Raw genomic sequence first — 72,089 nt, 5'->3', positions numbered from 1 at the left:
TTGAACTATGCATCTGATAGGTTGGCTATCTCTTCATCACTTAGTTGTATTTTTTCTGGAGCTTTGATCTGTTCTTTCATTTGGGCATTTTTTTTTTTTGTCTTGACATACCTGTTACACAGGGCAGGGCAACCCACACTGCTGGGTTGTGATCTTGTATGTGGGGGAGGGGTCCAAGTGGGAACAATGGCGCTTGCTCCACTCTGTCAAATTTCAGTCAGTTCCCCCGCTTCCCCCTAGCAAACTGGGCCCTCCTGGTGCTGATTCCCGTGTGGGTGGGTTTGTGTATGTTCTAGGACCCTGTGGGTCTCTCCAACAAACTCCTCTTTGAGGCTGGGAGTTTCTGCCATCACCTCAGCGTCCTCAGGTATTTTCTATCGGAGTTTTGAGGCTTTAGTCCCCTGCACTGGGACCCTGGGTTGTGCGGTCTGTCTTACTCCCCAGTTTCTCCTGGTTTATCTGCATGTGAATGTGGGACCACCAGGTCTGCCAGCTGCCTTGTGCATCGTGCCCCACTCCACAATCTGCTGCGTTGCTGGATCTGCCAGCCGCTGCTTTGCCGCGACTCCTCTCCACCCAGCCACCCTACTGCACCCCTCTTATAGGTCTGGATGAATGTGTGTATTTTAACTCCTTGGTTGTCAACTTCCATACAGTTCAATTTTTCTGTTGGTATTGGTTGTTTTTTGTTTCTAAATTGTTGTTGTCCTTATTTTGGTTGTGGGAGGAGGCACAGTGTGTCTACCTATGCCTCCATCTTGGCCGGAAGTCTCTATATCTTTCTTGAAGAAATGTCTATTCATATCTTTTGGCCATTTTTAAACTGAGTTGTTTGTTTTCATTGTTATGTTTTAGAAGTTCTCTATGTGTTCTGTATATTAATACATTACCATATGTATGACTTGCAAATATTTCTCCCATTATAGAGATTGCTTTTTTACTGTGTTCATAGTGTCTTTTGATGCTCAAAAAATTTAATTTGCATGAAGCTTTATTTGTATATTTTGTCTTTTTTTCTTGTGCCTTTCACGCCATATCCAAGAAATCATTGCCAAATCCAATGATGTGAAGGTTTTCTCCTATGCTTAATCTAAGTGTTTTATATTTTTAGATCTGACATTTAGGTCTTTGATCAATTTTGTGTGATTTTTTGTATATAGGGTAAGGTAAGTGTTCAAATTCGTTCTTCTACATGTGTACACTGGTGGGCAAAAGTAGGTTTTTAGTTGTCTACGTGGAAAAAGACACACAGATTATGATGACTACAATAGCTTTATTAACTCAAAAGTATGTCACAATGGCAAAGGGCACTTAGGTACAACCTTACAAGTGCTCAAATTGCTAGTCATCATTATTTACACATTCCTGGAGTGCACTTGCTATACTCAAGCACGTTTTGGCACAGAGATCTTTATTGTCATCAATAGCTTGGCATGCTGTAAACCTACTTTTGCCCATCCCTGTGTATCCAGTTTTCCCAGAACTGTTTGTTGAAAAGACTCTCCTTTTCTGCATTGAGTGGGCTTGGCACCCTTGTCAAAAATCGTTTGACCGTGTATGTGAGGGTTTACTTCTGGCTATGCATTTTATTCTGTTAATCTAGATGTCTGTCTTTTTAAAATGTATGTTTTTATTTTTCAGTTATGGTTGACATTTAATATTTATTAGCTGTAGTTGTGCAAAACAGTGACATCCACGTAACTTATAAAGTGATCACCCAAGCCTAGCATCCATTTGAAACACCATGCACAGTTACCACAATACTATTGACTGTATTCCCTATGCTGCACTTTACATCCCTGTGACTGTTTTTATAACTGGCAGTTTACACATCTTGATCCCTCCCCTTTCTTCACTCAGTCCTCCCCACCACCACTCCACCTGGCAAGCATCAAAATGTTTTCTGTATTTATGAGTCTGCTTCCATTTTGTTTTTTCATTTACTTTGTTCTTTTGTTTCAAAATATAAGTGAAATATATGGTATTTGTCTTTCTTTGTCTTTCTTATTTTACTTAGCCTAATATCTTCTAGGCCATCCATGTTGTTGCAGATGGCAAGATTTCATTCTTATTTTTATGGCTGAGTAAATGTATATGTATCATCTCTTCTTTATCCATTTGTCTATTGATGGACACTTAGGTTGCTTCCACATCTTGGCTATTTTAAATAATGTTGCAGTGAACATAGGGATGCATATGTCTTTTCAAATTAGTGTTTTGGAATGTTTTTGTGAATATCCAGATGTAGAATTACTGGGCCCTTCTTTGTCTCTTGTCATAGCCTCTGTTTTAAAGTTAATTTTGTCTAAGTATTGTATACCTCAGCTTTTTTTTTTCATTTCCACTTGCCTGAAGTATCTTTTCCATCTCTTTACTTTTAGTCTGTGTGTTTCTTTCAATCTGAAGTAGGTAACTTGTAGGCACCATATGTAATAGTTTTGTTTTGTTATTCATTCAGCCACCATATGTTTTTTAATTGGAACATTTAATCCATTTGCAGTTAAATAAATTGTTGTTAGATATGCATTTGTTTCTTCTCTTTCTCCTCCTCCTTTTCCTCCTCCCCTCCCCTCCCCCTTTATCTCCTTTTTTTTTCAAGAGGACGCTTTAACATTTTTTATGATCGTGCACTCCTTGGGCTTTTTCTTGTGTGGGAAACTCTTTATCTGCCCTTTGATTTTAAATGACAGCTTTGTTGAGTAGAATAATCTCAGTTGTAGGTCCTTGTTTTTTATCAGTTTTAATATTTCATGCTAATCCCTTTTGCCTGCAAAGTTTCTGTTGAGAGAAATCAGCTGACAGTCTGATGAGAGTTCCTTTGAGGTAACTTAACTGCTTTTCTCTTGCTGCTTAAAAATTTTTTCTGTTTGTCTTATTAATCATATGGGTCCTGGTGTGGGCCTCTTTGGGTTCATCTTATTTAGGACTTTCTGTATTTCCTGGAGTTTTATGTCCATTTCCTTCACCTGATTAGGAAAAATTTTCAACATTATTACTTCAGATAGGTTTTCAATTCCTTGTCCTCTCTTTTCCTTCTGCTACCCCAATGATGCAAATGTTGTTACACTTGATGTTGTCCCAGAGGCCCCTTAAGCTATCCTTATTACTTTCTGAATTTTTTTCTTTCTGCTGTCTGATGGGGTGTTTTAAGTTACCTTTTCCTCTAACTTTCTGATTCAATTCTCTGCTTTGTCTAATCTTCTATTGATTCACTCTAATGTATTCTTCATTTCAGTTATTGTGCTTTTTATTTCTGACTGATTCATTTTTATGTTTTCTAGTTTTGTTTTCATGTTTCCTGTCTCTTTGTTAAAGTTCTTACTGAGTCCATCTGCTCTTCCCTTAAGTTCATTGAGCATCTGTATAACCAGTGTTTTGAACTCAGCATCTGGTAGATTTCTTGCCTCCATTGTGTTTAGTTATTTTCCTGGAGGTTTGTTCTATTTTTTCATTTGGGAACTGTTTGTCTCCTCATTCTGGTTGCTTCCTTGTGTTTTTTCCCTCCTACATATTAGGTAGAGCTGTTATGTCTCCTGGTCTTCATAGAACAGCCTTATGTAGTAGGTGTTCTGTGGAACCCAGTAGCACAGTCTCCCTGGTCCCCTGTACTGGGTGCTCTAGGTATGTCCCTTGTGTGGGTGTGTGTGCCTCTCCTGTTGTAGTTGAACCTTGATTGCTGCTGGAATGTCAATGGGAAAAATTGACCTTCATGCTGATTGGCTGTGAGGACTGGCCATGACTACAGCAGAGGAGCTGTTGTGTAGGGGCTGACTCCAAGAATCAGGATTCACTTTAGTGTGTCTATAGTGTAGTGCACCAGAGCTTGCTGAGTCTTCCCTCTGGGTATGTCATTAGTGAAGATGGTTGGGTGGTTTTCAAGGGTGGTCTCAAGCTGGCTACTATGTGTGTTCTTCTGGGGCCCACTGGGAGGGGTTCTGGTGTAAACTAAATTCAGCTGCTGCCTGTGTTCTGTCTAGGACTACCTGGTATGAGGTACTAAGTTATCAGTAGTTGTTGTTGCTCATGCTGGGCTTGGAAGTGTGTGGGAGAGGCTAAGCTGTAAAGTGAGGTTGGCTGGCACTAGTGCAGGGCTTGGGACCACTTAGTAAAAGGTATGAGGCACACCAAGGCCAGATACTGCTGGTTTGAGGTTTGTGAACCTTTGAGAGATTTTAGAAAAGTCCTCAGAATGAGGCAAGACAAGCCATTCCATGTATGGTCCTTTGTACCAGTCTTGATGTGGCTCCTTCTGTATATTCTTAGTTACAGAACTTCTGTTTTGCTCATCTTCAGGTGGTTCTCAATGATGGTTGTCCTGTGGGTTAGTTATAATTCTGATGTGGTCATGGGATGAGTCAAGTACAGCATTTACCCACTCTGCTTATCTTTTATTTTATTTTATTTATTATTATTTTTTCCCACTCTGCTTATCTTGACCAGAACTACTCTCTCCATATTTCTGTCTTTAATGCCAGTACCATGTTATATTGATTACTGTAGTTTTGTTGTAAGTTTTGAAATCAGAAAATGTGACTAGTTTTGCCATTTTTAAAGAGTTCTCTGGCATTTCACAGTCCTTTGAGATTCCATGTAAGTTTTAGGGTGGGTTTTCCTATTTCTGCAAAAAAAAACATTGGAATTTTGATGGGTATTGTATTGAATCTGCAAATCGCCTTGGGTAGTATTGACATGTTCACAATAGCAAATCTTCCAATTCATGAACATGAGCTCTGTTTCCATTTACTCACATCTCTTTAATTTCCTTGCACAATGCTTTATAGTTTTCGATGTACAAGACTTCCACTTCCTTGGTGAAGTTAATTCCTAAGTTTTTAATCTTTTCGGTGCTATAATAAATAGAATTGTTTTGTAATTTCTTCTTCAGACTGTTTAATTAATGTATAGATACGCAGTTGATTTTTTTATGTGTGTCAAATTTGTATCCGGCTACTTTACTAAATTCATTTGTTAGTTCTAATTGTTTTTCTGTGGAATATTTACAGTTTTCTACATGCATGATCATATCATTTCTGAACAGAATCATTTCACTTTTTTCTTTCCAAATTGGATGCCTTTTATTTCTTTTTGCCTAATTAATCTTGCTAGAACATCCAGTACTGTACTGAATAGAAGTGGTGAAAGCAAGCATCCTTGCCTTGTTTTTGATCTGAGGTCAACTGTGGGTTTTTCATAAGTGACATTTATTATGTTGAGGTACTGTCCTTCTATTCCTACTTTTTTTTACTGTGTCTCTCATTAAACAACCTCGAATTTTGTGAAATGATTTTTTTTATGTAAATTGAGATGACCATGTGTTTTTTCCCCCTTCATTATGTTAACATGTTGTATTACATCAATCAATATATGTTAAACCATCCTTATTTCAGGAAAAATACCACTTGGTCATGGTGTATAATCTTCTTCATATGTTCCTGAATTCAGTTCTCTAGTATTTTTTTTTTTTAGGATTCTTGAATAGACATTCATGAAGGATATTGCTTTGTAGTTTTCTTGTAGTATCTTTGTCTGACTTTGTGATCAGGGTAATGCTGGCTTCACAGAATGAGTTAAAAAGTGTTCATTCCTTCTCTTCAATTTTTTTTGGAAAAAGTTTGAGGAGGATTTGTATTAGTTTTCCTTTAAATGTTTGATAGAATTCACCAGTGATGCCATGAGATCCAGGGTTTTTCTTTGTTAGGAGATTTTTTTTTTTTATTGCTGATTCAAGTTCCTTCCTAGCTATGGGTCAATTTATTTAGATTCTATATTTATAATTTAATCTTGGTAGGTTTGTGTCTAGGAATTTTTCCCTCTTGTCTAGCTTATCTAATTTGTTGGCATACCATTGTTTATAGTACTTTATTGTACTTCTTTTTATTTCTGGAGAAATGGTAGTAACATCACTTTCACTTCTGATTTCAGTAATTTAAGTCTGTTCTCTTTTGTTAAGTCCATTTAGCTGATGGTTTGCAAATATTGTCAATTATCTTTTGAAGAACCAACTTTTGGTTTCATTGATTTTCTCTATTGTTTTTCTATTTTATTTAGCTCTGCATTATTCATTATTATTTATTTCTGCTAACTTTGGGTTTAGTTTTTTATTCTTTTTTTCTGTCTTTTTTTGAGTTGTAAAAGTAAGTTGTTGATTTTAGATCTTGTTTTTTGATATAAGCATTTATAGGTATTAATTTCCTCTTACTACTACTTTTTCTGTGTCCCATAAGTTTTGGTATATTGTGCTTTCATTTGTCTCTAAGTATTTTATAAATTCTTCTTGTATCCATTGGTATAAAAACATGTTTAATTTTCTCAATTTTGGAGTTCTGGCCAAGATGGAGGCATAGGTACAAATCCTTCACTTCCTCGCACAACCAAAGGGAGGATAACAACCAATGTAAAAACAATAAACAACCAGAATTGCCAGAAAATCAAACTGCATGGAACTCTGATAACTAAGGAATTAAAGAAACAGTAAAACAGACCAGTAGGAGGGAGACAGGCAGACAGGTAGAAAGAGCGAGCCTGGGGCAAGGTGGCAGACCGTGGGGGTGAGGGTGGCTGAAAGGACCCACAGTAAGGCAGGGGCTGGCTGAGTGAACCCAGGGCAGGGCAGCAGACTGTGCAGGTGAGGTTGGCTGAAAGGAACCCTGGTGAGGTGGCAGACCATATGGGTGGGGCTTGCTGAATGGGTAACTGAGACTCAGAGCTGACTGTGTACTATGGTAGGGGTTACCGTGGTGGGAGAGACTCCCAGTCTCACACAAGAGTCTATTGGAAAGTGGGGCTAGAGCCCAGCAATGGAGCTGCATTGTTCCCTCTCAGACCCCTCCCCCACAGACAGTGTCACAATGCAGCAAAGAGGGTTGCCCTGCCCTGGTGAATACCTGAGGCTCTGCCCCCTTACAAGTTAACAGGTGTGCTGAGACAAAGAAATCAGGCCCAAATAAGAGAACAGAGCAAAACGCCAGGGAAAGAGCTAAGCGATGAGGAGATAGCCAACCTATCTGAAGTGAAATTCAAAACACTGGTAATCAAGATGCTCACAGAACTGATTGAGCTTGGTAGGACATGAAAGAACAAATGAAGACTACCCAAAATGAAATAAACCAAAATATTTGGGGAACCAATAGTGATAGGAAGGAAACCAGGACTCAAATCAATGGTTTGGAGCAAAAGGAAGAAATAAACATCCAACTGGAACAGAATGAAGAAACAAGAATTTAAAAGAGTGAAGAGAGGCTTAGGAACCTCTGGGACAACTTGAAATGTTTCAATACCTGAATTATAGGGATGCTAAAAGGAGAAGAACAATGGCAAGAAATTGAAAACTTATTTGAACAAATAATGAAGGAGAACTTTCCTATCTGGCAAAGGAAATAGAGTTCCAGGAAGTCCAGGAAGCTCAGAGAGTCCCAAAGAAGTTGGACCCAAGGAAGCACACACCAAGGCACATCATAAATACATTACCCAAGATTAAAGAGAAGGAAAGAATCTTAAAAGCAGCAAGAGAAAAGGAGATAGTTACCTACAAAGGATTTCCCTTAAGACTGTCAGCTGATTTCTCAAAAGAAACCTTACAGGCAAGAAGAGGCTGGAAAGAAGTATTTGAAGGCATGAAAGGCAAGGACCTACATCCAAGATTGTTCTATCCAGCAAAGCTTTTATTTAGCATGGAAGGGCAGATCAAGTGCTACCTAGATAAGGTTGAATTAAAAGAGTTCATCATTACCAAACCCTTATTATATGAAATGTTAAAGGGACTTATCTAAGAAATTGAAGATCAGTAAAATGACAACAAACACAACTATCAGCAACGGAAGCTAAAAAAAATACCCCAACAAAAACAAAAACAAATACTAAACAAACAAGTAGAACAGGAACAGAATCAGAGAAATGGAGATCACGTGGAGGATTTCAGTGGGAAGGGGGAAGGGAAGAATGGGGAGCAAAAGTACAGAGAATAAGAAGCATAATTGGTAGGCACAAAATAGATGGGGAGAGGTTAAGGATATAAGAAACAGAGAAGTCAAAGAACTTATATGTACAATCCATGGACATGAACTAAGAGGGAGGAATGCTGGTGGGTTGGGAAGTGCAGGGTGGAGAGGGTATAAAGAGGGAAAACTCTAATTGCATAATCAAAATATACTTTAAGATTTTTTGGTCAATTTTGTGACTTTTTCAGTTTTACATGTTATTAATTTTTAACATTATCCCATTGTGGTCAGAGAAGGTACTTTTTATGTCTATCTTGTCAATTAATTTATATTTAATATATGGTCTAAGATATGGCTTATCCTGGAAAATGTCCCCTGTGTACTTGAGAAAAATATGTATGCTATTGTTGTTGTGCAGAGTGTTCTTCATATGTCTGCTAGGTTTTTTGACCTATATGCTGCCTAAGTCCTTTATTTCCTTTCTTCTGTGTGTTTGTTCTGTCATTATTTTGAATGGAATATTGAAGTCTCCAGCTATTGCTGTGAAACTGACTATTTCTTTTTAAAATTATCTCAGTTTTTGGTTCATATATTTTGATGGTCTGTCATTAGTGCATAAATGTTTATGATTGTTATATTTTCTTGTTCTATTTTATATATACTACATATAATATACATTATATGCACTAGATATATATCTCCTGTTATTTTCTAATTACTATTTGCATAGACTATCATTTTATATCCCTTTATTTTCAGTTTAGTTGTGGCTTTGGATCTGAAGTATGCACATGTAGACAGCATATAATTAATTGAGTCATGTGTTTTTATTCATTCTGCCAATCACTGTCTCTTATATTTAAAGTAATTGCTGATAAAAATGGGTTTACTTCCATAATTTTGCTATTTGTTTACTATATTCTTATAGCTTTTCTGCTCCTCATTTCTTGCATTACTGTCTTCTTTTGTGGTAAGGCAGGTTTTTTTTATAGTGAAATGTTTAAATTGTTTTCTCACTTCTTTTTGTGTATATTCTATAGCTGTTTTCTTTGTGGTTACCATGGAGATTAAATTGAACACCCTAAAGTTATCACAGTCTAATTTAAAATTATATTAGCTTAACTTCAGTAACATACAAAATCTCTGTTCCTTTATAGCTGTTCTTTATCCCTTTTGATTCACAAAATTACTGTCTTTACATTTTGTGTGCCCCAAACATAAACTAATAATTCTTTTAAATGTATTGTTTTCAGTACAGATTGGTAGTTACAGAATAATCATGGAGATGTAAAATATAACAGGAAATACAGTCAATAATATTGTGATAACTATGTGTGGTGCCAGGTGGGTACTAGAAATATTAGGAGAGACACTGGTAAAGTATATGTTGCACACCTGCAACTAATTCAAAATAATACTGAATGTAAACTGTAATTAAAAAATAAATAAATGTATTGGTGTCTTACATTTTATAGAAAACAAGACTTGAAATTGCAAACTAAAGTAACAATAGTTCTAGCTTTTAGACTAATAATTTTTAAAGTGTATTAGTTACTTAAATCATGTCAAAACAAACAGTGCAGTCACAAACTGTTGTTGCAATAATTCTATCTTTTATGATTGCCTATGTATGTATTTTTACCAAGATCTTTATTTTTCGGTATAGAAAAATAAAGGCAATGGTTAGAGGTACTGGTTAGTGTTCTTTTATTTCACCCTGCAGGACTCCCTGGAGCATTTCTTGCAGGGAAGGTCTAGTGGTCACGAAGTCCCTCAGCTTTTGGGTTATCCAGGGATGTCTTAATTTCTCCATCATTTTTAAAGGACAGTTTTGCCAGATATAGGATTCTTGGTTGATAGCTGTTTTCTTTTAGCATTTTGAATATATCAGCCCACTGCCTCTGGCTTCCGAAGTTTCTGATGAGAACTCTTCTGGTGATCATATTGCATATACCTTTTATTTGGTGATTTTCTCATCTCTTGCTGTTTTCAAGATTCTTTTGTTTTTGGCCTTTGAAAGTTTGATTACAACGTGTCTCACTGTGAAATTCCTATTTTCAAAAAAAACCCCTCACTGAAGATATGCTTACTTATTTTAGAGAGAGAGGAAGGGAGAAAACATTGACGTGAGAGAGAAACATCGATCGGTTGCTTCCCATACATGCTCTGACTGGGGATTAAACCTGCAACCTACGTATGTGCCCTGACAGGGGAGCGCACCCACAGCCTTTGGTGCACAGGAGGCCGCTTCAACCAACCAAGCCACCAGCCAGAGCAGGTACATTTTAAATAAGAACAGGGATTGACAAACTGCCTACCAAAGAAGTTGTTCAACTTGTATCTCCACCAACAGGGTTTGAGTTCTTATTTTTCTACTTTTTCACCAAGTCATATAATAAAGCATTTTAATGCTAATATGAAAGATTAAAATGGCATTTTACTGCTGTATGTTCGAATTTCTTTAGTTATAAGGGTATGCATTTTTATATTTGTTGGCAATCTGTATTTCCTTTTTAAGCTAACATTTAGAAATTCAGAATCAATTTATTTTCTATAGACTTGACTATGTAAACATTAAAATGTCTGTAAGTTAAAAACAATAAAATACCATCACTAAATACAGAAAGTGAAAGTCCATCTCTCAACTAGGAAAGAATGATTGCAACATACATAAATATGGGTAATATAAGTGTTACTTTTAAATCACAAAAAGAAGAAAACGCTCAACTTTAAAATAGGTAAAGGGCATACCCAGACATAGAGGTCAAATAACCAATAACTGTATTAACCAGTTAAGAGTCCCTAAAAATAAAAATGAGGTATCAAATTTAGTTATCAAACCAGCAAGGAATTTTTTTCTTACAACAATTCTTAATGTTGTAAGAATTCAGCTGCATGGAGAGTCTCATACACAATGGTAGAGTAAGAAGGGTCTACTCTACTCTAATCTTTAAATTGCCTTTAAATGTGTATAATCAGAGGATTTTTTAGGGCAGTAAAACTATTTTGTATGATAGCATAAAGGTGGATACAAGTCATCCCACATTTATCCAAACGCATTTAATGTACACCACTAGTGTGAACCTTAATGTGAACAGTGGAGTCTGAGTGATTCGAGGTGTCGATGGAGGTCTGTCGGCTGTAACAGCCACACCCCTCTGGGGAGGGACGTGGATAATGAGGAGGTGTGCGTCTGTGCGGCAGGAAGTATATAGGGCGAATCTCTGTGCCTTCCTCTCAAGTTTTCTGTGAACCTAAAATTGCCCTAAAAAGTAGCCGTACATTAAAGAAATTTAATGTGTATAACATGTCCTCTGATACATTTTACTTTTAGAAATTTATTCTAAGGACGTCAACAGAGATGTAAACAATACTTTATAGATACAGATTATTCATGGCACCATTATTTTTAATGGGAAAAATACACACCCAATGTACAATAATCTGGCATGTTAAGTGAATGTTGGTATGGCTGTGTGATGGAATGCTATGTAGACATTAAAAATCATGAGCAGACTATTAGAACACAAAATCAATTGTTCATGCTACATTAAGGCAATACTCAAAGGGCAGTATTGAGAACATGATCTCACTGTGGGATGGAATGTACACGTGGCGTGGAGCCCATGAGCATTACAGGAGGGATTTGGCCAGATCCCTGGGCAGTAGGAAGGTAACTCTGAAGGCGTGGGGAAGCCTGCCTTCCTCAGAGTTCGGGAGGAGTTGGGAAGTGCTGGAGGCACCCCGATGGAAGCGACAGGATAGATTTTCAAACCCCTGGGTAAGAGTAGACAAGCTAGCTAGCAGAGCTCATGACACACCAAGTATGTGCCAGGCTAGTGAAATGTTTAGACAAGGAAAAAGACCCTTCTACTGGCTTCTGCAGTGTGTAGGATTTGGGGCCTGGACTTTTAAACAGATGGCACATGGAGGCTTGTGGCATTTTTCCTTGCCTTTGCTCTCCTGGTGGGGAGCCAGCTTGTGAAAGCTGAGCCCTGAGCTGCGTCTGGCTGGTAGCAGCCCCTGGGATGCTACGGCCCCTGGGATGCTGCAGCTCCTGGCATAGGCCCCGACCATGCTCCTTTTCAGTGCTCTGACATACGGGCCAGAATGCTCACCAGCTTGGGTGCGAGTAGCCTCAGGTGCCTAGGGCCCTGCAAGTGGAAACCCTCACACCACTGGCTGCAGTGGTCTGGCAGCAGCCTCAGGCCCTGGGAGGGTGAAGAAGCTGTGGTAAGGCAATGGTGACACTGGTCCCACAAGTGTGCCCCCCAGGGAGAAAAAACCTGAAGACGGAGAGCCATCACTGTTTGCATAGCAGCGTCGGGCCCCAGGAGGACAGATGAAAGTGGAGTGGGGTGTCTGGACACTGACTCTGGTTCTGAGGGTGACTGGCTACTTTCCGTGTTTTGCTGAAGAAGTTGGACTGGAGCCAGGGAGCCCCCAGCTCCCCCAAATTGGGCAATATTTTAATAAAGATTTTTTCCTTCCCCATCAACCTTTGTGTTATGCCTGTGTATGGTGGCAGGTGGCTGAATCCCACTTTGTTAATAACACAGACACCACAGGAAAAAATTTTGGAACTATGCCCAAGAAATATTAATTGTAGCTATCTCCAGATGATACAATTGAAGATGATCTGTATTCCCTTTTGTAGTTTTCTGCATTGTTTACATTTTATTTTACAATGTGCATGTAATACATTTTCTCCTAAACTATAAAGCTAGGCAAATTATTTCCATTGTATACACTCCGTATAAATTAAAATTTATACTGGTGTCTCATATACTGCTGGAAGGTCTGGTTAGCCTCATTCTGGAGAGGGAAACTAGGCAATATTCTGATGGACATAATACAGACGAGGTTACTTTTGGACAAAGACTAGCAGCAGCACTTAGAATCTGAAAAAAACCCCTCAATTTTAAACTTGCATTTTTTCATGTTACAAATGGTTGGTTGAGACTCATAGTAAGATTTTCCTGAGCTATAACCTACTAGGTTGTGTTTTTTAAAAACATGTAATTTGAAAATTAAAATTATCTTGTTCATTTTAGTCTGGCAGTTTCAGAAATTAAATTGTTTAAGATGAAAGTACGTGAGTAAGCACCATGTCTTCTTTTTAGTCCTATGGTAGTTTCTCAATTTACTGCTAATATACAAAGAAGCTGGAAACTAGCCTAATACCCAATGGGGCAGAACACTTATCTTGATGAGAAAAAGAAAGATACTGTGGGAGCTGCCCAATGTTACATTAAAAATGAGCAAGTTGCTTACTGTATGAATTACTTAATTTGGAACTATACTCACTGTTGTTTGGGTTTACTGTTTTTATCCATACTTTCCACTTTTCAGTGTATGTGGGCAAGCTCACCACTGAGTGATGTGTGGTGCCTCCTGAAGAATTGTTGAGGCACAAGTAACTCTCTGTAATTCCCTTCTCTACAAACAATTATGTTTTCTGTCATTAACTGTTTCCTTGTGCCTCACTAACACGTTCCATCATTGAATGTCAGATGATTTTATCTCATCTCTAGTTGTCAGTGTTTTTAATAGAAATTCCTTTCTTAAAAAACCTCTTCCCTTGGGGTTTGGAATCTGCTTACATTTTAACAGGTTTTCTATTGCTCTCTTTACCTTCTTTCAGAACTGCTAAAAGGACTGAAATAAGCAGGCCTTTTTTCCTCCCCTACACTTAATGTGGGGCCCCAGGGCTCAGGCAGCCTTCAGCCATCTTCTCTTTTCCTTTCACGCTGTCTTCCCAGGTGATCACATAAATTCTGAGTTTAAGTACCATCTATGCTGCTGTCTCCCCAAAGCATGTCTTTGCCTCAGACTTCTGCTCTGAGATGTGAACCAACAAGCCCAACTGCCAACTTCTGCAGAGAGACTCCGCCCTAGACTACAGTGTCAGAACAAGGCTGTGGGGGCTGGGGGAGCAATGGAAATTATTTTACTCAATCTCTTCACTTCACAGAGGAGGAACCTGAGGGTAAAAAGGGTTCAGGGTTATGTCTACCTGGCATTTTCAGAGAACTGTCAGTGACATTTGTTGGAAACATGGCAAAATTAACATGTCTGAACAATTTCTTGATTTGTCCCCCAAACCAGCTCCTTATACTTCAGCTTTTCTTATAACAGTAGATGGCACCATGATCCCCCAATTACTGAAGCCAAAAACTAGGAATCATACAGGGTTCCTCACTTTCATTACTACTCCATCTGCAAGTCTTTTCAGTTCTGGTGAAACACATCTTGTGTGAGTCCACTTCTGTCCATGGCTACCGTCCCCACCTTGTCCGGGCTGCTGTCAGTCAGTGCCTGGACCACTATAGCAGCTTTCTTTCACTCCTGCCTGATTCCAGCCTATTTGCCAAAAAGCTGTAAAAGTGACTGCAGGATACAACTGTTAAAGTGCAACTCCAGCCCTGGCTGGTGTAGCTCAGTGGATTGAGCATGGGCCTGTGAAGCAAAGGGTCACAGGTTCGGTTCCCAGTCAGGGCAAATGCCTGGGTTGCAGGCCAGGTCCCCAGTGGGGGACAATGAAAGGCAACCACACATTGATGTTTCTCTCCCACTTTTTCTCCTTCCCTTCCCCTCTCTCTAAAAATAAATAAAAAAATATTTTTTAAAAAAGTGCAACTCCAAACCAAAGGGACTTAGAAGGGTGTCTCAAAGACTCAGAGAAGCAAAGGTGATAGTGAATGTGAAGAACCAAAGGAACCCTGGGGGCTGGCAGGTGGGTTGTGAGGAGCTGATGGAGCACAAATTTACAGTGGGGGGAGGCAGGCACATGTTGGGGGACCTTGCCAGCTCGCCTGTGCCTGAAGCCAGGCCAGTCAGTGCTGCCTCTGATGGGGGCTTCAATGCTGGGCCTTGTTGGTCATCGTGCCTATTGAGGGTGCAGTACCACTGTGTCACTCCCCAGTTTTATGACCCTAGACACGGAGCTGAACCATGAGTCTAGCAATGACACAGTTGGGTGAACGATCACTGTACTTCTTTCCAGCTTTGCCTCTTCACCAGCCTTTGACACAGGTCACACTGGGATTGTGTCTCTCTGTACTTCACACTGAAGGCCATTCCTGGTGGCCAAAACTTATGCTGCTTAGTTTCACTGAGGCCCTGGATGGCCTGATGTATACTTCTGAGGTAACAGTTTTTCTTTGACACTCTCTCACTTTCCCTCTTTACCCTTTTTTCTTCCCTGGCAGCTGTTGTCCTCAGTGAGCCTGGGGTGTGCAGGCTGCTGCTTTGCTGTCAAAGACCCCCTTGATTTCCAAAACTGCTCCCAAGCCCTGTGTGAGCAAGAACCAATGCTGCAAACTTCTTTCCTCCTGCTTCCATTAAAACTCCTCTTAGTCACGAAAAGGACCTGACTGACTTTTCCCATGGACATCTAGAGAATAAACAAACAAACAACCTCCCCTTCCCCACCCAGAAGAAATCTATAAGGAGAAGAAACCAGGAGTGGAGAGGCTGACAAACTCTGGGTGCTGGAAAATAGAAGAAAACGTGGGAACTGGCTTAGCAGACTAGAGAAAGTCAAAAACTATGCCACCCACGGGGGATGCTTAGAGAAGCTGGATTCAGAAAAGAAACACAAAAAAATAAGGAAAGCCTCAGGAATTGTAAGTGTCAGGAACTTTGCAAAATGGAAGCAAGTGGAACTGAGAGTAGGGCTGTTTGAAAACCTGTGCAGGAAACAATCCCGAATGCTGCCCCCACTCCATGTAACTGAGTGACTCCCTCCCCTCAGCAGACTCTAGTCTTGTTTTCAGAGGAGTAGAACTAGAGGACAAGAGGCTAATTAGACAAAAAAGTATGTACTGATTGATGAGAACCCAAGCTCCCTTCCCCCATGTAGCTTCAAGGTGTTTAGAGCCAGACCCAAACCTCCCAGGGTCCTCCTTGAGGGGCATGACCATAGCAAGAGAAAACAACTAATGACGCTGGTAATTGTGGGCCCTCCAATGCAGTGGTTAACTCCACTCAATGCAAAGTGAAGCCTAAGAGTCAATAAATAATTTCCCGTTCACATACACACATATATAGAGCTTCTGGTAAAACTTTTTCAGTGCCTCGCCCTTAAAGAAGGCAGCCAAAGATCACCAGACATTTGAGAAACCCCCCTTCCACATGAAAGACAGAAACTAAGACATAAAATAAGGAACCCAGAGGAGACAGTGACAACATAAAAAACAGAATATAAGTGTTTTTTTAATTATAATTTAAATCTTCGTAGTTCTATGAATTAAGGATAATGGGTTCATCCTTCATCAGGTGGTGGCAAAACTCTGATAGAGAAATTAAAATTGAATAGAAGGGTTGGATAACAAAGTGATGATCAATCTCTCAGAATTTAGAGCAACAACAAAATATGTAATATAGGAGAAAAATAATAAGAAAATTAAATGGTTATTCCCAGAGGTCCCACAAATAGCAGTTCAGAACTGTAGACTAGAGAGAATGTATGGGAGAAAAGGATCAGAAAAATAATTTATCAGAACTGAAAGATAGGAGTATCGAGCTTCAAGGGTTCATTGACTAATCAACACAGTGTATGAGGGACTTCTAGTCAAGATGGAGGTGTAGGCAGACATGCCTCATCTTCCCATGGAACCACAGAAAAGATTAGAACTAGATCTCAAGACAAATAACACCCAGAGCTTTCAGAAAACTGAGCTGTACGGAAGTCTGACAACCAAGGATTTAAAGAAGCCACATTCATCCAGATGTGTAAGAGGGGCGGAGTCATGAAGGTAGTTGGAGAGGCATGGAGGGCAGGGGCCGCAGAAGAATGGATGTTCCCACATTCACATGTGGTGGACAAAAACTGGGAAGGATACCTTCTGAGTGAGTGATCCCAGCCCGAGGCCAGGCTGCACAGCCCAGCGCTTCAGTGCCAGGAAGATAAATCCCCATAACTTCTGGTAAAAACCAGTAGGGGTTGGGGAGACTCCATTTAAAGGACCTGCACAGATTTAGAACATATGCAAACCCTCCTGCTCTGGAACACACCACCAGAGCAACAGCTAGAAGGACACCAGTCATATATGGTGGGTAAAGTGACTAGAAACAGGGTGAGTGCCCAGCAAACTTCCAGAAACCAAGGCAGTGGCATCGTTTCCTCTCCAAGCCCTCTGCCCACACAGAGCCACAAAGTGGTGATGCATGATGCCCCTCCCTGGCAATTACCTAAGGTTCTGCCCCATGCAATTTATGGGTCACTCTACTAAGACAGGGAGTCAAAGCAGCTCTACCTAATACGTAGACACAAATACAGGGAGGCTGCCAGATTGAGGAGACAAAGAAATATGGTTCAAATGAAAGAATAGAATAAACCCCCAGAAAAAGAGCTAAATAACATGGAGATAACCAATCTATCACATGCAGAATTCAAAACACTGGTGATCAGTATGCTCAAAGAACTCATTGAGTATGGCAACAACATAACAGAAGTGAAGAGTCCATTAAATGAAATGAAGAAAAATCCACTGGGAGACAACAGTGGAGGGGATGAAGCTGGGATTCATATCAATGATTTGGAACATAAGAAGAAATAAGCATTCAACCAGAAGAGAAAGAAGAAAAAAGAATTTAAAAAATGAGGCTAGTATAAGGAGCCTCTGGGACATCTCCAAACATACCAGCATCCAAATCATAGGGATCCAGAAGGAGAAGAAGAAGACCAAGGAATGAAAACTTCTTTGAAAAAATAACGAAAGAAAATGTTCCTAATTTGGTGAAGGAAGTAGACATACAAGTCCATAAAAGTCTCAAACAATTTGGACTCAAAGAGGACCACACCAAGACACATCAAAATGCCAAAGGTTAAAGATAAAGGCAGAATCCTAAAAGCAGCAAGAGAAATGTAGTTACCTACAAAGGAGTTCCCATAACAGTGTCAACTGATTTCTCAAAAGAAACTTTGTAGGCAAGAGGGGGGACTGTCAAGAAGCATTCAAAGTGATAAAAGCAAGCACCTACAACCAAGATGACTTTATCCAGCAAAGCTATCATTTAGAATGGAAGGGCAGATAAAGTGTTTCCCAGACCAGGGAAAGCTAAACAAGTTCATCATCACCAAGCCATTATTATATGCAATGTTAAGGGATTTATCTAAGAAAAAGAAGATCAAAACTATGAACATTAAAGAAATTCATAACCATCAACAATTAATTCTAAAAAAACAATCTAAGCAAACAAATAGAACAGGAACAGAATCATAGAAATGAAGGTCATTTGGAGGGTTATCAGTGAGGAATGGGAAGGGGGAGGTTGGGGGAAAAGGTGCAGGGATTAAGGAGCATAATTTGTAGGTACCAAACAGAAAGGGGGATGTTAAGAATAGTACAAGAAATGGAAAAGCCAAAGAACTTAGATGCACAACCCATGGACATGATCTATGGGAGGGGGGGGAAATGATGGTGGGAATGGGGGTTACCAGATGGAGTGGGGCAAAAGGAAAAAATAGGATGACTGTAATAGCATAATCAATAAAATATACTTTAAAAATGTATCAAAAAAGATCCATGCAAAGTCACTTAGCATTAAATTTCAGAACACTAGGAAAAAGAATAGATTCCTAAATCCTCTAAATAAAACTCTGGTAATAGAAAGAAGGATCAGGAATCATCTGGGAATTAGCCATGGGAAGAGCCATGGGATCAGATGGGAAGAGACTTCCTAAAAGCAACACTTGATATTAGAAAAACAATGACAAGTGTCTATTTGATTCATAGGGAAAATAATTCCCAGCCCAGAATTCTATTATCTACTTAAATTATTGACCAAAAACTAAGGGCAGGGAAAAGACATATTAGATGTGCAAGGTCTCAAATTGTACTTTCCATGTGTTCTTTTCTTGAAAGCTCCTGGAAGAGGTCCTTCATCCGATGTGAGAGTGTGCCCAGAGGGAAAGGCGCAGGGCCTGCAGGGGGTCCAGCAGGGCAGCACCCTGAAAGGCTTGTGACTGGCAGGCCCCCTTGTTAGAACAGGACAGGAGGCTCCAAGGAGGAGGTCCTATAAAAAGATGAAATTGATAAGATTATCTGAAGTATTGCAATATGCTGAGAGATTATATGCATATGAACAGTAGACAATTTGAGGTTAAATGAAAAAATAGATACAAAGAAAACAACAAAAGTCACAACAATAAAATGGCCAAAGAAAAGTTAACTAGTGTGCATGTATGGCTCACCTGTGAATAAGGTTTATGACGAGAATGGGACCCTTCATGTGAGAGTGCACACATGTATTTTTGTGGGTTGGGGAAAAAAGAGCTGTATCTTCACGTCTGTAACAGAAAGCAATAAACACTATCTAAAAGCTAAGAGAAAGATCCAGAAATCACAACACCCACATTTTATTTGAATTATGACTGCGAAGAGCAGAAGAAGCTAAAAGAGAGGTTGCCTTTGGAGTCAGAGCTAGCAGTGGGGAAAGGCTGGAAAGGGGACTTTTGTGTTGTTGTTAAAAGCCTTTTACACCATTTGGCTTATAGAGTGTGTTAGCTTTTTAAAGTGTTTTATAAACTTTACTCAGAAGGGAGGAGAGGAAGAAATAAAGGAGGGAGGAGGGAAGGATGTGTAAATTAGTTTATGTTAAGATAATTATGATCTATAACAGCTTAACACATTCCCGTTCCCAAGAGCACTTGTATTTTAAAAAGTGACGAGAAAATCTGTTTACACTGTAACCCAAGAAAATGAATCAGGCCCCACAAGAGGTAAATGGGGGACACATGTGGGAGCTGTGTGAACTGAGGGGATTACCCAGCACCTTGCAAACCACACGTGGAAGAACGGGCAGAACTTGGGTAGCTGGAGAAAAGGGGAAGTGATTCCAGAAGTGAGAGAACTAAGGAAGCTTAATTGATCTCCGTACCTCTACAGCCTGGCGTACAGTGGGTGAGCACTGGGAAGATGGAGCGGAGCCCGAGCGTGGGAGGTTCAGGGAAGTACCTGGCCTGACCAGGGAAGAGGATTGGGGTATAGACAGGAAACAGTTGGAACTATATTTGTTTGCTTGTGTGTGCTTGTGTTTGTTTGGGGTTGGGTGTAGGTACCTATTCTGAAGGGTCTGGGAGTTTGAACTCAGGAGCCAGTGGTTTTGCTGACTCACCAAGAACAGGACTGTGATGATCTGGGGGAAATTCTGAGTCCTTTCCCAACTCATGTGTCTCGTGCAGAAGATATGGGTAAGATAAGTCTTCTCAGATATTAATTGTAAAATTGACAATGGGTATATCATTTTGGAAAGTAATATGGCAATAGAGGCCTATGAAAATGCTAACACCCTTTCATGCAGCCATTTTATTTCTGGGTCTGTATCCTGAAGCAATAATTCCAAATCTAGACAGATTTTGGCACAAAGACTCACCCTGCAGTGTTATTTATAATGCAAGAAATAATCTTGGTTTACATATTTGCTTTTCTGTGCATTTTTAATAACAATGTGAATGTATGTCTGTGCCTAAATTTTTGTCTATGTTACAGTTGTTGAGCTGCTATTAAAATGATGTTTAAAAAGAATTTGGTAACATGGAGATACTGTGTTAAATAAATTTAAACAATATATCTATAATTATCACAGCCTATTTTAAAAAACCATGACAAGACAGAAAAACTAAAAGCAATACAATGAAATATTAACAGCAATAGATATGAGTTGTTTTCTTTCTATTTTCAAGCTCTTTTTCAAATTTACGTAATAAACACAAATTGCTTCATAACTGAAAGTATAATGAATACTTGGACACAAAGGTCCTATAACATTGACAGATTTATATAATTGAAATGAGGTAATACACAACCTCTTTGGAAATATCCCAAGATTTGAAGTCCTCTCTAACATAACATATTTAGCTACTTTTGTTTCTCAACAACTATATAAAATATTGAATTTAAAAATTACTCACAACATCTCTATCTACAGAATTACCATATATGTCAAGTTCCTCTGCATATTCTCGGCTAGTGAATAGCTTTTTCCCAGTGGTTCAAGAAATTACTATACTATTCCTTTTAAATCATTTGGTAAAGATTTTTATTAGATTTTCTCTAGGCTACACTTTGGTCATAATTAGCAAACCCAGCTGCCATTCAAACTGAAATACTTCGGATCCAAAGGCCACAGAGCGTGTTCGAGGCAGTGCTGGGCGAGTCTCCCTGAAGGTGAGGTAACGCCAGGCAGAGGAGGCCTGTAGACAGTGCATTCTGGGGCCAACACTGAGCTACTCTGTCTGACAGAAACATTAAAACGAGGAGAGATCTGACACATTCTACTGAAATTTCTTTTCCTAAAGGTAGCCAGGCTCCAGGCCTTGAGAACTGTTGAAAATTCTGAAATGTCTCATATCTATTGTTACTGTTTTCTTGTCACCCAGAAAAGGCTAGATGGCTTTTTCTCCTCGCCTCACCAGGAAATTGGTTGTGTAGGATTGTGGTAGACAGATGAATGTGTTATTCCTAAAGCTTTAGAGATTTCCCAGAGCTTGAAGCCTTATCAGCTTTAAACCTGCCCCCCTCTTTAACTGGTCTTTACATATTATTCACATTTCCCTATTCAGAAATGTGCTACAAACACTTACCCAGTGCTATGTGAAGGAGCGGTTTCCACTGATCATAAATAAGTACTTGTCCCAAGGTGCATTTTAACAGTGCTGATACATTGAGAAAAAGGTTGGGCATCGCGCATTTCCATGTAGCTAATACTGCTCAGAACCACAAGGTGGCTCTGTAGCCACAGCAAAGGTTTTGTTAGATCCCAGAAACTTTCCCCGCTAAGAATACTTCAAAAAGGGGAAGGATTTACAGGAACTAGTATAAAGGACATATGGACCACAATTAAGGGGGGTGGAAATGGGAGGGAGGTGGGGAGCACTGGGGGGTGGGTGGGAGTAAAAGACAGAAAACTGTACTTGAACAATAATTAAATTTAAAAAAAACAGGAAAAAGAAAAAGAAAAAAAAAGAATCTTCAACTTGCAGCAAATGCTCATCACACCTGTATGTGGCACTGTTGGTGGTGAACTTATCCTGGATAAGTTCCGTGATTTTTCCTTTATACTTAGTGACTTCTTAATTTATTACTTAGGTGACTTTAATATTTTAACAATCAGGATACCAACACTATATAAAAGCATATCTGTAAATAGATATTTATTACATGGCTAATTCAGGCACTACCATCTTTTTCTTATGAACTTTGTTTAATGGGGGAAAGATAAGCTGTGCTTAAAGATCACAGAACATTTTTTTGTCCTATAAATCCCCAAGAAGTGATTTCTCATTGCAATTTTCAAAATGGATTAGTTTCTGCTATTAATAGTCAAGAAACACTGTTCTTTATAGCTTGACTCAACTGAACAGCACTTAATCTAAGGTTTCAAGGGCACACAATTTGTGAGGGCTCAGGTAGCTTTCTGCGTCCTTCCTGGAGATCAGCGTGTTCCTGAACAAACTGGGTGCAGCGCTGCAGTAACATAAGTGGTCATGTTTGTGTGGGTTTGTGTGGGTCATGTTTGTGTGGGCAAAGTTTCCTTTGCTCCAAGACACGACCATGGCATCTGAGACATTTTTATTCGGTCCAGTAGAGTTGCAGAGTATGAAGCAGGAGCCTAGGGGACTTTCAGACTAAGGAGGTAGGTGGTCACCTTTCCAAGTAGATGTGACCTGAGAAGTTCTGAAAGGTCCCACCAGACCTTCTCCACGATCCTACCTTGGCAATGACCAGCAAGGTACTCAGAGCCAACTGAGACAGATGCAAGCTGGGGCACCTTAGAATCACATCTTGTGGTTCTGATGTATGGATTTGTAGTGTAGGGTGAGGACAGACAGTGATGTTTGATGCCCGGCCCATGGTGATTTTCAGGTACAGACAGGATAAAGAACCAATGGGTTAGGGACTTAACTGGACAGAGGGCACTGGAGCAGGAGACACACCTCTTACTCTGTCCCTACTTAGCACCTTGCCAGTATTTGAGAGATTGCCCCATAGCACCTCAGACTGCCCGGAAGACAGAGAGGACAGGGTTTGTAATAGCAGCTGGGGGTTATTGGAGACAGGCAAGGTAACTTCTGCAGGAAGTGTTGGGCCCCATCTAGCCCTGAGTGTGGGGCAAGGAGAGAGAGAGAAACAATGCTGACAGTCAGGACCCTCAGTGCATCGGGTGCCTGTACTCATGCTACTGCGATTAATCTCATCACTGCCCTGCAAGGTGGGTATTGCCCCCATTTACTTTAGATGAAGATGAGCATCCCCTGGAGATTTTCTGTTTTGCCCAGAGTCACATAGGAACAAAGTGAAGAGGTGAGGCCTCCACAGAAAGCAAGCCCAGGATGAAAGGAAGAGGAAGCCTGGAGGAGACAGATGGTAAAACAGAGACTGGCACCAGCCAGCAAAGGGGTGTTGGGCTCCAGCAACACCTAGCCTCAGTGCACAGACTTGGAAGTGACTTCATCCCTGAGAGGAGCAGCCCCCACTGTGCCTGGAGCCCTGGCCCAGGTCCTAGTGCCTGGGTTCCCATTTGACAGATAAGAGAGACTGGGCCACCGAGAGGTTAAGCAACTCCCCCAGGCTGCTACAGGGAGAGCAACTGGGCCAGGAGGTGGCCTCAGGCGCCACAACAGACATCCTTACTCCCTCCCTGCAGGGCTTTGAGCTCCTTTCCTTCTAGAAGCCTTTCTCCTTCACCTTCTGGATCCTTTGCTTTGCAGGTGCTCTTAGCACCCTCAATCTCCTCCACCCCTCCACTGGCTGGCTGTCTGAACCCCAACTCTCCCCAAGGCCTCTCAGAGGGGTGCCTGCCCACTCTGTACCCCCAGGACCACAGGGCCCAGAGGTGGGGTCAGCTTTCGTGTGCTCTCTAAGCTGTTTCTGTGGGATTACCAACTTCCCCCCTTTCAAAAATCTCAGCTTTCCGCACTACCAAAGGAAGGGCCAGTATGGCCTTGTTCTCAGTTCCCACGTAACTTAAAGGGAAACTTTCACAAGGTTCAGAGGCCTCAATGTCCTGCAAATGAAGGAGGAAGATGTCCTCAGATTCCTTGTGGCAGGAACCCACTTAGGTGGCACTGACCTTGACTTCCAAATGGAACGGAACATCTACAAAAGGAAAGGCGATGGCATCTGCATCACAAATCTGCATAGAACCTGGAAGAAGTTCACTGCCAGCCCATCCCATTGTTGCCATTGAGAACCCCGTTGATGTCAGTGTCACGTCATCCGGGAACACTGGCCAGAGAGCTTTGCTGAGTCTGCTGCTGCCACTGGAGCCACTCCCACTGCCGGCTGCGTCACTCCTGGCACCTTCACTAACCAGGTCCAGGCAGCCGAGACTTCCGGTGGTTACTGATCCCAGAGCTGACCAACAACCTCTCACCGAGGCATGGTATGTCAACCTGCCCACCATTGCTCTGTGTAACACAGACTCTCCTCCAGGCTATGTGGACATCGCCATCCTTTGCAACAACAAGGAGGGGTCACTCAGTGGGTCCGATGTGGTGGATGCTGGCCTGGAAGTTCTGCGCATGTGCAGCAAATTCTCCCACAAACACCCATAGGAGGTTACACCTGATCTTGACTTCTACAGAGAACCTGACGAGACTGGGAAGGGATAGCAGGCTGTTGCCGTGACCTAGGAGGCATTGTAGGGTAAATGGACGGCTCCGGCTCCCAAGTTCACTGCGGCTCAGCCCAAGGTCGCTGACTAGTCTGAAGGCATGTAGGTGCCCTCTGTGCCAACTCAGCAGTTCCCTCCTGAAGACTGGAGTGCTCAGCTGCCACTGAAGTCTGATCTGCAGCCCCCACTACGCAGGCCATGGAATGGGTAGGAACAACCGTGGGGTGGTCTTAAGCTGGTCTTTCACAAACTTAACAGAATGGACATAAGGTTGGTGGAAAATAAACAGTCTCTAAAAGCTGAAAATAAAATCTCTCCTCACAGAATCTGCCATTTATTTTTTTCATTTGCCTGTAGCCCTTGTGGGCTGAGGTTCTGGCACTCTCTGCCTATCAAAAGTCCCACATTCCCTGAGTGAGCTCACTGTCTCCTGTGTCCCTGTGCCCAGAACTCCAGTGACCCACTGCCGGCTGCGTGAGTCACACGCAATATCCTGGACGTTTTAAATACCCAGTTGGCTTCAACTCTGCAGATCTTAAACTCCACTGGTCCCTCTCAGATCCTTTAAGCTGGTGGTTCTCAAACTTTAGGGTATAACAGAGTCTCCCAGAAGGCAGTCAAACACAGCTAGCTAGGCCTTCCCCCCAAAGATTTCTATTCAGGAGGTCTGAGATGGAGCCTGTGAATTTGCAGGCTCCATGTGAATTCTTCTTCTTCTCCTGCTGCCACTGCTGCTGCTGCTGACACGTGGAAAGCTCTGCTTTGAGCCCATTCAGCCCTGAGAGCATGTTCAAATCACCCAGGGAGTCCTACAGACCAGCTATGCCCAGGCTCCACCCTAGGCTAGTTACCCCAGAATCTCTAGGGATGGGGCATTTCCACACCTTTAAAACTCCCAGGTGATTCCAGGTACAGTCAGCATGGAGATACATTGCTCTAAGTCTCTAAACAGCTTTGTCTGTTTTCTCAGCCCTTGCTTTGCTTAGCAAAATTGCAGTCCCAGATCAGTCCAACTTTGTGCTTCGAAGCCTGGGCTGCTGAACATGCACGATCACACAGATTCGGACCATTACAAGTGTAGAGCTTCTGCTCTCTGCCAGGTACTCAGTGCTGCTCAGCAGTCTGTTGACGGGTACCTTGTCAACTCTCTCAGTCCCCGTGGCAACTCTTTCTCCCGCTAGTGCCTCAGATCCTCCGCCTTAGTAGCAGGGCAGCAGTGAGAGAACTTCTGAGCCTCAGTTGTCCTGTCAGAGGGTGTTCCCAGGGTTACAGACGACGGTGCAGTGCCGGGCATACAAGGAACTCACCCACACTCGTTAGTGATGGGTTATGGTGGTGGTGCTTATTCTGAATAAAGGGTCCCACCACCAACTGCATAAATAGCTATGAACCCCTCAATTTCCTATATGCCTGCCTCCAATTTTTTTATGAAAGTGTTGGAGTAAATATAATCTCTTCCTGTCATATCTGCCTAGGTCTATCAAATATGAAATGTTATCATTCCAGGAAAATTCAGGAGTCGGGAAGAAGCTCTCTGCCTTTCTCTCCATCCCTCACTCACTCCCACAGTGGGGCGTTTGGGAGAAGGAGTAAGTCCAGGGGCCCTGCCCGTTTCTTTCTCCGTGGAATTGCTGTTCTTGGAAGCCAAATCTCTTCTCCTGGACCACACCATGTAATTGGCTTTCTCTGCCACAGGATGCTGTGATCCGCGGCTGGTCCTGTGTCTGATGGGGGAGGACAAAATGCCCCTTTCAGTGCTGAAGTCAGGAGGGTGTGTGTGGGCGGGGTGTGGGGCAGAGTGAGAGGAAAGGCCCTGGGCCCTGTAACTAAACAAAGCTCTCCTAGCACAACAAATCAGGTTGCTTAGTCTCTGGTTCCTTATTTCTCATTTGGTTCCTCATAGGGAGGGAAGGAACACAGGGCTGTGATTAATTATTTTCCCCAGTCCCCATCACAAGTTACATGTCCCAGGACCCCACCAATCTCATTTGTCCGTCTGTGCCCTGGATCCTATCCCTTCTCCCCTCCTCAGGGACAAAGCCCATCAATCATCCCTTCTGCTAAATGCATCTTCCTCTTCTCCCTTTCTGCAGGTTCTTTTTCCACAACATTTATATCTCTAATATTTGCGTATATAATATAAATTTATTAAACATATAAAACTTATTTAATTTCTATACTTTAATTTATATAACATACAATTAAAATATTACTTTTAGTCTTTTCCTCTTAGGAAAAAGAAACCCAAACGAAAGCGTTTGCTGGATGTGCCTCTCCATTCGCAGCCTGGCCAGGTGCACGAGCTGTTTCGTCCACAGCCACCTCCCGTCTCCCTCTCCGCCCGTCTCCTCTTTAACCTGCATCCTGCCTTCAGCTCTGACCATTCAGCTGAACCTGCTCTCACCAAAGCTACCCCTCCTTGTAGCTAAATCCAGTGCTCATTTTTCAGTGCTTATCTTAACTTATCAAGTCTGGATCATTTGACACTCTTGACCCCACCCATCTGCTTCATGGTCAATTCAATTGGTTTCTTTTTCTGGTTTTCCTTTTGAGGACTACTTGACCATTCCTTCTGTCTACCTCGTGAAGCCTCCTTTCTCTTGTGCAGGTTTTCTCTGGAGTGGGGCCTATCCTCTCCTGCTCTACTTCCTTCCCCGTGGTCTGAGACAGGGGGAAGGGCCCTCTAATCTCTCCCTCCTAGATTACAACCCCTGCTGCTGTGGACCACCCTGCCTGGGTGTCCCAGAGGCACCTCAACGGAGTCCCAAACTGACCTTGCTGTCTTCAGCCTCCCCCTCCCCCCACACCCCTACCTTCAAACACTAACGGAGAGGAAATGCTTCAGCACCTCCCCATTACGTACATCAGTGTGGGATGGGGTCTGAGGGGCACCATGACATTCAGTCCGACTGTCTGTGTGGCCTCTTCTCCAGTCACCGCCACTTGAGCTTTCATGCTCTAGGAAGTGGGAGTCCCCGAGGTTCACCTACAGGCTGAGATTTTGGGCCGGCCATGCTTTGCTCAGGTGGTTGATCCTGCCCAGTATGGCCTTTTTCATGTGGCCTGAAGTCTCAGCCTATCAGCACTTTCTCTGTGAAGGCCTCCCAAGGCCCCATCTGGCTGGGTGGGTAACTCCTTACTGATGCCCTCCGCCCCTAACACCAGGTATATGTGTCTAGCAGGCCACTTAAAGCATTGCATTGTAAATTGTGTTTCCCTCTCCCCACCCCACCCCCATAGATGCTATGAGCCCCTCGAGCTCCCTGGGGATTCTGCAGAGCTTAGAACCAGATAAGTGCTCGACAAACAGCTCTCCTCAGGCTACTGAAGGCAAATGGGTGTGTAGCATAACTGTGGCTCTGCAGTTTAACAGTTGGGCGACTTCGGTCTTCATTTCTGTACCCATAAAATGGGGTGAGAAATTTAAATGAGTTAGTGCTTGATGCGTGGTGGTTGGTGGCTGGCACTCAGTGAGCATTATAACTGATGTGAGTGTCATCTAGATTCTGTGGGGAAGGATCTGTTTGCCAGGCCATCAAGGGAAGGGGGAAATGGTTGTCTTGCTCTATGGGGAGAGAAAGAATGGCAAGGGAGAGAGCAATGTGAGGTGAACTTTGGGAAAATGTGTGAGTAACATATCTTTGTTTAATTAAGAAAAGCAGAAGCTTCCATTTCTTTACCCTAATGCCATGTTGGTGTGTGAGTGTGTGTGTGGTGTGTGCACTGTGTGTGTAAATACTCTGGGCTTTTTATATTGGGAGTTTGAACGTGAGACTGTAAAAGGATATGGCTTGTTATTTAAGGACTTTAAATCCTAGATTCCCTGTTTATAAGTCAGAGATTATAATGCTTCTCTTATAGAGACACCACAAGAATTAAGTTATGGTTTTAAGACTTCTTAACCTTTTTTTGAAAGGTGTAACATAAGGATAGAGCATCATAGTGATATTATCGTGAGTCAGGCTTATAAACCTCAAACTTTGCATCTTGTGAATTTTTTCCATTTTTAAAGATTTTATTTATTTATTTTTAGAGAGAGGGGAGGGGAGGGAGAAAGAGAGAGACATTGATGTGTGAGAGAAACATAGACTGGGTACTTCTTACGTGCCCCCCCATGGGGACTTGGCCTGCAATCCAGGCACATGCCCTAACTGAGAATTGAACTGGTAACCTTTTGGTTCATAAGCTGACCTTGAATCCACTGAGCCATACCAGCCAGGGCTTTAATATATTCATTTTAAACCACATTTTTTCTCACTAGCTGTCATAGATGTCCAGAGAACTCTAAATGTAATGAACAATGATAAGAATAAATGGAAACTGAGTCAAACCTCAAATCTCGAAATAAATGGTAAGAAGTCATTACATATAGCTGTGTTATAAAAGTAAATCAGAGATAATGAGTATTTGAAAGTTATTTCAAATAATGACTACTGTGTGAATTATTTTTCAGATTAAGGACATTCCCAACAACAAAAGTGTTTTTTTCTGTTAGATTTGCTAGATCACCTTTCAAAATACATGAATAGAACCGAGGTGCGTAGCACTGAAATTACCAGAGACGTGATGGACTCACTTCCCTTTGCTTAATGGGACAATTAGGTTAGGACACCTCACATTCTACTGCCTCCCCGATGAGACCAGACTACAGTTGTCCCCAGCACTCCCCAAAGTGGCTTGTCTTATCTCACCTGGAGAGGTGGGACTTAAGAAGCCAGGTGGCCCCTTACCACCAGTAACCACCCCTGAAAAGTTCTTAGACATGATCAAGTCCTAAACTTTTTCAACTCTTCTTTTCAATTGCCAATTTTAAAAAATACTGTCTCTAATCCTTAGCATTCATGTGTTTATCAGGGGGAAAGTGATGATTATCTTGCATTCTTTCTCAGGTCCCCAGTGTCATTCTTGCTAATAAGGAAAGGGAGATAGCAAGTGGGATTATATGAAGAAGAGTAAATTAAGTAAATGGCACAAGGATGCTAGGAAAGGAGAGAGACAGGGGGCTGGAATTACAACCCAGGCCACTGGTGTGGTTGACTAAAGACAACTGCCCCAGCCTGAGATTTGGCCCCTTCTGGGTATGTGACATGAGGAATGACTGGGACATCGTAGGGCTTTGCTGTCATTAACAATGTTCATTAATAGTGAACTTTCTGTCTAGATCTGAGGGTCAATTCAGAGGGGCACTCACTATCTGTTTACTCATCATTCCATCAACACTCTCGAGTACCACATCACAGGAATTATTTAGCAAAAAAAATTCATATTCACAGCCTGATTTGTATGGATCCAGGTAGTTCTTCTCTTTCCTCGAGCCTTCAGTTTATTTCCCTGCTGCTTTGGCTCTTGCCCTCAAAACACTCAACCTGATTTTCCAAGGTGATGACAGTGGAGTTGAAGATGCAAATAATCAGAACTAGGCTACCCGAGCTGACTAACTTGCATATTTAAAGATATAATATCCCAGCCTCAAGTCTCTGATTAGTTTAATGAATCTAGTCTTCTGATGACGGAAGGAAAATGTACTCCTGAGTGCAAAGGATGGTCAGGTTTTCATTACCTCCTGGCACCCATTGAGGAAGGCTACATCCCACGGAAGATTTCACCAATGAAGAGAAGAGGTTTAAATGGCTTGACACTATATTTGTCATCCATGTTTCTAGAAAAAAATTCATTACATGCCCCATCCTCAAAATAAGTGCCCAAACTTACCAGCTCATTCCTGCCCTCCCCCCTTAGAGAAGCCCCTGAACAGTAGGCAACTGCAGTAGCCTCTTTCCCTCCTACTTAATCAACTGCTGACATAGACCCATATGGCCAGATTTGAACAAATTCAAAGTACAAACATCATCAGTTCTAAGGTGAAGGCCAATTTCCTAATTTTTTACAGAGAACTCTGTGGGTTTTGTATCGGGAAAAAAGTAATTTTTAATGTAAAACACTGAACAGTATTTCCTGATGTATCAAAGCAAATCAGAATATACTTTTTCAATAAGAAACACAAATGCCTCCTTATTTAAGTTTAAGAAATTTAAAATGAACTCCCAACTTTAGTCAGTCAGCAGCACCCAATAGAACCACTCTGGGAAAGCTACACCAGGCTGAGCGTGAGACCACAGGGAGGTGTCAGCTGAGCAGAGGCCAGCCCAAGTTTTTATAAAAGGGCACATTATAGGTCTTTCCAGTTGATCGGTCAGAGCGTCAGTAGTCTGAGTTCCCCGAGGCGTCCAAGCACACAGTGACTCACTTGATCCTTCAGTTCTGCTGATGGGAGCTCTCAAGCTGCCAGCCTCGGTCATGGGAATTACCCATGTGGTTTCTTTGGATATGGGAAGACTTCTGAAGCTTGGCATGTCCTAGAAGATGGCATGGGTCCACTAGAATAGTGGTATTTTTCCCTCTGGAGAGAATGGGGTTTTTCAAAGTCATTGTGCTCTGAAGCAATCCTCTTTAGACTATGGGGAAGGATGGGTCCCTTTATATAATACACAGGTCAACTTAGTGAGGTCTGCCCATGTGCTGGCCACCATACTATGCATTTTTTCACTTAAACCTCTTAACACACCTGTGAGATTGGTGTCATTATCTAGATTAACAGATAAGGAAACTGAAGCTTTGAGAAGCCACATGGCCAAACCAGTAGTGTGGAGACACAGAAAAATGTACAATAAAACAAGACACCTTGATGTTAGTCTTTGTGGATTTCTGTGGTATAATATTACCCTTCTGGTCAGTTTCAAGGTACCAAGGGGCCACCGCTGGCTCAGAAAATCAATGCGTATTTAACCATCAATCCCCCAAAGCAGACGGAGCCAGCTCCAGCACAACCCTGGCTGCAACATGACCCACTTCTGAGTAGCCCTTGAAGCCCACCACACCGTATGGCCCTTTCCATAGACACATGTGGGTTCAGTGTGGGCAAGGCCAGTGTCAAGAGCAATTCCCCGGGATGCAGAAGTGAAGGCTTAGTGACTCTCTAATTTATACAACAGAGATTTATTTTTTCTCTACATTCACATGAGAACCAAGACAGGATTTTATTTCTTCTGAAAGGATTTTGTGTTACGTAAGAGTGATAGATTTTACTGCCCCATGGAGGGCACTCTGCAGCCAGTTACAATGACGCAGATGGTTGCCAAGCTCAGGAAAACAGAGGAAACCCGGAGACAAGCCCTCTCCATACTCTGTGCCTTTTCCACCTCCTATCCTGCCATCCATGGATGATTCTCTCACGCACCCTTTAGTGTCATCTCCCAGAGTTGAAGGCTTATCCCTCCCGCTGACCCCAGCTTCCTTGGCGGGACTCAGAGAATCCACCTCTGAGCACCCAGCTCAGCATCTTGCACAAAGTACAGGCTCAAAAATATGGTTTTGGACCCATCAAAGTACACACACTCATGTCAATAGCACACTTCGAGGTTTGATGTCCTCAATTTTCCAGCTAAAAAGCATCGTGCACGGAAAAACCTCTCTCCATTGTAATGAGGGGCAGATCACAGCACACAGAGATCATCTTGGCTGGCCGAGAGCTTGGGTCACGGCGACTTCAGTGTTTGCAAGCCCCATGCCCAGGCTGCCCCCACCCCACCCCCCAGAACTCAGATGTCCATCCCTAGGAACTACCCAGCAGGCAATAGTCCCCAGATTAGGGTCATAGTAGTGCCCACCACAAAGGGGGAAGCAGTATTCTGGAACTTGGTGCAATGAGGACTGAAGGAGCTGGGGGAGAGCAGAGCTCTCTAGATCCTCTGCCAACTGCTAGATCTAATCAGCTTGGTGTCAAGGTAGGAGACCGCTGTCAAAAGACACAAGTGCCTGCAGCTGGTCTCCATAGAGATGATGGCAGGGATTCCACTCCTGGATCAGAAGAGATCCTGGGAAAAGGGATGCAAAACTTGACATGGAGTCAAGCCCAGCATGCCTCAGTTTCCGCAGCAGAGCCCAGGGTGTGTATTGTGGGGTTGATTTGTTTTGTATCTTGTCTTACACAGAGTATCACATTCCTTCTTGGGCTCAGATGACAAGGCTGACCACATTTTGTTCCGGTGACAGCATCCAGAATGGTAGCCAAGAGTGTGGCACTCAGAGCACAGAAGCCAAAGGCTTGTTTGTCTATGAGGCACTGTGTGATCTGTGGAAGGTCAGTTAAGCCCACGGACCAAGTGGCTATTGCCAGGTACGAGTAACAGCACTTCCAGGCAGGACCTGGCCTCAGGTCCGGTCATGGCTACCCTCTCCCCAGGTATTCTATTTGGTTCATAACCCAGCAGACAGTAATGTGAGAAAGACAGGTGTGGGGTTTGCCATTCACGTCAAGTCTCGTGGGAATTGAGCAAATAGAATGGAGAAGTGGCTTTGGTGGCTCTTTGTTAGGAAAGAGTCAGGGTAAAGCAATTTAGAGCAAAGCGGGGCACTTCTTTTCTCCTATTTGTTAGCCCACCCTGATCCTAAGAGAGAACCGAAGTGGGTAAGAAGGCATGGCAAATCTGGTACAAAGGGAAAGCTAGCTGCAGCTCCATCACTTGTCACAACTGGGACCCACCGTCTACGCTGGTGCCTGCCCACCTCTGCCAGGAAAGCTGACAGGGCACACAGGACAGCCAGGTGGGTGTTCTCTTCTGGAAGCTTCTCATCCTTTCTGGAGAACCTTCAGGCTGTCTGTCAGAACTCTTACTATTCTTTTGTCAGTGTTTGGATCTCACAGAGAAACAAATCATCAAGGATCTTACTTCCTGCTGGTTTCATTCCCTCCACTTTGAACTGAGAAGAATGAGTTCTGTGAATAACTCATCAGCTCTTTTCACAATCTGGACTCACCTTAACAATGTTAACAGTAGTGCAGACCAGCTGCTGCGAGGTGCATCGCTTCTGAGAATACAATACAACCCTGCTCCCTGATGCAGGTTTCTAGGCCTGAAGCTTTGCGCCTGGTGCCTGTGAGTGGAGGGCTGGGCATCCCCAACCAGTGACTGTCCCTTTCCCCGCCCGGTTCCATGGCACTGTGTTCCTAACCTGCCCTGTTATGGAGAAGGGGCCATTCCAGCGCTAATGCTGGTATCTAGTGTGCTGGGAGGGACCGTTTAGTCGTTTCCCTGCAGGGTCTCCTTTCACCCGCTGTTCTATTTTACAGTCCACTTACGTCCTATTGCAATCAATAGACACATCAGCACGTTCTGCTGCAACTAGGCACGTCGGCAGTCCGGGAGGTGGGCTCCCACAGGTCCCTGGCACGGCGCATTAGGCAGTGGGCCAGCAGGTTCACATCCGAGAAAGCTCTCCATCTCATTAGTTTTTCCCTGTACAGCAAAAAGCATGGTCATCTAGGTTATAGCAATCAGGGCAGAATTGCTCACAATTGTGATGGGAGATGCACTAGATTTCGGAGACTTTAGACAATGCTGTTCTGTGAACTGTAGAGTTTTAAAACAGAGTTAATGCAGGGATTGTAAATGAATTTATCCAGCCCAGAGGTCTTGGTTCTTGCTACCTTGTTCTGAAGGGGAGGCCAAGAAATGCTTCCAGGTGTCAGCATTAGGTCATCAATAATTTCAAGGAAGCTCTTCTCGGGGCTTAACAGCAAAACATAACATGTTCCACAAAAAATCAGAAAATGTATTTTGCTCTGCCAAGAATCCTAGCAGGAGCTTTAAAAGTCAAATAGGATTTGAGAGCTGAGAGATCTTTTTATCTGCAAAGTTAAACTGGGCCTGAAACTAATGCTGAAATGCCCAGGGTGTCTAGATGTCAGCGGATGGGCGGGGATACGCTGTTCCACAAGGCCATTATTGATCCTGCCATTCATCTCATTTTCAGTGGGTCATTCATTCATTTTCACTGAAGGAAGCTTGGGAGCCAATGGGCAGATGGCAATCAGACTCAATGTTCATGAACACAGTATCTGAGCTCAGTTCAGTTCAGTTCAACGCACTGAGAATCTGTGAAATTTCAGTCACTATGCTGGGCCTGAGATGGGTTCTTGAAACCTCCTGGTTTATAGGTTGATGGGTGAGGGTAAACAGACACTTAAAAACATAATTTCAGTAAAATGAGAAACACGATCATGGCATGCACAAAGGGCTCTGTCAGCCTTTACTTTGCTCTGGGACTAGGAAAATCCTCCTGAGTAAAACAGAGGATTCTAAGCTGAGTCTGGGTCTGTACCCACCAAGATTCTGGGTCATGGGCTGGAAGGGTGTTTTCTGGCTCTAGCTGGCCTAGTCAGACCTCCTAGGGGTGGCAGAGACTCAGTGCCCTCACTGCTTAGCCCGGCTGGGTGGAGCCAGGTGTGTAGTTTCTGGAACTGGCTGTGAGATCTAGGGACTGGGGCTGGGTGAGGGAGTTCTGGGGGAATCTGCAGGGAGGACAGAACTGCTGCTAGTTCTGGGAAGAGTCAACACATCCAGATGAGATACTGCTATGCTACAATGAGTTTGTCTTCTTCCTGATAAGACCTTCCAACTATAAGTGAGACTATAAGCGAACAACTTAGAACAGTTTAGCTCCAATTAGAACTTTAGAAGCAGTTTGCCTTTGAGCTTTTGAAAAATAGCCAGGCTCCTTAGGCCTCTCTCTTCTGCCTTCCAGGCCCCTGGACAGGCTGAGTGTGAGCTGTGTGGTGGGGTCTGAGAACCTTCTGTGTGAGTTGGCTGGAAGTGGGGACAAACTTCCTCACCTAGGCCAGTCCAGGCTTGGCTTTCTCCCACCTTCACTCATGAGGGCTTTCCCACAGAGACAGCTCCTGGGATGTGAACCTCACCCCAGGAAGGCCTAAGGAAGGGGCCTAGGCCGTGGCAATACCAGGGGTCCAGACCTAACTCACTGCAAGGGGCTGCAAAGCTCAGCTGAACTGTCAAGGAGCAGCCAGAACCCTAGAGGCCTGCTTTCTGCTTGTTCCTGCCCATCTGTCTCCAAACCCGAGTGATCACTGATGTCCTGCACTCTCCCCTGTACTACTTCTCTGGTTGTCTGGGTGGTAGGCACGCCCATGTGTTCCTTCCCAAGCAGGCCAAGTTCTGTTCAAGTTTTTGCCCCTCCACCTGGCAGGCCGTGTGCTTCAGGGAAAGCTGGCCTTATTGATCTAAGGCTCAGTGAATCCCCTTGCCTGGAATGGGCCAGGAAGCCCACCATGGGTCCAAGAATGCCCAAGAAGACTCAATGGAAATTTTCCAGGGCACTTGAGGTAAAGCATCATCTTTGCTCTTAAGGGTGATCCGCAGGAAGAATGTTCGTTCTCCCCGGAGACTTGGCTGGTGGGGTGAGGCCTGAACCTACTGCAGCCTCCCAGCTGCCCAGCTTCCCAGGTGAGTTCAGGTCCCAGTGAGGCTGCAGAGAGGGCGGAGGCAGGAGAGCCCACAGGGTGGGGTGAAGCCAGAGTCTTCACAGGTTTCTTTTTCACTGATGGGGGCCAGTAAAATCCAGTTGTTTAGGCTGATTCTAGTGGGTTTTTTTCTCGCCTCCAAAACATTCTGACAGAAGTCATCTTTTGCTTACTGAGCTTGCCAGAGCTTCATTTAGGTATTGCCGCCTGACTTTCCTGAACCAGCTTGGCCTCCCATACACCCTCCACACACGGCCAGAGGGAGGTGCCAACATCCACAACCACCCTGCCCCTCCCCTCTCCACAGTCTGCCTTGCACACCCCCAAAAGCACAGGTTTTCCCAGTGTGTTCCCCACGTGCAGCACCATCTGCCCCACCTGGCTTCTCCCGGGAACGCTCGGGATGAACACAGGCTGCAGGTTCACCCGCCGCTCTTCCTGGAATACTGACCGCACTCCCCTGCTTGTGGTGTGACTAACAGCCAAGGCTCTCCCTGGCCTGAGAGCGTTGCCTGGATGAGGAGCTCAGTGCCATCACCCAGGAAGTCCCTGGCCGAGCAGGGTGACTTGGTTGCCCTGCCTCTCTGTCCCTTGGACTCCTAACACAAGGCCAACTCACATGTCCCCTCTTCCGTGTAGCATAGACAGTGGCTGACCAAACATTTAAACGCATGTCTTTCTGCTGTCCACAGCCCTGCTCTTTCTGCTGTATCCTGCAGCTTCTGAGTAACCACCCGGCCCAGCTCTGAGGGCAGTAAGCATGAAAGGAGATGCTGGGAGTAGATACATGTTTAGAAAGTCTTGTACGTTGGGAAGTGTGTCTGTGTGTTAAGGAAAAATGCTATGTGTTACAACTAGCAAGAGACCAGTGGGCTGGTTCTGCTGTTTATACAGACAGAACAGGGGGTTCTGTGGGTTGTCAGGAACAGGGCTCAGCCCTGGAGTCCTAACACGCCCCCTGCAGCAGAAAGGTCACGTCATGTTAGCCAGTCCGGTTGGCATGCCCCAACGTGGTGCTGACGTGGTGACTGGCAGGCGAGTACAGGTCTATTAAAGACTACCTAAGCTCTCGGACAAGAAAATATAGGAACATAAATCACATGTTGCTTTACCCAGAAATTGCATGTTAAAAATTTAATAACCACACAGCCCTCCTTACTTCTTTCATTACACTGTGAGAACAATCAATCCCTCCTCCTGGCGAGCGGCTGCCTGCCCTAGGAGGGTCTGGAGATTTTTACATTCTCCCAAAGTGATGTAAAAATAGTAAAGGCCATCAATAGTGACTGATTAATTTCAATAACATAAATAATGGTTATAAGTGCAATTGAGAGAGAAATGCTTTCCTCTCTGACTAATCCGACCTGCTGGGCCACCATTAGCACAAGCACATTAGAATGCTAATCAGGAAACAAATGAACACAGTCTAGCCCCGCTGGTCTTCCCCAACACTGCCCCTGCCCCGCTCCAGTTCCAGCCCTTCTAGTTTTTGCATTGTGACCCAGAACATCTCTCTGCCAAAGAGGAAACACACTTCATCTTCAAAGCTGACTCCTCTCTCGGAGCTGTCACCGCCAGAGAAGCATCCTTGTTGTGGTGCCTTGGATGTTGCCCTTGATGCTTTTAAAGCTCTGTGTGACCATCAGCAGGTGGGTGAGTGGGCTAAATTGCTAGTTGGTATCCCCATTTCACAGATAACTGGGTGGAGGCACTGAGAGGTAAGCTGACATCCCTGAGCAGCCAGCAGGTGGGAGGCAGTAGCAGAAGCAAATGTGCCCCTCCCCATCCTACGTTCCAGCTGTATTTCTCCAATAAACTACAGAAAAACACCCAGGGCCACCTCCCCTGCTGGTTGACCCTGTTCTCCCTTCTTCCGGGTCATCCTCAGGCTCCTGGGCCACTCGCTGCCTCCTCTCACCCTCTCTACTTGACTGTCACACAGCCATGCCTGCAGAGCCGCTGCGTTTCACCTGCCATTTGGATGGAGCTCTTCAAGTGCTTTCTTCTGTTGCAGTGGGCAGGTCCTAAGGCCTGGGGCAGAGTCCAGGGGACTGACTTGGAGGGCCAGCCACTTCTCATGGAGCCAGACCTGCTCCTCAGGCCTGTGTCACCAGAGAATATGCATTTGGTGCTTCCTTCCCCATCAAGCCAGGTTCCAGCAGGCAGTGCAGGGAGCTACTTTCACAAGAACTGGCTACCTGGTGAAACTAGCCAAAAACTGCCCTTCCCTACACACTCACATGCATATTCATGCCCTCTGTAAAAGTTCTCCAAATCTAAAAAGGACATTGTGTCCTTTATGTCCTTACCCCACAGGTAAGGAGGCTGTCTCCAGATATCGTCATTCACTCCTGCTCTGAGGTCCGGGGCTGCAAGATCAACACCCTCTGTCAGACGCTGTTGGAGAGCCATGGCCCCACACCGCCCCCGAAGCGGGCTGGCTGCTGGGAGAGATTTCAAAGGCTGAAGTTATTCCCAGAGATTGGTTCTAGTATTTGCACTGGTAAATGAAAACTTTTATATATGTATATAATTCGAGTGTGTTCACTATAACTTAGAGGACAGATGGATTCTTTTAAAAACAAAACCAAAAAAAGAGCACTAATTGGGTAATTCTCTAGCTTTCTTAAAGAGGCAGCATTTTCAGTGTGTCAGAATGTGTAATTCATCTCAAATTGAAAGTCATTTGAAATGATTTTCTTTTAAGAAGTGACAACCATGATTTGTCTTGCCCCTGGGAAGTGTGGCCACACCATCACCTCCAGCAGTCCGCCCCATTTCTCCCCTCTAACATTGCAGACGAGGTACCCTGCAGTTTTCCACAGCAAAGGCCGAATTCCCACTGAACCACGGGAAATGCATGTAGCACTGACATTTTTTTGTACCATCAAGACAACAAAAGACCATTTTTCAAGATCACACTTATCTATGCCTTAGATTTCAGGTGTCAAATTGCAGTAATTTCTTAGGAGAGTGAAAAATGTTCACTGTTCAAAAATAACTTTTGAATGTTTTTCCCCCTTTTTGAGCAATCACTAAACTTCAAATAGCCACTGATGAATAGCCTCCCTCCCCATCCTCCTGTCAGATTAAAACAAACAACAACAACAAAAAACAACAACAAAAAAACACCTTTAGCAGGAAATATGACAACATACACTGCATTTAAACTCAAGCAAAGAGAAAATCTAGATTGTATATTTTATTCTGCACAGGGCTAAGGAAAATAACTGGGCAAATAAGTGTCTTCTGTAAACAGAGCATTTTTTCTTTCTTTTCCAATAGTCTGCCTTCCTGGGAAAGCCGGCATTTTCTGCAGGGTCTCCTCGGACCTCCACATCACACCCTCAGGCAGCGTGAACCAACCGCAGGCCAGACGTCACCGTCACCGGAGCCAGGCCCTGGTCACAGGCAGCTGCTTCCCCAGCTCACCTCTTACTCGAGGACTCTAGTCCTGGGTGAGTGTAAACTTAGTGTGGATGCACAAGGCTTGGTGAGTGGACAGGGCTTGATTCCAGCCCCCATTTACCTGTTGGTCAGGGGTCCTCATACAGGGTCAGTCTGCACAACTCTAGAAGGCAGTGTTGAGGATTAAGCATTCTGAAAATTCTTCATAAAACCTTCTCACTAGATTTGAGAAAGAAAAGTACCCACGCGCCGCCCCCCCCCAAATGCTAGCAATGCACCTTTACGCTTCCTTTTTCCCTCTAATCTTTGCGTTACAACAACTTTCACCTTTGAAGTGGGTAGCGAGGTAAGGACTGCAGAGTATAGATTTCCCTTCACCTTCTTTTGGAATGAGGAAGTGACTGAGACAAACTCCCATTTTAAACTCATGTTCATTATCCACTTGCTCTTTTCATTCTGAAGCTAGATCTTCAGGCTGACGCTGTCTTGAATGCCTTTCTGCTTCTCCCTCTTCTCAGCTCTTGCTTGGGACCTTGGTGCTGGACCAGCCCTCACTGCTCTCAAGAAAGAAGCCCTGGCACAGCATGATGTAAGCAGGTCTCTACTTTGAGCCCAAAAAGAAGGATGAGGAGGACGGGGTGGGTGTGCTGGCTTAGGGGGAAGAATAGTTGCTGAGGGGATTCTGCCTGTCTTGAGGTAACAACAGGACAGTGGAAAAGTCATGGACCATCAGATCTAATAAATGAGTCACCTAGGCGAGGAATGTAAAGGCAGCTTTTTCCTGGTGCTAAGGATCGTTAGAGATGAACCGAAGTGGCAGTCTGCGTTCCAGCCCTGCTGTTCTCTCACCTGCATGTGAGAGGCAGACTTCGGAGACCCCCAGCCAGGACCTAGCAGTGGTGATGTCTACTTTACTGCCACTGGCAGCTAAAAATGGTGTAGAAAATTGTTAAGATTATGCTTTGTTTTATAATTTAGTTTCTAGATAAATATCCACATTGTTTATAATCACCATCAAAAGTAACATCTCTCAGCAGCAACCTCATTGGTCTTCGGGATACACCCAGGGCGGGGGATGGGGGGCGGGGAGTCTGTAGGACTCCAGTGGGAGGGAAGTGGGGAAGGGTGTCTTCCTGGGGAGCAGAGTGTTCTGTTCCTCGGAGCCACTCTCGGCATGTGCTTTGTTCCAGTGTCCACCCAAAATGACACCGGGCTTCTATGCTGCTGATGATATCTATAAATTTTTTTAACACCAAAAATAACCAGCTCACCCAAGCAACCATGAACATTAAATACAAGGCCCCAGAAGATGCCCAGAGCCACTGCCACTGATGAACAGAGTCTAAAAACAGAATAGAACAAAGAAACTCTTACTGGGAAGCAGGTCAGGTGACTGTGTTGATTGTTTTGGCTGCTGCATTGGTAAACTTCAATCAAATAAAAAATATTTGAAAAAAATATTGCTAAAAGTGATCTTCAAGCCCTCTTAGTGGTTGAATCATACCTCACCAGGATTTCTGTAGATGTGGATTTCCTCCATAAACCAGTAGTCAGTGCAAAGAAAACAATATTGTAACTGATAACTATTTTTACCAAAAGGCATAGTTATGGTGCTTTTTCCCCAAAATCCTCAACCCAGTCTTGGAAGTTGTATTTTACTTAGGTTTCATATATTATCAAGTCTGTGGTTGACAATGATAATTCTTTCAAACCATTACATAATCCTCCCTCCACAAAGAGTTACACTGAGTACAACACAGAATTAAACTAGAACATAGTAACACAAACAAGCATAAGAGATGTGTAGATCATCAAGTCATTGAAACTGCCATTAGTGAAGAGGGCTGATTAGGTTCTGCACAGAGCTATCAGGTGGTTTTTTATGGAAAGCAGACAGCCATGGTTGGAAGGTCAAGCTGACTACCACCCCCATCCTGAGAAGCAAGTCTAAATCTATCCATGCCAGTGTAGGTCCAGAGACTTCTGATCTGCAGAAACCCTGCAGTGGATGGGTATAGACAAAGGAAAGTGGGGATCAACCCTAACAGGGAGCATTTATGATGGCAGCAATTACATTATTGCCTTCAACAAGCTGGAGTTAGGGCAGAATTTACAAGGTTCTGTTATAATTGGAAGGACCAAAACTTCAGTCCAAATATGGCCAAATTTCACCTGTGCAGTATAGAAGTCTCAATTGCAGAAAAACCAAAGGAACTGAGTGATAAGACATCTCAGAGACAAATGACCACATCAGATATGACGTATATTTCCATTTTGGCCAATATATCATTGGAAGTCCCAGGGCCCTTATAAAAAATGACTTTGGATTTTTTAGACACCCACAGACAGTCTAGCTGGGTGGGCTGGCTCAGCTGGCTGAAGCATTATCCTGTATGCCGGAAGGTTGCAGGTTCGATTTATGGTCAGGGTACACACCTAGTTTGCAGGATTAATCCCTGGTCAGGGCACATGTGGGAGGAGGCCAGTTGATGTTACTCTTACACACTGATGGTTCTCTCTCTCTCTCTCAAATCAGTACACATATCCTCAGGTCAAGACTGAAAAAAAAGAAGTTCTGAAGCATCATGTTGCTCTGGAACGCTGGAGTAGGGAAGGGACCATGTTTGTCCCTAGGCTAGCATTATCCCCAAAGAGGAAATCACTGCTCTGGGGTGTCTTTTAGCTTGTAATGGAATCTCTTGTGTGGCTGATACTCTATGCAGGGGTGTTTAACCTGCGGTCCAGAGGCCACATGCATCCCAGGGTGGCTATGAATACAGCCCAACACAAAATCATAAATTTACTTAGAACATTATGAGATTTTTTGTGTGTGATTATGTGTCACACATAGTTAATGTGTGGCCCAAGGCAACTCTTCTTCTTTTAGTGTGGCCCAGAGATGCCACAAGGTTGTGTTAGGGTGAGCGGGCATAGGAAGAAGCTCCGGCTAGACTTTGCCAAGATGGACATCCTCACAGTAACCTGAGCCTGAGGAAGAGACCACCAATGCTGTATTGCTTCTTTGTTCAGAGGGCCCCAATCCCCAGCTCCCACAGGAAGCCAACGAAAATAAAACCCCACTACATTCCCTGCTTGGGTGCGACTTCTCCTGGCCCGACTCTGTAGACCGGGAGAACCTCGCCTGGTAGCACAAACCCCAATAAAGCTCTTTATTGCCTACTTTATGGCTGATTGGCATTTCTTTCTCGGCGGAGCCTAAGAAAACCTCTCAGGTTGGACACCCCTGCAAATCACTCTGGATGTTAACATATTCTTTCTCTTTTGACTTACATTGTGCTTTCTTGAAAATTCTATCCCTTGTCCCTACTGAATAAACCCAAAGTAAAGATCTGCTTTGTCTTCTTTTCAACTGTTTTTAAGATCTTTGAGGACAGCAATGTTTAAATGTTTTCATTTTCAACCTTAACACATGGAGTTTTCTCAACTTCTTCCCATGGCATGGATTCTGCTTGTGTTTTTGCATCAGACAGTCTTGAGTTTGAAAACCTTGGGCACATTACCAATCTCTCTGAGCCCAAATTTTCTTCTTTGTAAAATGAGAAGAGCAATATTGTGTTCATTATATATTATTGCAAAATATCATGGGTTAAAATATTTATTTAGGTTCATGATTCTTCTGGATGGTTCTTCCAGTTTAGGCTGGGTTAGCTAATCAGGGCTTGCACATGTGTGTGAGGTTAGTTGACTGGTTGGCTGCGTGCTGGCGGGTGCAGGGTGGCAGTCAGACCTGACAGTAAGACTGGGCCACATGTCTTCCAGGTTGGTCTTGTTCATATGGTGAGAATGTTCTAAGAAGATACAATAAACACACCTTCTTAAAGGCCCTGCATGCATCCTATTTGCTAACATCCCATTCACCAATTAAGTGACATGATCAGCCAGGTTCAAGGAGTAGAGAAGCGGACTTGGCCTTTTTACAAAAAGGGTGGAGAATTGTGGGGGTCTTTTTAAAAAAAATTAATTATTTTTTCAGTTACAGTTGACATTCAATATTACATTGTATTAATTTCATGTGTACAGCATAGTGGTTAGACAATCATATAATTTACAAAGTGTTCCCCCTGATATTTCAAGTACCCACCTGGCACCATACACACTTATTACAATATTATTGACTACATTCTCTACGCTGTACTTTACATCCCCATGACTATTTTGTAACTGCCAATTTGTACTTGTTTATCCCTTCACTTTTTTCACCCAGTTCCTCAAATCCCCTACCCTCTGGCAGCCATTGAAATTCTCTCCTTATCTGTAACTTTGAACCTGTTTCTCTTTTGTTTGTTCATTTATATTGTTCCTTAGACTCCACCTGTAAGTGAGATCATATGGTATTTGTCTTTTTCTGACTGACTTATTTAACTTAGCATAATACCCTCTAGATCCATCCATGCTATTACAAATGGTAAGGTTTTGTTCTTTTTTATGTCCTGGTAATACTTATTGCATATATGTACTACCACTTGTCTATTGAGGTCACTGGGGTTGCTTCCATAGCTTGTTTTTGTAAATAATGCTGCAATGAATACAGAGATGCATATATTTTTTTGAGTTAGTGTTTTGGATTTCTTTGGATATATACTCAGAAGTAGAACCACTTGGTAATAAGGCAGTTCCATTTTGAAAATTTTGGGGAACCTCCATACTTCTGTGCATAGTGGCTACGCCAATCTGTATTCCCACCAACAGTACATAGGGTTCCCTTTCCTCCACATCCTCATCAATACTTGTTGTTTGCTGATTTATTGATGATAGCAATTCTGACACCTGTGAGGTGAAGTCTCTGTAGTTTTTCCCTGGCCAGCTATCTCAGTGGTTAGACTGATATGCCAAGGTTACAAGTTCTATCTCCAGCCAGGGCACATGCAAAAAGCAATGAATGAATGCATAAATCAGTGGAACAACAGACTGATATTTCTCTCTCTCTCTCTCTAAAAATCAATAAAAATTAAAACATTTTATCTTACTGCAGTTTTAATTTGCATTTCTCTGATGATTTGTGACATTGGGCATTTTTTCATAGGTCTCTTGGCCATCTGTATTTTCTCTTTGGAGAATTGTCCACTTAGGTCCTTTGCCCATTTTTTAAAAATTGGATTGTCTGGTTTTTCTTGGTTTGGGGCTGTATGAGTTATTTTTTTCCTATTTTCTTGTTTAGTTTAATCATGTTAAGTCTTATAAAAATGCTTGAAGTAATGTGAACACCTGTTTCTGCTATACTTAGGCAGAGAGTACAAAGCCTGCTTGAGTGAAACAAAACAAAACAAAACAAAAAAAGAGGATCTATTCAAGAACACTAAGACTGTAAGCAAACTGTCAAGTATTTGGAAGACAGATGTCCAGCACGTGTTCTGAAGGCATCCTAACTAGGTAGAATGCTCATCCTGATAAACACCCACATCACTCTGAATACTCTGCAGCTCACTCTTGTGTGGCAATATGGCAGCTGGTCCACATTCTAGATAAAGTTTCTTGTACGGAAGATCCACAGAAGCAAGTGCTGTCAGAAGTATAGAAACTTCCCTGACTCCCCTCAATGGTCACCACCAAATCCCTTCGTATGAAGACTTCATAGAATATTAGGGGATTTCTAGGACATACTAAGATCAGGTTGAGAGACTGGTTTATCTACTCAATCTGAATAATTTAGGCAGGAAAGACAACTTTTCTCAAGGGTTAAATTGATATTTGTCTTCAGACATTGACTACCTTTCCTACAATGCCACCAATTAATTAACACCTAAAGACTTTTGAAGACAAAATTCCATTAATTGTTTTCTTTCTTGAGAGCTGTTTTTTTCCCTCCTTGTTTGGAAGGTTTCCAGTATTTTGCTTCCATCTGAGCCAGAAAATTGTCTATTTCCTTTGGCCAATCCTTCTGTCTGCTCTGAATGACTGACTGAATTTATTTATCAGTTCTAATAGTTTTTTTTGGAATCTTTAAGGTTCTCTATGTACAATATCATGTCATCTGTAAATAATAACAGCTTTACTTCTTCCTTTTCAATTTGGATGCCTTTTATTTCTTCGTCTCATCTAATCTCTGTGGCTAGGACTCCTAGTACTATGTGGAATAGCGAGGTGAAAGCGACATCTGTCTTGTTCCTGATTTAAAGGAAAATGCTTTTAGTTTTTCTCCATTGAATATGATGTTAGCTGTGGGTTCGTCACATATAACCTTTATTACGTTAAGGTATGTTTCCTCTAGTCCCACTTTTTTCTTTGCTGAGGATTTTCATGATAAATAGGTGCTGGATTTTGTCAAGTGCTTTTTCCGCATCTATTGATATGACCATATGATTTTTAGCCTTCATTTTTTTGTGTAGCATATCATACCATTTGATTTTCAGAGCATCCCAGCAATAAATCCCACTTGATCATGATGTATGATCTTTTTTAATGTATCATCAAATCTGATTTGTTAATATTTTGTGAAGGATTTATATATCTATATTCATCAGGGATACTGGCCTATGATTTTCTTTCTTTGTAGTGTCTTTATCTGGTTTTGGAATTAGGATAATTCTCGCTTTGTAAATGAACTTGGGAGTCTTCCCTCTTGAATTTTTGGGAATAATTTGAGGAGGATAGTTGTTAATTCTTGTTAGAATGTTTGGTAAAGTTTACCTACAAAATCATCTAGTCCAAAACTTTTGTTTGTTGGGAGTTTTTTGATTACTGCTTTAATTTCATTAGTTGTAATTGATCTGTTCAGATTTTCTGTTGTTCAGTTCTGTGAGTCTGTAGGTTTCTAAAAATTTATTCATTTGTGGGTATCTTTACAATTTGTCCAAATCTCGACCATATAGTGATGGCACAATGATTAAATATGGGATAAATGCAAAGGGCTCAGCAGAGAGCTTGACACATAGTAGGTATGCAGTAAGTCTTGACCCTCCTCATCCATGACATTTTGTTACCTGATAAGTGGAGGATCCTTCTGACCCCAAATCCACAGGACCTTCCAGTCAGGGATGATGATGGAATTAGTCTGAAAAATTTCCTGGTAAAACTCTGTTAGTTTTAAAAATATATGCAGGATATAAATTTAAAGTGTTGTGACATTATTATAGTTTTCCCATTTTGGCTGGGGCTACAAAATTAAAACTATCAAATATTATAGGTTTTTTGTATTTTCCCTATCAAAGTACTGGATAGTAAATTTATTTTTTTTTAATTTTATTTATTTATTTGTTGAGAGAGGGGAAGGGGGGGGAGAAAGAGAGGGAGAGAAACATCAATGTGTGGTTGCGTCTCACGTGGCCCTCACTGGGGACCTGGCCTGCAACCTGGGCATGTGCCCTGAGTGGGAATCAAACTGGCAACCCTTTGGTTTGCAGCCCATGCTCAATCCACTGAGCTACACCAGCCAGGGTGGATAGTAAATTTAGATTGGAGAGTCTGAAAGTAAGATGACCTGTACCAGTTGACAGTTTGGGTCTAAACCCTGAGAACTTTGTATCTTTTTGACAGGGAAAATGACTTAGCAGTTTAGATTCATGCATAAGGGTTTTTGCAATGGTGGTAAAAATAGTTTGTGGAAGTAGTCCCTTCTTGGGAAATTTTACTGAATGAAATTTAATGGAGACAAGTCTTAGTTGAAATAGAATTGTTTTCCCTGTCTTTTCCAATTGTGTCTAAGTCTATATCTTCCTTTTTCTCATTTATTTTAAAACACAATTTAACAATATTAAAGTAATATTTCCCTTTAAAGATGCTTGCTCCAAGTGGAGAATCTAAGTTTTTTTCCACCCAGCATTTAATCTGTAATTTTGTAGGTTATACTCATTTGTAGACTTTAGAAAGTGCCTTTTATTCTTCTCTAAGTGTTAAAGCAATTTAGATTAATGGGCCTTGGACTCTTTGATATTCGTTTTTAAGGCATTTCAAAATGTGTGGAAGACAATACCCTTTCATATGTGATAAGTAAAAATCTTGGCAGATGAAAGAATTTTTTCTTTTTGTTTTTGCACAAAAGAAATCTTTGGAGTTGTAGAAAAACTGCAAAACAGAGAAGAAAGACCTTCCTTATTATAATTTTCTCTCCCCTGCCCCCCTATTGAGAACTCAGCTGCTCACAGGAAATGGGGAAGGGTGCAGTGTGAGGCTGACTGGCTCCGTGGAAAACCAGACAAGAGGAGGGCTAGGCTGGTATTCATTGAGAGCTACTCCCAAGCTCTGAGCCTCATGCTCATCACTTGTTCCTGAAACAACATGTTTGCAAAGGCTGATATTCCACACATGTTCCTTACAACAGTGCATGACAACTCTACGAGAATTGATGTTCTCTAATAAAGACCGTGGCCTGGGCCCCTGGAGGGTCAGTTGGTTGTTAGAAATCCTTAGTGGTGCTGATAGACTGCTGTGCAGGGCCTTGTCACCCTGAGCCATGCAGGGCAGAAGCGATGCCAGCAGTTGTCAGTCACACCCTTTTGAATAAAGACTGTTAGGCCCCAGGTTTCCACTGTACTTGAAGGGGGCTTACACGAGGCCTGATTGGACTGCAGGCACAGTGTGGGTCGGCTCTGTGCCTGAGTCCCTGTGCATGCATTTCTGTCCATGTGTCTGTCTGGTGGAAAGGACAGTTCAGGGTGAGGAGAAAAAGGCAAAGGAATAGACTTAACCTTTTTTCTTTCCTTTGATGGAGAAAAATGCCAGAATGTAGCGAGTTACAGTTTGGTGACTAGAAGCAGAAACACCCCAGCCACACCCCCAGGGAGGGCTGTAATCAGCAGAGACTGGGGGTTGGGAGGGGAGGGCATCTAAGGGGTCTTGCTTACTCCCCTTGGCTGAGGGCCTGTGATATCCTTCACCAGCTTCACTGGGGTGTGATTAGAGTCATGGGGTCTTAGGCTCAGGAAAAGTCACTCTAGAGGTTCCTGATAGGAAAACCACCAGGGACACAGCTTATTGTTTTTCACTCCAAGGACATCACATCTTGAAAGATTTTGTTTATCAAATTGCAAAGAATTACTTTCAGCCAAAATGGAGGTGTAGGTAGATACACTTTCCCTCCTCACACAACCAAAAGAAGGACAACAAATTTAAAAACAAAACATAACCAGAACTGCCAGAAAATTGAACTGTATGGAAGTCTGACAACCAAGAAATTAAACGAGAAACATTTATCCTGACTGGTAGGAGAAGCAGAGACAGGCAGCTGGGGTGGAAAGAACTCATGGTAAGGCATCAGCTGGTGGACCGGGGTGGGCAAGGTGGTGGGTGGCAGAGTGGGTGGTTCCACATTTGGTTGCAGATAAACCGGGAGGAACAACTGGGGAGCAAGACAGACTACCCAACCCAGGGTTCCAGAGTGGGGAAATAAAGCCCAAAACCTCAGGCTATAAAAACCTATGGGGGTTGGGGCAACTCCCAGCCTCACAGGAGAGTTTGTTGGTGAGACCCACAGAGTCCTAGAACATACACAAACCCACCCACCCAGAAATAAGCACCAGATGGGCCCAGTTTGCTTGTGGGTAGTGGAGGAAGTGACTGGCAGCTGGCAGAGAGTCCACTAAGCTGCATAGTTCCCTCTCTGACCCCTCCCCAACATACCACACCACAACACAGTGACGTAGGTTGCTGCCTTGGTGAATACGTAAGGTTCTGCCTCTTATAAGTAATAGTCACTCCAAGATAATGAAATATGGCCAGAAAGAACAGATCAAAGCTTCAAAAATAGAACTAAATAATAAAGAGATAGCCAACCTGATGCAGAGTTCAAAACACTGGTAATACAGATACTCACAGAAATCGGTGAGTATAGTTTCAAAATGGAGAGAAAAGTGAAGGCTTTGCAAGGAAAAATAAAGAAAAATACACAGGAAACCAACAGGGATGGGAAGGAAACTAGGATTCAAATCAACAGTTTGGAGCAGAAGAAAGAAATAAACTTTCAACCAGAACAGAATGAAGAAACAAAAATTCAAAAAAAATGAGGAGAGGCTTAGGAACCTCTAGGGCAACATTAATATCTTCAATACCCAAATCATTGGGGTACCAGAAGGAGAAGAGAAAGAGCAAGAAATAGAAAACTTATTTTAAAAAATAATAAAGGAAGACTTTCCCAATCTGGCAAAGAAAATAGACTTCCAGGAAGTCCAGGAAGCCCAGAGAGTCCCAAAGAAGTTGGACCCAAGGAAGCACATACCAAGGCACATCATAATTACATTACCTAAGATTAAAGATAAGGACGAGAAAAGGAAAGAGTTACCTACAAAGGAGTGCCCATAAGACTGTCAGCTGATTTCTCAAAAGATACCTTACAGGCGAGAAGGGGTTGGAAAGAAGTATTTGAAGTCATGAAAGGCAAGAACCTACATCCTCTACCAGATTACTCTACCAGAGTAAGATTACTATACCAGCAAAGCTATCATTTAGAATAGAAGGGTAGATAAAGTACTTCCCAGATAAGGTCAAGTTAAAGGAGTTTGTCATCACCAAACCCTTATTAAATGTTTAAAGGACTTAATGAAGAAAAAAAAAGCTGATCAAAACTCTGAACAGTAAAATGAGAACAAACTCACAACTATCAACTAAACATAAAACCAAAAACAAAAACAAACTAAGCAAACAACTAGAACAGGAACAGAATCACAGAAATGAAGATCACATGGAAGCTTATCAGTAAGGAGAGGGAAGGGTGAGAATTGGGGAAAAAGTACAGGGAATAAGGAGCATAATCACTAGGTACAAAATAGACAGGGAGAGGTTAAGAATGGTATAGAAAATGGAGAAGCCAAAGAACTTATATGTACTACCCATAGACATGAACTAAAGGTGGCAATGGTGGAGCAAATGGGGGTACCAGGCAGAAAAGGAGGAAGCAATGAAAATGGAACAACTGTAATAGCATAATCAATAAAATATATTTTAAAATATGTAAAATATTGAAAAAAGTTATTTTTTAGAAAACTCCTATAAGTGAGACAATAAAACCCAAACCCTTTACGCCTAACAACCTAAACCCTACGCCTACAAGAACTCGAGAAACAACAATGAAGACAACCTAGGACAAGTAGAAGAAAGGAAATAACCAAGATTGGAGCAGAATTAAATGACATAGAGACTAAAAGCACAATTCTAAGGGTCAATAAATCCAGGAGCTGGTTCTTTGAAAAGATAAACAAAACCTACAAGCCTTTAAGCAGGCTCATCAAGAAAAGAAGAAAGAGGACCCAAATAAACACAATCAGAAATGAAAGAGGAGAGATTACAACTGACCCCCACAGAAATAGAAAGGATTGTAAGAAATGACTATGAAAAACTATATGCCAAGAAATTTGAAAACCTAGATGAAATTGACAAATTACTAGAAAAATATAATCTTCCAAAACTCAGTGAAGAAGAAGCAGAAAGCCTGAACATATCAATAACACCTGATGAAACTGAAACAGTAATTAAAAAGCTTCTGACACACAAAAGCCCTGGACTGGACAGTTTCACAGGAGAATTTTACAAAGCATTTAAGGGAGAGCTAACCCCCATCCTCCACAGATTATTTCAAAAAATTCAAGAAGATGGAAGACTCCCAAACTCTTTTTTTGAAGCCAACATCATCCTAATCCCAAAACTAAATAAAGACATAACAAAGAAAGAAAACTTCAGGCCAATATCGCTGATGAACATAGACACTAAAATCCTCAACAAAATATTGGCAAACTGCATCCAGCAATGTTAAAAAGATCATACACCATGACCAAGTGGGATTCATCTGAGGGATGCAAGGATGGTACAATATTTGCAAATCAATAAACACAATACACCACATAAACAAAAGCAAAGACAAAAATCGCATGATCATACATTTACACAATGGAATTCTATGCAGCAGAGAGAAAGAAGGAGCTTATACCCTTTGCAACAGCATGGATGGAACTGGAGAGCATTATGCTAAGTGAAATAAGCTAGGCGGTGAGGGACAAATACTGTATGATCTCACCTTTAACTGGAACATAATCAACAAGGAACAATCTAACAATAGCCAGAGGGAAGCCGAGAGGGAACAGTGGGGAGAAGGGTTTTCAGGAACTACTATAAAAGACACATGGGCAAAACCAAGCGGGAGGGTGGAATCAAGGGAGGGAGGCATGTTTGGAGGGGGTGGGGAGAAAATACAGACAACTATAGTTGAACAACAATGAAATAGTTTGAAGTTAAAAAAAAGAACCAAAAAAAAAAATCCTTCCTTTTCCTTTCTCTTTCAGCTTTGGGTATGAGCATTAATTGCCTTGCCAATGGACAACTGCGTTTAATTAGATGACAGGATTTTTGTCAACAAATTTCACAAACACTTGGTGTTCCCTTTTCTATGAAACCTTGAGTTTACAATCTTTCATAATATATGACTCATATTAAATGGTCTTCTATCTTTCTTAAAGAAAAAAAGAAAAATAATGGCACAGAATTAGGTTAGAACTGAAGATATTCTCCAGAACCCCCTAAATTTGAGATTTATTATAATGCATCTCATTTTGCTGTTATTCTTTGAAAATTCAAAAATATGAAGTAAATCTTTCTCCTTTTATGTAATCAAAACATATCAATAACTCTCAGTAGATTTAGCAATGACAGCTGCATAAATCTGAATCTCCCAACATATACTCCAAAACTGAGTGAAAGCAGCAGAAAGAACCAGTGCAACCACACGTAGCTCCATCTCCGCAGTGTGGGAAGACAGGGAATCCTGAGCTTAAACCGCCAGCCAGCACAAAAACAGCCACTCAGCAGGCTGTTTTCCATGTTCCCACGTCAAGACAATGGAAGGAAAGGAAGCTTGGGAAAAACAATGAAAGAGAAGTGATGACGTTGTGGTAGGACTGCAACTGAGCTGAAATCACTTAGAGGAAATCATGCCGATTGAGGGGCCATGACTAGAGCGGGCAGTCTTCAGAAGACGTCACTTTGTGGAGGAGAAGCTCTAAAGGAAGGAAGATGCACTCTCTTTGGAGAATGGGTAAATGGAAGAAAGAAGCCAAAGAGAGAAGCTGTAGGGCTCTGTAGAGCAAGAGAAAAGCAAAAAACATCATCCATGCTCCCTCTCCCTGCCCTAATTCCAGCCATTAAAAAAACAACACTTCCCTACAGTGATGGAAGAGGTACCCGGCAGGAGGCATCTTTAAGCCATTAAGTAAAATGAATAGGGAAACTACTAAAGCTATACAAAACTACTGTAACAAAGAGAACCCTGGAGCTGATAAAAATCTACTTTCCCCAATCACAAAGCAGAGCTAACTGCAATGTAACACTCAGAACTGAAGCAAGCATTTTAGGTTACAAAATCCCACCTCGACTCAGAAATTCAAAAGTTAAACCAGCAACAGAGAGGAAGGAACACTGAAAAAAAGGTAGGAAGATAGCTAAAAAAGAAAGAATTTAAAAAATGTCTCAAAGAGCCCTGGCTGGTGTAGCTGAGAGGATTGAGCACAGGCCTGTGAAGTAAAAAATGGCTCAAAGATAAAGCAATTGAAATGCAAGAGAGATCTTTTTCCTTTTCACAGGATGCTTTAAAGGTTCTGATTTAACAATTTATCACAAACTAATGCAAAACAAACAAAAATGTGTGTGGCCTTCAAAAAATGAAGGGAAAATTTTTTCAACAAAAGGACTTATAGATAATTGTAAATCCATTACTGTAATAAGTCAGGTGAAAGAATAATATTTTATACTATATGTCATATGTTATGTTTTATATATTTTCACAAAAGAGAAATCAACCAACAGTGAGAGGAGAAGGGAAAAGAAAAGAAGCAGAATAACCACACTGATTGTTTTATGTGTGATTAATAGGAGACATGGTAAAAGATAAAAGTGAAGTAACTAGAGACTAGTGACAGTTACCAGTAAAAGGTATAAGTATAAAGTTAATCACTACAATAAACGTTATTTATTTATTTTTATTTCATTTTTATTGTATTTTTTCCACTACCCTTTAGTCCCCTTATATACCCCCGCAAGCAGTCACCACATTGTTGTCCATGTCCATGAGTCCTTTTTTTCTTTTGCTCAATCCCTCCACCCCGTAAACTCCTCCCCCCCCCACTAGGTGTCATCCTGTTCTTTATCTATGAGTCTGTCCCCATTTTCCTTGTTAGTTCTGTTTTTTTCAATAGATTGCACATATGGGTGAATCTTTCTTTCTCTCCCTGGCTTATTTCACTTAGCATAGTGTTCTCCAGGTCCATTCATACTGTTGCAAAGGGTAAAATTGTCTTCTTTTTAATGGTCGAGTAGTATTCCATTGTGTAAATGTCCCATAGTTGTTTTATCCACTCGTCTACTCCTGGACGGTTGAGCTGCTTCCATATGTTGGTGACAGTAACTAATGCTGCAGTGAACATAGGGGTGCTTATGTCCTTTCAAAATAGTGTTTTGGGTTCAATTAGATATATTCCCAGAAGCAGGATTGTTGAATCAAAATGCAGAACCATTTTTAAATTATTTGATTTAACTCTGTACTGCTTTATATAGTGGCTATGCCAGTGTGTATTCCCACCAACAGTGCAAAAGGGTTCCCCTTTCTCCACATCCTCATCAGCACTTGTTTGTTGATTTATTGATGGTAGCTATTCTGACAGGTGTGAGATGGTGTCTCACTGTGGTTTTAACTTGCATTTCTCTAATGATCACTGACATTGAGCATCTTTTCCTATGTCTATTGGTCAACTGTATGCCCTCTTTGCAAAATGTCTATTCAGGTCATTTGCCCATTTTTAATTGGGTTGTTTGTCTTTTTGGTATTGAGTTTTATAAGCACTTTATAAATTTTGGATGTTAACTCCTTATACGACATATTAGTGAATATGTTCTTTAATTCTGTGGGTGGTCTTTTTATTTTGTTGCTGATTTCCTTTGCTGTGCAAACACTTTTTAGTTTGATGTAGTTGCATTTGTTTACTTTTTTTCTTGCCTGAAGTGATAATATCCAGTAAAAAATTCTATGAGTAAGGTCTAAGATTTTTCTGCCTAAGTTTTCTTGCAGGATTTTTATGGTTTTGGGTCTAACATTTAAGTCTTTGATCCATTTTGAATTTATTCTTATGTGTGGTGTAAGAAGGTGGTCTAATTTTTCTTCATGTATCTGTCCAACTTTCCCAACACTACCTTTAGCCCATAGTATGTGCTTGCTTCCTCAGTCAAATATTAATTGACTATAAGGGTGTGGGTTTATTTTGGGCTCTCTATTCTGTTTCATTAATTTGTGTGTGTGTTTTCATGCCAATACCATGCTGTTTCTATTACTACGGCCTTACATATAGTTTCATATTAGCTAGTGTGATTCCTTCAACTTTGTCCTCACTGTTGCTATGTGAGGCCTTTTGTGGTTCCACATAAACTTTTGAAATATTTGTTCTAGTTCTGTGAAATACGTCATTGGAATCTTGATAGGAATTGTGTTGCATCTATAGATTACTTTGGTTAGTATGGGCATTTTCATGATGTTAAATCTTTCTATCTGTGAACACAATATGTAAGTCCACTTATTTATATCTTCTTCAATTTCTTTCTTCAGTGTCATAATTTTTAGAGTATAGGTCTTTTACATCCTTGACTAGGTTTATTCCTAGGTAGTTTATTCTTTTCATAGAAATAATGAATAGGATTGTTTTCTTAATTTCCCTTTCTGTTAGTTCATTATTGGCATATAAAAATAAAACTGATTTCTGGATATTAATTTTGAATCCTGTTATTTTTCTGAATTCATTTATCAGTTCCAGTAGTTTCTTGGTATAATCTTTGGGGTTTCCAATGTACAGAATCATGCCATCTGTGAATAAAGACAGATTTACTACTTCCTTTCCAATTTGGATGGCTTTTACTTTTTCGTCATGTCTGATTGCTGTGGCTAAGACTTCCAGTACTATGTTGAATAAGAGAGGTGAAAGCAGACATTCCTGTCTTGTTCCCAATCTTAAGGTGAACACTTGCAGTGTTTGCCCATTGAGTATGATGCTAGCAGTGGGTTTGTCATATATGGCCTTTATTACATTGAGGTATGTTTCCTCTACTGCCACTTGCTGAGAGTTTTTATCATAAATGGGTGCTGGATTTTATAAAATGTTTCTTCTGCATCTAATAATATGATACAGGTAGCTTTCATTCCTCAATTTGTTTATGTGGTGAATCAAATTTACTGATTTGAGAATGTTGTACCAACCTTGCACTCCCAGGATTAATCCCACTTGATCATGGTGTATGATCTTTTTATGCATTGCTGTATTTGGTTTGCTGACATTTTGTTGAGGATTTTAGTATCTTTGTTCATCAGGAATATTGGCCTATAATTTTCTTTCTTTATAGTATCTTTATTTGGTTTTGGATAATGCTGGCCTCATAAAATATGTTTGGAAGGCTTCCCTTACCTTAAATTTTACGAAAGAGTTAGAGGAGAGGGGTTAGCTTAGCTCTTCTCAGAATGTTTGGTAAAATTCACCTGTGAAGCCATCCAGTTCAGGGCTTTTATTTGTTGGGAGTTTTTGATTACTGCTTCAATTTCATTAGGTATAATCTGTCTATTCAGATTCTCTGATTTTTCTTGGTTTATTTTTGAATAATTATATTTTTCCCAGAATTTTTCCATTTTGTGTAGATTTTCAGTTTGTTGGCATGTAGTTGTTCATAATATTTTCTTACAGTCCTTTGCATTTCTTAGGGGTCAGTTGTTATTTCTCCTCTTTCATTTCTGATTTTATTTATTTGGGTCTTTGACTTTTTTCTTGATGAGTCAGGTTAAAGTTTTGTCAATCTTGGTTATCTTTTCAAAGAACCAGCTCTTGTATTCATTGGTCTTTTGTATCATTTTTGGACTCTATTTCATTTATTTCTGCTTTGATCTTTACTTCCTTCCACCTACTCACTTTGAGCTATTTTGTTGTTCTTTTTCAAGTTATTTTAAGTGTAAAATTAGATTATTTATTTGAGCTTTTTCTTATTTTTTGAGATAGGCTTGTAATGCTATGAATTTCCCTTTTAGGATTGCTTTCCTAGTGTTCCATAGATTTATGGATTGTTTTGTCCTCATTTTCACTGTATGAAGGTATCTTTTGATTCTTCCTTGATCTCATTGTTGACCCATTTATTGTTCAATAACATGTTATTTAGCTTCCATGTTTTTGTGTTTTTCAGTGTTCTTCTTGTGATTGATTTCCAGTTTCATAGCATTGTAGTCAGAGAAGATGCTTGATATGATTTCAATCTTATTAAATTTACTGAGACTTGCTTTGTGTCCTAACATATGGCCTATCTTACATAACCTTCTGCATGCACTTGAAAAGTATGTCTGTTATTCTGCTTTGGGGTGAAATGGTCTGAAGATATCAATTAAATCTGTTTGACCTACTGTGTTGATTAAGGCAGCTATCTCCTTGTTGATTTTTCTCTCTGGAAGATCTATCCATTAAAGTCGATGGGCTGTTAAAAATCTCTGACTATGATTGTATTTCTGTTGATCTTTCCCTTTATGTACATCAGGATTTACTTTACATATTTAGATGTTCCTATGTTGGGTGTGTGACGTGTGCACTGGCCTGCAGTGCCCGTGGCGTCATGGATGAGATATGAGACAAATTCACTCGGACTAACAAGTCCTGTAGAGGAAAAGGGATGGCTTGGCCACTCTCTCAAGTGGAGAGCACCTCAGAATGGCTTGGCTACTCTCTCAAGGGGAGAGCGCTCTGACCCTTGCCTAGACAGGGTTTTTTTAAAAAAATATTTTATTTATTTATCTTTAGAGGGGAAGGGAAAGAGAGAGAAGGAGAGAAATATCAGTGTGTGGTTGCCTCTCGTGAGTTCCCTGCCGGGAACTGGCCTGCAACCCAGGCATGTGCCCTGACTGGGAATTGAACTCCGATCATGTGGTTCACAGGCCAGTGCTCAATCTACTGAGCTATACCCACCAGGGCCTAGACAGGTTTTTATTGGGTTTAATTTGCACAGGAGTACAGGTACAGCTCATTAATCATTGTCAGGCAGTAAAGATCAAATAGTAGATAGCATACAAAGAACTATTAGGGCTTCTTCTGAGTCAGGGTCTATCAGCTAAAAGGCTACAAAACTTTGAGAAACAAACTCACTTCCTGTTTGGGCCTTTATCATTTAACTAAGAGCATTCTTAGCAAAGCAGGCTTCACAGGATTTTACATATCCTTTCTCAGGCCTGATCACCTGGGGAGCCCGCCCTTTCCAGCACTGGACGGCACCGCCCTCTGTCATTGTTTCAGGCTTAAGTCAGGCAGAGGAGGCAGATAGCCAAGGAATTTTCAGAGACTTCTCTCCGACTTAGGGTAGTCAGGCTTTGTCAAAGCTGAGGGCCGAAGGTCCATCACCCCCTTTCTCCATAGCCCTCCAAGTCCTTCTCTGGGGCTCTGGGGCCTCCACATGATCATGCCTGCCCTAGGCCATTCCCCCCCTGGGGAATCTTAACCCATCATTGGCTAACTTATCAAGCATTGAGGGCCAGTTATGAAAAAAAAGAGCAGAAGTGGCGCTCCTGCCAGGGAGATAAGCTTTGTCTCCTTAGTGGCTTATGGCCCAAAGGTCACTCACTCAGCTTTAGCCATGGTGGGGTTACAGCTCCTGAAACCAGGCAGGGCAGTTCCCAACAGGTGTGTAAATGTTAATGCAGTAATATCCTCTTGTTGAATTGTTCCCTTTATCATTATGTGATGTTCTTCTTTGACTCTTACTATAGCCTTGCTTTGAAAGTGTATTTTGTTAGATATAAGTATCACTACCCCATCTGCTCCCCCACCCCCCACCATTTTCATGAAATATCTTTTTCTAACCCTTTATTTTTAGTCTGGGTATATCTTTTCATCTGAGACAGGTCTGTTGGAGGTAGCATATATATAGGTCTTGTTTTCTTATCCAATTCAGCTGCCTACGTCTTTCTGTTGGAGCACTTAAGTTATTTACATTTAAGGTGATTATTAATAGATGTGTATGTAATATCATTTTATTGTTAAACTATTTTCCTCTGTTCTCTTTCTCTTCCTCTTCCAACAACAAATTCCTCTCCCCCTCCCTCCTCTTCTTCTTTTTCTCCTCCTCCTCCTTCTTCTCCACTTTCTACTTCAAGCAAGCCCTTTAATATTTGTTATAGTACTGGCTTAGTGTTAACAAACTCCTTTAGCTTTTTCTTGACTGGGAGGCTCCTTATTTCTCCTTCAGTTTTAAATAATAGCCTTGCTGGGTAAAGTAGCTTGGTTGTAGGTCCTTGCTTTTCATCACATTGAATATTTTATGCCACCTGCTCCTGGTCTGACCTGTTTCTGTTGAGTAATCAGATAGTCTAACTGACACTCCCCTGCAGGTAAACTACCTTCTTTTCTATAGCAGCTTGTAAGATTCTCTCCTTGTCTTTAAGCCTAGTCATTTTAATTTTAATGTGACTTGATGTAGGCCTCTTTCAGTCCAAATTGTTTGGGACTTTCTGAGCTTCCTGGACTTCTCTGTGTGTTTTTTTTCTTCACCAGACTAGGGAAGTTTTCAGTCATTATTTCTTTAAATAGGTTTTTCATCCCTACTTACTCTCTTCTCCTTCTGGTATTCCTGTGATGAGGATGTTGTTACACTTCATGTTGTCCAAAATGTTTCTTAAGCTCTCTTCATTTTTTAAGATTCTTTTTTCTTTTTGCTGATTTGCTTGGGTGTTTTTTTTCTATCTTATCTTCCAAATGACTGATGTGATCCTCTGTGTCCTCTAGGTTACTGTTTATCCCTTCTAGTGTTTTATTTATCTCAGATATTGCATTCTTTGTTTCTCACTGGTCCTTTTTTATGGTTAGTATGTCTTTTTTCATGCTGTTCAGTATCCTTACAATCATTACTGTAAACTCTCTATCTGATCAATTGTTTACCTCCATTTCATCTAGTTCTTCTTTTGGAGAATTCTCTTGTTCTTTTACGTGGGTCTGTTTCTTTGTCTTACCATTTGGGCTGCTTCTTTGTATGTTCCCTTTTAGCTGGTAAAGTAATGAACCATTAGACCACAGGTGGCAAACACAAGGCCTGAGGGCAGAATTCGGTTTTATCCCTCCACCTGGTTTTATCTGGCCCAGCCTCTTGTTTCTACCCAGCAGCAGTGGCAACCTCTTGCTTAACTTATACAGTCCTAAAATTACATTCGGCCCTTTGAAGGCAACCATGAGACTGATGTGGCCCCTGGTGAAAATGAGTTTGATGCCCTTGCATTAGACAGATCAGTTGTTAAACTAATTGGTCTGTAATCAGCAGCCTGTCTTAAGTACCACAGGGTAGAGAAGACTAATTCCTGTGGGCAGGGCTCTAGCTTCCTCTCAGGCTGAGGCGGCTTGGAGAGGAGTGCTCTGCCTGAGAAAGACGGCTCCTGCAGTGTGCAGAATGACTCAGTACATGGATCCTGGTAGCTGTTCATTCAGTTCTCTCCCAGAGCCACCAACTCCAGACTCTCCTCAAGCATCTCTAGTTCACTCTGCCCTCCCTCTGTTGAAGCCCAGAGTAAGAGACCACAAACGACATTTTATGTCTTGGCCCTTTAAGAGGATCTCTTCATACCCAGCAGACCGTGCTGCTTTTTGCAGCAGGGTATTGTGTGGGTTACTTCCTGTCTCTGGTTCTGTAGTCTGAAGAACCCAGCTTGGGGTTTAGACACGACACTTCTCAGGGGAAATAGCCCACAGCCTCAGAAAAACCTACCTGCCACTTCAGCTGCTGCCCACGGGAACCCAGCCATCCCTCTTGCGTCTCCACACTCCCTACCAGTCATGTTGTGGTGAAGTGATTTTTTTCTGTATGTCTGTGGTTACAAGGCTTCTCTCCAGCTGGGATCAGTTGGTTATTCAGGATGGTTACTCTACAATTAAGTTTTAATTCCAGATTGGTCCTGGGAAGAGGATAATGTAGGTTCCACTTCTTCCTCCATCATCTCAGACCCTGATCTACAATAATCTTTAAACTTTCCTAAAAACCAAAAGAAAATTAAAAACTAAAAAAACAAAGGAAGCATCTTTTTTAAAAGTATATTTTATTCATTATACTATTACAGTTGTTCCATTTTTCTTCCCTTTATCCCCCTTCACCTTGCATCCCCCCTCCCTCCAGCCTTCCCACTCCCTTAGTTCACGTCCGTGGGTTGTGTTGGGAATCACCCTGCCTGATTTCAGAAGCTGTAACCCCCACCATGGCTAAGGCTGAGTAAAAAGATTTTGGGACCATAAGCTACTAAAGGGACAAAGCTTATCTTCCTGGCAGGGGCAAAGCCTCTCCCCCACTTACTTTACCCTGCTTGGCCCCTGGAGGATGGCTGGATAGTCAATGATGGGTGAGATTCCTCTAAGACAGGCACTGTCATGAAGGGGCCATCATGGAAGGACTTAGGGGACTATAGAAAAAGGGGTGATGGACCCTTATCCCTCAGCTTTGTCATAGCTGGAGTCCTCATTCTATCCGTCAAAAGTCTTCTAATCTCTTGGCTTCCTGCATCCCCCACCTGATTCAGGCCTGAAATAATGTCAGAGGGTGGTGCAGCCCTGCACTGGAAATGGCAGTTCCTGGGGGTCCATCAGGCCTAAGATAGAATGCATAAAATCCTGTGAAACCTGCTTTGCTAAGAATACCCTCAATTTAAACGATAAGGGTCCCACTATGAAATGAGTTTGTTTCTCAGAGTTTTATGGCCCTTTGAGATCACTCAATATATCTGACCCTGACTCAGAATAAGCCCTCATAGTTCTTTGAATGTTATGTATTGTTTGATCATTACTGCCTGACAATGATTGATGAGCTTTATGCATGAGCCCTGTATTCCTATGCAAAGTAAACCGGATAAAAGCCTATTGAGAAACAGACTCAAGGCCTTTCTCCTCTGAGAGACTGGTCAGTCTTTTCTCCCCAAGCAAATTATGTCTTGGTAGACTGATTTTCATCCACAATGGCCAAGGGAGCTTTCCTGGATGAAGCTCCCCGACAGGGTCATACATATAAGTTCTTTAGCTTCTACATTTCTTATACTATGCTTAACTTCCCCATCTATTTTTTACCTACCATTTATGCTTCTTATTCCCTGAAGTTTTTTCCCCCATTCACCTCCCTGCCTCTCTCCACTGATAGCCTTCCACGTGATCTCCATTTCTATGATTCTCTTCTTGTTCTAGTTATTTGCTTAGTTTATTTTTGTTTTTATTTTTTAGCTTCAGCTGTTTATAGTTGTGAGTTTGTTGTCATTTTACTGTTCGTAGTTTTGATCATCTTCTTTTTCTTCAATAAGTTCCTTTAACATTTCATATAATAAGGGCTTGGTGATGATAAACTCCTTTAACTTGACCTTATGCAAGAAGCACTTCATCTGCCCTTCCATTCTAAATGATAGCTTTGCTGGATAGAGTCATCTTGGATGTGAGTCCTTGCTTTTCATGACCTGGAATACTTCTTTCCAGCCCCTTCTTGCCTGTAAGGTTTCTTTTGGCAGATAGTCTGATGGGAATTCCTTTGTAGGTAACTCTCTTCTTTTCTTTTGCTGCTTTTAAGATTCTCTCCTTAGCTCTAATCTTGAGTAATTGAATTTTGATGTGCCTTAGTGTGTTCCTCCTTGGATCTAACATCTTTGGGACTCTCTAAGCTTCCTGGACTTACATGTCCATTTTCTTTACCAGATTGGGGAAGTTTCTTCATTATTTTTTTCAAATAAGTTTCCACTTTTTTTGCTCTTTCTCTTCTCCTTCTGGTACCCCAATAATTTGGACATTGAAGAGTTTAATGTTGCCCCAGATGTTCCTAAGCCTTTCCTAATTTTTTTCAATCCTTGTTGCTTCATTCTGTTCTGGTTGAATGTTTATTTCTTCCTTCTATTCCAAATCAATTGATTTGAGTCCTGGTTTCCTTTCCTTCACTGTTGGCTTCCTCTCTCTATATTTTTTACTTCACATTGAATAGCCTTCATATCTTCCTCTATTTTGTATCCATACTCAATCATGTTTGTGAGCAGTCTGATTACCAGTGTTTTGAACTCTGCATCAGATAGGTTGGCTATCTTCTCATTGCTTAGTTCTTTTTCTGTAGTTTTGATCTTTTCTTTGATTTGGGCCATATTTTTTTTATCTCAGTGCTCCTGTTATGTTATAAGGGGTGGAACCTTATGTATTCATCAGGGCAGGGCAACCCAGATTACTCTGTTGTAGCACTGTACATCAGGAGGGGTCAGAGAGCGAACCATGATTCTTGCTTGGCTCTCACTCTGCTTTCAGACACTTCCCCTGCTACCCACAAGCAAATTGAGCCCTTCTGGGGCTTATTCTAGGGTGGGTGAGCTTGTATACATTGTAGGACCCTGTGGGTCTCTCCAATGGACTCTTCTGTGGGGCTAGAAGTTTCTCCCACTGCCAACCCCCACAGGATTTATAGCCAGAGGTTTTGAGGCTTTATTTCCCCACACTGGAACCCTGGGTTTGTGGTTTGTCTTGTTTCTCATTTGTTGTGTCTGGTTTATCCACTCGCAAATGTAGGACCACATGGTCCCCCACACACTGCCTCACCTGCCTAGTCCACCAGGCACCACCTTTCTGCATGTCCTCTCCACCCCAGATATCTGTCTCTGCCCTTCCTACCAGTTTGGATAAATGTTTCTTCTTTAATTCCTTGGTTGTCAGACTTCCATGAAGTTCGGTTTTTTGAAAGTTCTTTTTTTTGTTTGTTTTAATTGACCGTTGTCCTTCTTTTGGTTGTGTGATGAAGCAAAGCATATCTACCTACGCTTCCATCTTGATTGGAAATCAGAAAACATATCTTAATATACAAAGAAATATAGTACCTTCAACATAATGGGCTAATTTCAACATAAAAAACTCTGAAGTACTTGAGACCAAACAGAGACTTTTAGCATCCAGAACAAAAAATTAAGACATCCTTGTTTTTGGACAGGACTACTCAGCAAGATAAAGATGTCAGTTATTTATATTTTATATTTTATTTAAAAATATTTTTTAAATATTTTATATTTTATTATTTTTTCATTATTTCATTATTTCATTATTACATTATTTCATACACCATTACATTATTATGTACATTATTTCATTATTTCATTATTTTTTTATATTTTATATTTTATATTTTATTTAAATTTATATTTTATAAATTTAATACAATATTAATGAAAATACCAACAAACTTTTAAAACACAGACAAGTTGATACTAACATTTATATGGAAAAATAAGAAGGTAGATGTAGCAAAACATTTTTTTTTAAATAAAGAGAACTAACCACATCAGACATTAAGACATGCTGTAAAATTTCTCCAATTAGAGCTATTATACCAGCATATAAATAAACAAAAAAAAATCCTGTTCTTACGTGGAGTAGATGAGAAAGATCGGAAGTAGACCCAAAGACATACAAAATTTTAGTATGTAATAAAGACAACATTTTAAATCACTGGAGCAAAAATGGCCTTCTTAAGTAGTGGTTAACCATTTGGGAAAAGATAAAAACTAGACCCACATCCACACCATACAAAAAAAGAATCTGTGTTGGGGGCCCAACTGTAAAAATATTAAACCACACAATAATGATAAAGAAACATACATAGATGAATTTCTCAATAAGCTGTAATCTGAGTATAGGGAAAAGCTGTCTGTTACTCAAAATGTAAATGAAATAAAAGACTAATAAATCTGACTACATAAAAATAATTTTGCATATCAAAATAAAATGGAGATTGGGGAGAAAATATTTGCAATAAATATGTGTAACACACACATATAAATATATAAACAAATAAAAACAAAAATATATAAAATGTACAAAAATGTTTCTTAAACATATGAAAAAAGTTCAATATCACTCTTAATAAGAGGAAGGGAAAGTGAAACTAAAATATACTGTTTCTCTCCTATCATATTGGCAGGTTAAAAAGTGCATACTGTGATCTGAATGTGTTTCTTCAAAACTCACATGTCGAAACCTAAGTTTCAAGGTGATAACCTTGGTGGGGGGAGGGGTTGCTTTGGGACATGATTAAGTCATGAGAACAGAGCACTCTTGGGTGGAATTAATGCCTTTATAAAAAAGACCTAAGAGACTCAGTAATTAACATCAGAAATGAAATAAGAGAAGTAACAACCATAACACCAAAAAAAATACAAAGGATTGTAAGAAAATATTATGAACAACTATATGCCAACAGATTGGAAAATCCTGATGAAATGAACAAATTCCTAGAAACATACAATCTTCTAAAACTAAACCAGGACGAATCAGATAATTTGAATAGACATATTATACCTAGTGAAATTGAAGCAGTAATCGGAAAAACTCCCAACAAACAAAAGCACTGGACCTGATGGCTCTAGAGGTAAATTTTACCAAATGTTCAAAGAACTAATAATGCCTGTCCTCCTCAAAACTTTCCAAAAACTTCAAGAGGAGGGAGTACTCTTAATCTCATTTTATGAGACTAGCATTATCATAATTCCAAAACCAAACACTACAAAGAAATAAAAGTATGGGTCAATATCCCTGATGGGATATGCGGTTCATCCCTGATGAACATAGGTGCTAAACTTCTCAACTGAATATTAGCAAACTGAATCCATCATCACATTAAAAAAATCATACACCATGATCAAATGAGATTTATTCCTGGAATGCAGGGTGAGTACAATATCTGAAAATCAATAAAAATAAAAATCAATAACAAACAAATCAATAACAAATAAAAATTACATGATCATGTCAATAGATGCAAAAAAGCATTTGATAAAATCCAGCACCGATTTATGATGAAAATTTTGAATAAAGTGGGAGTAGAGGGAACACACCTCAATGTAAAAAAGGCTGTACATGACAAACTCACTGGCAACATCATACTCAATAGGCAAAAACTACAAATGTTCCCCTTCAGGGGGGAACAAAACAGAGATTTTCACTTTTACCACTCTTACTCAACATAGTACCGGAAGTCTTAGCCACAGCAATCAGACAAGAAGAAGAAATAAAGGCATCTAAATTGGAAAGGAAGAAGTAAAACTGTCTTATTTATAGATGACATGATACTCTATAGAGAACCCTAAATATTCTACCAAAAAACTACTAGAACTGATAAATAAATTCAGTAAAATAAGAGGATATAAAATACATATCCAAAAATTAGTTGTATTTTTATACACCAATTACAAACTACCAGAAGTGGAAACTAAGAAAATAATTCCATTCATAATTACTTCAAAAAGGATAAAATACTTATGATAAATTTAACCAAAAAAGTAAAAGATCTGTGTTAGGAAAATTATAAGACACAGAAGAAGGAAATTGAAAAAGATACAAATAAATGGAACCATATACCATGTTTATGGTTCAGAAGAATTTAACATCATTAAAATGTCCATACTACCCAAAGCAATCTACAGATTCAATACAATTCCTATCAATATACCAATGGTATATTTCAGAAAAGTAGAACAAATATTCCAAAAATCTATATGGAACCACAAAAGACCCCAAGAAATAAAAACAAAGTTGGGAAATAAGAACAAAGTTGGAGAAATCATGCTACTTGATATCAAACTATACTGCAAGGCTATAGTAATCAAAACAGCATGGTACTGGCATAAAAACAGACATATAGATCAATGGAACAGAATAGAGAGCCCAGAAATAAACACACTTCATAATCAATTAATATTTGACAAAGGAGGCAAAAACATACAATGGTAGAAAGACTGTTTACTCAATAATTGGTATTTGGAAAATTGGATAGATAAGTGCAAAAAAATAAAACTTGACTGTCTTCTTATATCACACACAAGAATAAACTCAAAATGGATTAAAGAATTAAATGCTAGACTAGAAACCATAAAAATCCTAGAAAACATAGGCAGCAAATTTTCAGACATTTCTCTTAGCATTATTTTTTCTGATATATCTTTGTGCATAATGAAACAAAAGTAAAAATAAACAAATAGGACTACATCAAACTAAAAAGGTTTTGCACAGCAAAGGAAGCCATCAACAAAATAAAAAGACTAGCCACTGAATGGCAGATGATATTCGTCAATATATCTGATAAGGGGTTAATATCCAAAATTTATAAAGAACATATAGAACTCAACACCACACACACAAAAAAATCCCCGAACAACCCAATTAAAAAATGGACAAAGGACCTTATAGACATTTTTCCAAAGAGGACATACAGGTGGCCAATAGACATATCAAAATATGCTCAATGTCACTAATCATTACAGAAATGCAAATTAAAACCACAAAGAGGTATCACCTCACACCTGTCAGAATGGCTACTATTAATAAATCAACAAACAAGTGCTGGCAAGGATGTGGGGAAAGGGGAACGCTTGTGTACTGTCAGTGTGAATGCAGACTGGTACAACCCCCGTGGAAAGCAGTATGGAGTTAAATAAAAAAATTAAAAATAAAGCTGCCTTATAACTCAGCAATTCTATGTTGGGAATTACTCTGCCTGGTTTCAGGAGTTGTAACTGGCTCCCATGGATAAGACTGAGTGAGCGACCTCCGGAATTCGAGCCACTAAGGAGACAAAGCTTGTCCCTAGCAGCAAGGCTGCTCCTGCTTCATCCCTGGTCTCTAATACTTGGTCCCTTAGTCAGAGACGGGTAAGACCCCTCAGAGGAGGGGCAACCTAAGCCAAACACTATCACTTGGGAGGCAATCGAGGAAGGACTCGGGGGGGCTGCAGCAAAGAGGGAGTGATGGACCCTTTTTCCCTGGCTATTCTGACATAGCCTGAGTCCCCATTTCCATCTGGGAGAAGCGCTTCCTGGCTCTAATCCACTCAAGCCAGAAAACCTATGACTGGGAAGGTGGTACAGCCCCTTGCCAGCTAGAGCAGGATCCCAGGTGATTGGGCATGAGAAAGAATTCCTAAAGTCCTGTGAAGCCTGCTTTGTTAAGAGTGCTTTTATTCATATGTTAAGGGTCTGAGCAGGAAATGAGTATGTCTCCCAAAGTTTCTGCAACCCCCTTTCCTGCCAGACACTGACTCAGACTAATCCCTCAGATTTCTTTGAAATGTTATCTACTGTTTGATCTTTGCTGCCTGACAGTGATTGATGAGCTTTACCTGTATTCCTGTGTCTTACAACCTAATAAAAGTCATTGAAGAAGAGGTTCTTGGTCTTTCTCCTCTGAGAGATTGACCGCCTCTCCTCCCTAAGCAGATCATGTCTTGGTAGTTTCATTTTCATTCGTGGCGGACAGGGGGAATTGCTGGCAAAGTTGCCCCCACAATTCTACCTCTGGGAATTTATCTGAAGAAACCCAAAACACTAATTTGAAAGAACATAAGTACCCCTATATTCACTGCAGTGCTAGTTACAATCACCAAGATGTGGAAGCAGTTCAAGTGTCCATCAGTGGATGAGTGGATAAAACAAGTATGCACATTTATATAATGGAATACTACTTGGCTATAAAAAAACAAGAAAACTTCACCCTTTTCAACATTCTGGATGGACCTGGAAAGCATTATGCTAAGTGAAATAAGCCAGTCAGAGAATGACAAATACTGTATGATTTCACTCATATGTGGAATCTAATGAAAAAACTGAACTAGCAAGCAAAATACAGACTCACAGATAGGGAGCAGGCTGCCAGCTCTGGGGGCAATGTTAGGGAGTGGATGGATGGAACAAAAAAAAAAAGAGAAAGAAAGCATGGACAATAGTATGGTAATTGTGGGGAGGAGCAGGATGGGTGGAGTGGGGTGATGAAGGAAAATGAAATAAACAAATAAATATTTAGAAAATGGCCTAAGACAGCCACCCTCCCCCCCTTCAACCCTATAAGGATATGCCAAGAAATCTGAAACGTGAAAGAGCCTCACCTAGCCAGGCTGGTACCCTGGTCTCAGACATCCTCCAGAATGGTGAGAAGTCAATTTCTGTTGTTTATAAGCCACCTGGTCTATGATGTTTTGTTACAACACTCCAAGTGGACTAAACAGTGTTATGACACATTCCATTGGTAAGACCATGGGGCTGAAAGATTCGCTTCCTCCGTTCATGTGGTTGTCATCAGGCTTCTGTTCGGAGAAGCTACTAGACTAAGGTATATGAGACTTCTTTATTCTATTGTTGCAACTTTCCAGGAAGTGTGAAATTGTGTCAAAACTTTTTTTTTAATTAAAAAAAAATCATTACAGAGCTACACAAAATCTACCGAAGTACCAGTGAAAGAAAGCCTTTGACCCCCATTGGTAAGCAAAGCGGCCACAGGGGCTTTGTGTGTATCAGCGTCCTGCTGGCTTACTGCTCCTAAATGCATGGTTTTCCTATACCATGTTAAGATACCAAACACCGGCTGATTTCAGGAGAGCTAGAGATCTCAGACTGTGTGAGGTGTGATTAACCCCTTTTCGTTGCAGATGAAGACATGGAGGGGGTTTGCTGCTCTCCCAGAGACATGGGAGCAAAGCTCCCTGAGATACTGACAAAGTGGCTGACAACATTGGGGTGGGAGGAGAGGTCGGTGCAAGGCTGGCAGGCACTGCTTTCACCACCTCCCCAGGAAGAAGCTCCCCTGCCATGTCTTCCCCTACCCAGACCTGCCCATTCTCAGTTTTACTGACATTTACAGCTTGAGGGGTGATAATATAAGGTTTGTCCTTTCCTGTCCTGTGCTGGTCTCACCTTTTATTGGCCTAATTCTAATGTGTAGCATGAGGTCAAGGCTGTCAGATGCATAACTTTCCTGAATAAAAAAAACAAACGATTACACTTGTTTTGTGGAGTCATTTGACAGCACTGCCGTACTATTAGGGAGCACGCACAGATTTCTAATATTAGCAGTGATGGTCAGTATACGTGTATTCATTTATCACTTGCTCTGGAGTTTCTCTCCTGCTCCCATGATATATTACTCATCATCTTCTTTATATTTTCTTCTTTCTCCCTGAACTCTCTGCCCAACAGAGGTGAAAAGGAGTTGTTTACATCCATTTACCAAGAACTGGCACAAAGCTCAATGAATTTGTTTGGATTAATCTCTTGCAAATATAACAGGCACTTTTATATTCCGAGTCTGGATTTTCCCCAACTCCTTCCTCATCCTCTCACTGCTCCAACTTCGAAGCTGCTGGAAAAGAGCCCAGTCTTAAAGCTGCCTGGCCTGGTGCCCCTGAGGGCAGCCTGAGATGGGAATGCTCCTGTACTAAGACAATCATTCTGGAAAATAAGCCAGGGAAACCCAAAGCACCATCTTCCCCATTTTTGGAGAGCTGGTTCTGACATTTTTCCGCCTTGCTGAGATGGCGTTCAGAGAATGTTCCGGTAAAATGTCCATGAGTCACACGGGCTTTGGAGTGAACTACCAGGGTTCAAATATCAGTTTGCTGGGGAACTTGAACACTTAATACAACTTTAGCTTGTTTACCTGTAAATGGGGCTAATTACATCTACTAGGGCAATGGGGTTACCCTGCCATCCTAGTAGGGCTAGGGTAAGTAGGCTAAGTAGGTAAATAGGGCTACTCACATCTGGCTCAGAGTGGTGGTGAGGATTACTGAAGTAATGAATTCAGGCAGCTCAGGCCCAATGAGAAAAGCACATAAGGCAGCCTCTCTTCTCCTCACACAAAGTGTATTTGGACCAGGCCCGGCCCACAACATGGGCGGCTGGGCTCCAGGAGCCTCCATGCTGTGCTCCCTTTTTTATACAGCCTTTGCAGGGTGAGAGCACCAGACCGAGCCAAGATAGTGAAGGTCTTTCTGGCAAGGAGGGTGCCCTTGGTGGAAGAGATGTTAGCCACCCAAGGGAGCTGCTGCCTGTACTGATGGCCTCCAGACACCCTGTGCTTGTGGAAAGTAGAGACCTCGTGTAGCCCCTCCTGCCAGGTGAGGTCAGCAGAATTCTTAAGAGGTGTCCCCAGGATTCCCATCCCTGATTAACCAACTGAACACTAATCTAGATATGGCTCTAGCAAAGCGTTGCAGTTGTAATTAAATCAGCTGACTTTAAAACAGGAAGGTTATCCAGAATTTTCACTGAGTCCAATATGATTACTTGGGCCCCTAAAAGTAGAAAATTTCTCTGGCTGGAGTCCATGAGACATGGCAAAACAGGACAGGGGGAGAGATGAGGTGGGTGGGGAGGTCAATGAGATTCCAAGCCTGCAAGAGACTCATTTGCTATTGCTGGCTTGAAAGGAGCCAGGGAATGTGATGGCCTCTGGAATCTGAGCATCACCTCTGGCTGCAAGCAAAGAAATGCCCCATGCCAGCAAGGAAACAGTCCTACATTACAAGGAGTTGAGTTCTGCCAACAGACTAAATGGCCTTGGAAGCATGTCCTTCCCTAGCCCCTCTAGGAAAGGATCCTTGTCCTTTGGAAAGGATCCAAGCCGACACCTTGACTTTGGCCTCCTGAGAGCACTTGGGCACCTGCACCATGCCTGGCATGTAGTAGACACTCAAAGACCATCTTGAAATGGCCTGACAGCCAGTCCAACCCAGTTTATCTCTACTGTAGTGGGGGAGCCCAGTTCTGGAGCTGGAGCTGGGTGGGTACACCCAGCTCAGCCAAGTGGGAGGGTGACCACATGAGGTATTGCTCCCTGAAAGACTCAGTGAGGCCCCTGCTCCAGTTCCACATTCTGTGCTTACCTTCTACTCCACCCATTGCCCCACCGTGAGTGTACAAGGCAGACCAAAGTTCGACCAGCCTTTTAGGAAGTAACAGCTCTGGGATTGAGTGCCCAGGTAAGATCACCAGAAAAGATGAAACAAACGGAAGGAAAGTCAGTGAAGAACAGCTGTCAATGTCAGAAATGACAACAAGGAAAGAGTCAGAAGTAACAGAATGAGAGGCGATGAGGTGACAAGGAAGGGAGAGATGGGAGACCCGACAGGCAGCCAAGACAGCCAGTGCTGCGCAGCGGGGGTGGGGGTGGGGAGGGACAGGGAGAACAGCGGAAGTCTGGAGCCCACACGTGGGGCTGTATGTTTCGTCTCATTAGGAGCTGCCATCAGGCCCAGTTCTGTCCTGGGGGGAAGTCCAAGTCTGTTCATTTTTCTTTGTTTCCTAGCTGGCAATGTTTGCTTCAGGGAGAACTTGTCATTGGCTGTGGGCTCTGCTGCCCCAGGGAGTGAGGGTGTCTGCCTGTGTCTGCACTTGGGGAACCTGAGGCTCTGCTTTCCCTACTGAGCAACATTTGGAAGGAGAAGGCCGGAAACAGGTGCTGGCCTTGTTCCTGACACTTGGGACCGTATGTGAGGAAGTAGTTTCCTTGCTTCCTTCTTTCTTTGTGCCACTGAGATTGTAATAATAAGAGCAAACGTGTAATGCCAGCCAAGGTTCCAAACTTGCTACACATGTTAGTACGTTTAATCCTCTGCACAACCCTGTGAGGCAGCATGAAGTTAACCCCCTTCCATGGAGGGGAAATGGAGGCCCAGAGAGACGAAGCAACTGGTTAAGGTCACTCAGAAAGGGGCAGAGCTGGACTCCAAGCCGGCCACTGCCTCCTGTGCCTGGCCTCGCCGGCACTCTCTGCTTGGAGGCGTGGCACCTTTGGGTTGGTTATTATTGTTCTGTTTCCATTGTGTCAGGAGCTCATTTATTTTACACCATAATAAATTGTGACTACTTGATGAAGGAAGTGGAATTGCTGTGCCTCTGCAGTTTGGGACATTTACTAGTTTGATTGAGATTTAAAGAGTAGAAATAAAAAATGCTTTCAGTGTATATACATGATCAGGTAATATATATACAAAGCAAGATATTCACAAATTAAATCTGCTAAGACATATTAATTTGTGTGGGAATGTTAATGCCTCAT

The 72,089-nt window shown here is 41.7% G+C and overlaps 1 pseudogene; it reads left to right on the top strand.

The window, feature by feature from the left end:
* The first annotated feature begins 23,918 nt into the window (after positions 1–23,918).
* LOC118990001 (40S ribosomal protein SA-like) lies at positions 23,919–24,853 on the top strand (annotated as a pseudogene).
* Positions 24,854–72,089: the final 47,236 nt, after the last annotated feature.

The sequence above is a fragment of the Sturnira hondurensis genome, unplaced genomic scaffold (assembly GCF_014824575.4).
Source record: "Sturnira hondurensis isolate 20B ecotype Veracruz unplaced genomic scaffold, ASM1482457v3 Scaffold0006713, whole genome shotgun sequence".
NCBI classification, from domain to species: Eukaryota; Metazoa; Chordata; class Mammalia; order Chiroptera; family Phyllostomidae; genus Sturnira; species Sturnira hondurensis.
The sequence above is the reverse complement of the archived record's forward strand: the minus strand, read 5'-3'. Positions and strand labels throughout refer to the sequence as shown.